General features: G+C 43.0%; 1 protein-coding gene across 1 annotated transcript; it reads right to left on the bottom strand.

Moving 5' to 3' along the window:
* Positions 1–621: 621 nt before the first annotated feature.
* Positions 622–31,696, bottom strand: LOC139378434 (decorin-like). The gene is made up of 8 exons (XM_071120606.1): positions 31,480–31,696; positions 19,222–19,460; positions 11,384–11,496; positions 8,172–8,385; positions 5,448–5,561; positions 4,444–4,537; positions 3,037–3,175; positions 622–2,750 (listed from the first exon to the last, which is right to left on the bottom strand). The coding sequence occupies exons 2-8, from the start codon at positions 19,439–19,441 to the stop codon at positions 2,550–2,552; spliced, it is 1,095 nt and encodes a 364-aa protein (XP_070976707.1). The 5' UTR covers positions 19,442–19,460; positions 31,480–31,696; the 3' UTR covers positions 622–2,549.
* Between the last annotated feature and the right edge of the window lie 24,388 nt (positions 31,697–56,084).

Here is a 56,084-nt window from a genome sequence, read left to right as displayed (position 1 = left end):
TTTTTCAGACGTCCAGTCCCCTCCCTGAACTTCTCAACAGAGAGCCAGCACAACAATAGTTCTGGCAACTACAGAAAACATTGTCCCTTATAAATACACCATTCAAGTCAGTCTTGATAGCCCATTAATCCCCTAAAGCCTTGATATTTCACCTTATGGATATAGTTGTTGTTTTGCACGAAATCACTTATGCTTGCTTGTTATGAGGGCCTTTCAACTTTTAAGAGAGTTCTAAGAGTCTCTCCAGAACTGTGTTTGGTGTGTGACTGTAGAATATTACAGTGTGAATATTTTCACACCTGCTTTCTCCAGTGTCACACCTGTTCCTCCTCACGATCTTGTTCACCTGGAAACTCTGTCCATCACTGTGAAGTCTACACTCGTTTGACTGTTCCATAGATATTACAGCTCCATCTAGTGACAGGGCAAGTAGCGCCCTCCACACACCGACCATAGAGTTGGTTAGAGGGCACACTTGCCACAAAACCTTTGCTGTCACAGAAGCAATAATGTCAAAGATAGGAGGTGGGCCCTCTTTCCAACTCTATGACAACGACACACACAACGTGGACATACCAAGGGTTATGACCTCTGATGGCGACACCCCCAGAAAAATGCTGCTTTTTAATTGGTATTTTTATTTGGTTCAGGAAGCCTTAGGCGGAGCCCCTGCTCAGAAAAAAAGAGAGGAACATCTTTATTGTTGATATATTAAGTCTGAACTACTGTAAGTGCTTGTGCTTTTAAGCAATGAGAGTTTTTTTTATACAGCATTTATATACAGCGTCTATACATACAAACATTCACACTAACATGGGCACTGAAGGCATGACAGTCCGCCTGCAAGCCTCCAATTCTCTTCAGACTTAAAAAAAAAACGAAAAAAAGAAAGGCAGAGAAAAAAAGAAGAGAAACAAAACAGGCATTAACATGGCATTCCAGAAGCCACAACCTTGCTTCAAGTCAAAAGAAGAAAAGCATGCGTATAGATCTTTGGGCATGGCTTCTGTTTCGGAACGTATATATTGTTTATTCTACATCTTTAAGAGCTATTTTCATCTTGGTTGTATGAGCTGATGTTACATGACAGATGGGGGAATGGGATGTGTAGAAGACGAAATAAATGCTTTACGGAAAATCTGAAATCTTTAAACTGTCGGAACATTTCGTAAGAACAACAAAAGTTCAACAGTGAAGCAAGCAGGAGACATGGCAATCGACTACAATGTGAAAGAAAGAAAATCGGGAATTCTTTCAAATAGTACGACATATTGTAAAGGTACACTTTGAACGCTAGCTACTACACAGGTAATATACTCTAGTACATTCTAGTCTCCTAGCTGGTGTTAATGATATTAAGACAGGAGTTAACCCTTGGCTGCCCGCTCTGCAGGTCAGCTTGCCTTCTGTAATTGTCACAGATTTATGCACGTAAAGGCTTGTTGCACACAACATGTCTACACCGGGCAAATTCAGATTTTTCGGCCAATCTCAACCAGTTGACATGTGTGAGGTATTAAAGGGTTAAACGTGTACATTTTTTCAAAGTGGTCATAGATATTTTTTGTTGTTGTTGTTGAAAATATTTTGTTGTCTTTCATAATGTTTCTTTCACACACAAAATAACATTTCAGTCATGCAATCTGAGGGCACACACTTCGAAACCATTGCACAGACTTCTGTTAAAGGGCAGTTCCGCCCCTTTTCAACCTCATATTCATTATCTCCAGCACCATATCAGTGTCTACATGTGTGAAAACGAAACGTTGTTTAGTCTATGATCTGTGGGTACAAAGATAAGAAGAAAGGTCCTTAAAAAATGCTTCTCTGTGACATCACAGGGTAGGCGTAAACGTTTTTTTTAAAACAGTGATTTTCAAAACCTGCAACGAGTTTCTAGCCAGAGGGATGGTATTTTCTTGATGATGTCATTTGGTATATCTTTTTAACTTCACATTTGTTTTCTACAAAACATAGAAATTGGACTTTTTCACATATGTAGACAATGGTATTGTAATGGAGATAATGAAAATGAGGTTGAAAAGTGGGTGACATCCCCTTTAAGTTGAGCTTTTTGACAGATAACTACCATGAGGTAGTGTTACAGTATTTCATGAGTTGACGGTTTATTGTGTATGGAAGACCTGTTACAGGAAAATGCCAGTGATTACTGTTGTAGAATATGAAGTGTACAAATGACACATGGACTATTATAAATGAACTGTTTGCATACAGAGCTGGTTTGACTTATTAATAAGCCATCTATGGAAGGTTTGGTACTGAGTTTTGTAACTGTTCTGTCTTTGCTCATGAAAACATTAAGTACTGTAACTGTTAAAACTGTATTGGATGTTCGTTATGGTTTTAAAATGGGGATAAAGTTGCCGATCAGTGTTGTGGGGTAGATGGGGGGCTGCGGTTCACACACACACACACACACACACACACACACACACACACACACACACACACACACACACACACACACACACACACACACACACACACACTCTCTCTCTCCCTCTCTCTGGGGGTGGTCTACTTTTTCTCTACTTCTTCCTGTAGTTGCCCAGCTGGATGGCAGAGCGGTCGAACACACAGCGGAAGGTGATGGGCTGCACCTCCCAGTAAGGGACGGGGTTGGAGAACAGGCTGATGCCAGAGTACATGGCCTTCTTGGTATTGTAGCCTGGTGGGCAGAAGTCCTGGGTTCCCACCACCCCTATCTTGTTGCTGTGGAGGTAGATCACCTGGGAACATATCAACCACAATGAGTGGTTAGAGGGAGGGATGTCTGGAAATGAACATTGCATATATAGAAAGGTCATGTATGAAGCTAACACAATTCCTTTTGTTGAATGGCAGAAAATCATTTCTGTGTTAATCAACTTATTAATATTTATTTATCATGAGATTGATCTGTAATTGTTACACCCTCCTGAGAAAACCCTGTGTGAGGTGGAACATTCATGGACATGAAACCTCTACCCATTCTCCCAGGTGTGGCGGGACACCCGTGTGTTCGGTGGAACCCACCTGGATGTACTTGTGGTCAGGCAGGCCTGCAGGCACGGTGGTCAGGGCATTGTTGTCCAGGTGAAGCTCTCTGAGGTGAGGAACCATGGCCAGAGAACCGTTCTCCACCTGGCTGATCTCATTGTAGCTTAGTCCCAGCCTAGGAGACAAACCAGCCAATGGGGAGAGACACAGAATGTGTCAGAGCCAATGGGAAAGAGACATGGTGTGTAAAAGAGCCAATGAGACAGAGGTACAGAAGAAGAGAGATAAAAGAGGGCATGAAGCCCTGAGCTGTCCCTACAAGTCCCAACGTACAGAATGTATAAAGACAAATGAGAGAAAGAAAACATCCAATGGGAAAGACACAAACTGGTTTTCTGCCAATGAAAACCATGGGCAGAATGTAGACTAGCAAATGAGAAAGAGGCTCTACTTTTGCCAAGGGACCAACTTCGTAGACAAAATGAAATACTTGCTCGCGAACGTGTTGCCAATCCAGGAAAATAAAAAATAATATTTTCAGTGAATCCTGTAGCTCTTCCAAAATAAACTGCCTTGTACTGCTTGAAAGTATATTTCTGTTGTTTAGTCTCCCTACTTTGGCATGAGTCTTTTCCTACCCTCGAAGCGGAGAGTGACAGAGTGAGAGAGCTCTGACAGGCACAGCCACAAGGAGTGAGAGAGAACCAAAGGTTGGGTTCTCTGAGTGAGTCTGTCTGGTTGGTTTAGATCTGGTAATGATGTATAGCTCTTTCTCAAGCCCTGGCTACTTACCACAAATACAGCAGTGGACTCTAATTGCAGAACTCACTCAGAGTTGAGCAGAGTGGACTACTGAGTGGTGACGAAGGCAGAGAGAGAGAGAGAGAGAGAGAGAGAGAGAGAGAGAGAGAGAGAGAGAGAGAGAGAGAGAGAGAGAGAGAGAGAGAGAGACACACAGGGAGTGACACAGAGAGAGACACAGAGAGAGACACAGAGAGATACACAGAGAGAGACAGTACTAGCAGCAGAGTACAGGGCAGACTGGGAGTTTTGGACATGCTGCTCCAGTGAATGAGACGATGTGGTACAAAAAACACTAGTGGCATTAATGCCAAGAAGCACCGCATCAATTCAAATACTCCTTATATAACTGAACTAACCCAGGATTGTTGCTGAGGTTTGAAATACATACGTGTGTGTGTGTGTGTGTGTGTGTGTGTGTGTGTGCGTGCGTGCGTGCGTGCGTGTGTGTGCGGGGCACTGTTGTCTAGAGATGACCCAATGTCCCACTACAGGACTACTTATGAGTGTTGACCCACTCATCAAATCCAGTGAAGAAGAATACTGTAAGCATGCTTTGTCCTCGTCAAGAGCATTTATCAACCGTTTAAAAAAAAGAAATTGTTTTTGAAACAGTGAGTAGAAGTGTTGAAACATCTTTACTTAGCCAGGTTCTTGAGGCCCTTCAGGTTGTCCGCCTGCACCTTGGTGATCTTGTTGCTGTCCAGGTGGAGCTCGGAGAGGGAGGAGGGCAGACCTGGCAACCCACAGGAGAGAGACAGTGACGAGAGGACAAACAACCGGGGAAACCACAGCAGTTATGGTGAGGGGAAGGTAAGTGGTTAATGTCTACATACAGTATGCCAGTAGGACTCTGAATCCATACGAAGTCTAATGCATCTGAAATGGCACCCTAATCCCTAGTGCACTACTTTTGACTAGGTAATAGTGCACTATAGTGAATAGGATGCAAACTCCCAGATTCCCACAATAGACCAGATAACATTCATATTACACGCCTTTGAATTAATATGCTGTTTTAGTTTTCCTGTCTTGGTTCCACACTGTAACCATTGTTCAGTGGAGCCTATGAATCCAAATGCGCATTCTTGCAGTGCTAGATGATTGATGATTTTGGCTGTGGTCGATTGAGTAAGAGATCCTCGCTGTTAACTTAAATTCCTTTGTTTTAGCTGGAGCTATTGAGCTGTGAAGTATTCAAACCAGTCCTGGTTGAAAATAGAGATTCAGGCCCAGCACTGTAAAAAATAATAATATGTTGATTCAACGTACAATTGAAAGGCATTAAGTTGCAATTGTGAGTATGCTCAACAAAATGTTCACACACCAACTATTGTTGTGAGTTTGCTCAACAAACATTTTCACAATCCCATTGCAGCTGGTTGCCTTAGAATTATACAGTATGTTGAATACATCTTTTGTTGTTGTAGTGTGGTCAAAATCCTTACAGCCATCCTTTATTGAAGTGACATGTTATTTTCCATATTCTTTAGTTGGATCCTCCCAGTGAAATGATCTGACATGGCTGGATAGGTGAAAGCTATGTAATGGATCTCATGCCTAGCCTTGTGTTAGATTTCCTATGATCCCTTCAAGGGACTGGAAGGAAGGATGATTTGTGATGGGGTGACCAGAGAGGGCAGTACCTTTGGGGATCTCTGTCAGGTTGGTGTCTGCAATGCGGATGTATGAGACCTTCTTCAGGGCCCCGAACGCCCCAGCCTCAACCCCTGCACTCTTCAGGGGGTTGGAGCCGAGCTCTGGAAAGACAAGGAGGGAGAGAGAGACAGACAGAGAGACAGAGAGAGAATTAAGGGAGATGGAGTATTAAGAGAAATAAAGAGAGAGATAGACAGAGAGGAAGATAAATAGAGAGATAGTCAGAGAGGAAGATAAATAGAGAGATAGACAGAGAGGAAGATAAATAGAGTGATAGACAGAGAGGAAGATGCATAGAGAGATATACAGAGAGGAAGATAAATAGAGAGATAGACAGAGAGGAAGATAAATAGAGAGATAGACAGAGAGGAAGATAAATAGAGAGATAGACAGAGAGGAAGATAAATAGAGAGATAGACAGAGAGGAAGATAGAGAGATAGAGAGGAAGATAAATAGAGAGGTAGACAGAGAGGAAGATAAATAGAGAGATAGACAGAGAGGAAGATAAATAGAGAGGTAGACAGAGAGGAAGATAAATAGAGAGGTAGACAGAGAGGAAGATAAATATAGAGATAGACAGAGAGGATGATAAATAGAGAGATAGACAGAGAGGATGATAAATAGAGAGATAGACAGAGAGGATGATAAATAGAGAGATAGACAGAGAGGAAGATAAATAGAGAGGTAGACAGAGAGGAAGATAAATAGAGAGATAGACAGAGAGGAAGATAAATAGAGAGATATACAGAGAGGAAGATAAGTAGAGATATACAGAGAGGAAGATCAATAGAGAGATAGACAGAGAGGAAGATAAATAGAGAGATAGTCAGAGAGGAAGATAAATAGAGAGATAGACAGAGAGGAAGATAAATAGAGTGATAGACAGAGAGGAAGATGCATAGAGAGATATACAGAGAGGAAGATAAATAGAGAGATAGACAGAGAGGAAGATAAATAGAGAGATAGACAGAGAGGAAGATAAATAGAGAGATAGACAGAGAGGAAGATAAATAGAGAGATAGACAGAGAGGAAGATAGAGAGATAGAGAGGAAGATAAATAGAGAGGTAGACAGAGAGGAAGATAAATAGAGAGATAGACAGAGAGGAAGATAAATAGAGAGGTAGACAGAGAGGAAGATAAATAGAGAGATAGACAGAGAGGAAGATAAATAGAGAGATAGACAGAGAGGAAGATAAATAGAGAGATAGACAGAGAGGAAGATAAATAGAGAGATAGACAGAGAGGAAGATAAATAGAGAGATATACAGATAGGAAGATAAATAGAGAGATAGACAGAGAGGAAGATAAATAGAGAGATAGACAGAGAGGATGATAAATAGAGAGATAGACAGAGAGGAAGATAAATAGAGAGATATACAGAGAGGAAGATAAGTAGAGATATACAGAGAGGAAGATAAATAGAGAGATAGACAGAGAGGAAGATAAATAGAGAGGTAGACAAAGAGGAAGATAAATAGAGAGATAGACAGAGAGGAAGATAAATAGAGAGGTAGACAGAGAGGAAGATAAATAGAGAGATAGACAGAGAGGAAGATAAATAGAGAGGTAGACAGAGAGGAAGATAAATAGAGAGATAGACAGAGAGGAAGATAAATAGAGAGATAGACAGAGAGGAAGATAAATAGAGAGATAGACAGAGAGGAAGATAAATAGAGAGTTAGACAGAGAGGAAGATAAATAGAGAGATAGACAGAGAGGAAGATAAATAGAGAGATAGACAGAGAGGAAGATAAATAGAGAGGTAGACAGAGAGGAAGATAAATAGAGAGGTAGACAGAGAGGAAGATAAATAGAGAGGTAGACAGAGAGGAAGATAAATATAGAGATAGACAGAGAGGATGATAAATAGAGAGATAGACAGAGAGGAAGATAAATAGAGAGATATACAGAGAGGAAGATAAATAGAGAGATATACAGAGAGGAAGATAAATAGAGAGATAGACAGAGAGGAAGATAAATAGAGAGGTAGACAAAGAGGAAGATAAATAGAGAGATAGACAGAGAGGAAGATAAATAGAGAGGTAGACAGAGAGGAAGATAAATAGAGAGATAGACAGAGAGGAAGATACATAGAGAGGTAGACAGAGAGGAAGATAAATAGAGAGATAGACAGAGAGGAAGATAAATAGAGAGGTAGACAGAGAGGAAGATAAATAGAGAGATAGACAGAGAGGAAGATAAATAGAGAGGTAGACAGAGAGGAAGATAAATAGAGAGATAGACAGAGAGGAAGATAAATAGAGAGGTAGACAGAGTGGAAGATAAATAGAGAGATAGACAGAGAGGAAGATAAATAGAGAGATTGACAGAGAGGAAGATAAATAGAGAGGTAGACAATCGGAGGAGGAGACAGAAAAGAAAACAGAGAAAACAGTCTCTGACTGTAATGTTTTACGTTTACGTTTTAGCTGAAAACCTGTTATCTTGCTCCTGTCCTATTGCTACTATGCAGTCAATTAAGAAAACATGTTCAAGTGACTGTGTGTACTGTATACAATATGTGTGTTAAGGATTAGACTAGTTCTATCGTATTGAATTTGAGTACAGAACAAGGGATGGGTTGAGCTCATTATGCACCCAACAGACGAAAACAGACTTGTCATTAAGGCAATACAGGCAGGCTAAAGCAAGGGCACAAAATATCTGAAAGATTTCTAATAGTATTTGAACCCAGGTCTGGTCAATACCCATGACGATGACCTGGGCCATGCCCTCGAAGGATGCCTTCTTGATCTTAGTGATCTTGTTCTCGTGGATGCGAAGCTCCTGCAGGCTCTTGGGCATGTTGGCGGGCATTTCCTTGAGGTGGTTCTTGGAGAGGTAGAGGCGCTGCAGCTTGCCCAGGGGAATGAAGGCCTTGGGGTGGATTGTGGTGATCTGGTTGTTCACCAGGATCAGGGTCTGGGGAGATTGTAGAGAGAACAATCCCTGTTATTTTTAAGCTAATGCTAATGTGTATGTTTTGCTAATTAGAATTGGTATGTTTATGCTAATTAGAATTTGTATGTTTGTGGCAATGCTAATTACTATGTAGATATCCATGCTAATGTACAAATGGGAAACTGCTTTTTCTATTTGAGATTGCTTTTGAGATAGCTTTTTCTATTTGAGATAGCTAGCTACATTATTGCAATAGGGTAGCCTAGTGGGGTAGCCTAGTGGTTAGAGCGTTGGACTAGTAACTGAAAGGTTGCAAGTTCAAATCCCCGAGCTGATGAAATACAAATCTGTCGTTCTGCCCCTGAAAACTGTTCTTAGGCCATCATTGAAGATAAGAATTTGTTCTTAACTGACTTGCCTAGTTAAATAAAGGTAAAACAAACATTATTATATATCATTAGCAATGACGTGTTACTCTGAAATGTGTTCTGTCACTGGCTACTTTAATGTGGCTACAACTTCCCGTGGGTGTATTTTATGTGTGTAATTGAAGGCAGACTTTTCATTATATCTTAAACGCTTGACATCAACAAAATACGATGTTTTCGACCTATTGCAGACTGTTTGATTACATTTCCCAAGTATGGACTGACTCAATTGAACGTATCCAAGGTAACTGAAATGTGAGATTGTTTTTTAACGTCTGTACAGTAATCCCAACACACCCTTGCACCTAGTCTTAAAGAGCACAGGCGCCAGGGTTGTTGTGATTGGAGGCAATTTCTGAGAAATTTCGCAAGAGAAATTGCTGTGTCTCTAGTGGACCGTTCCATACTCAAAGCTGCAGACGGGGGTGGAAGAATGGAGAATGCAGAGAATGCAGCAAATTCCCCCTGGAGAGAACAACTAATGTACGGGGGTGGAAACAGTGTGGGCCGTTTGACAGAGGTAGGCTATTTATTACAGGTCAGAAAGCTATACACGTGTAGAGAGAGGTCATGCGATGGCCCAGAGGAGAATCGTTTCCATGGCACCTGGGGAACATTGGTACCTGGATTCCTGTGGTTAAAACAAATGTTTACAGTGCTGTTTCCTTTGGTAGACTATTTTTAGGATCTTTGATTCGAGTTAAACATGTTAGTTAAACATGTTAGTGGTTTGGAATATGATCAGGAAATCAACTCTCCAAAAAAAAAGTATACACGTGGAACACACACACACACACACACACACACACACACACACACACTTAAGCTCCCTCTTGTCTCAAGAAAGTCCAGAGATAAATCAGATTTCCACTGCTTCGCTCCAGCCAATACTTTTGCATGTGTAACAAGCCCGTTAGGATGTCATCCAACAAAACCCGGCTTCAAGTTCAGCTTCAGTGTTTTCCCGTTAGCTCTCTCCTACCCAAGACATTCAGGTTTCTACACTCACTCTGGTGTATACTTTGAAGGGATGTCAACATTGCACTCCCTAGAAGAATTGATACAACATGGCGAATTGTGAATCAATGTTTTTTGGAAAATGCAAAAAGTAAGGGGCCAATCAGTATTTGGTGAAAAGCTGCAACAAAGTGGACAATTTGTATGTTTAGTGGACATATTGAGTGTTTAGTGGACAAATTGAGTGTTTAGTGGACATATTGAGTGTGTAATGGACATACTGTATTAAGTGTTTAGTGGACATATTGAGTGTGTAGTGGACATACAGTATTACGTGTTTAGTGGACATATTGAGTGTTTAGTGGACATACAGTTGCAAGTGTTTAGTGGACATATTGAGTGTTTAGTGGACATATTGAGTGTTTAGTGGACATATTGAGTGTTTAGTGGACATACGGTATTAAATGTTTAGTGGACATATTGAGTGTTTAGTGGACATACAGTATTAAGTGTTTAGTGGACATATTGAGTGTTTAGTGGACATATTGAGTGTTTAGTGGACATATTGAGTGTTTAGTGGACATATTGAGTGTGTAATGGACATACTGTATTAAGTGTTTAGTGGACATATTGAGTGTGTAGTGGACATACAGTATTACGTGTTTAGTGGACATATTGAGTGTTTAGTGGACATACAGTTGCAAGTGTTTAGTGGACATATTGAGTGTTTAGTGGACATATTGAGTGTTTAGTGGACATATTGAGTGTTTAGTGGACATACAGTATTAAATGTTTAGTGGACATATTGAGTGTTTAGTGGATATACAGTATTAAGTGTTTAGTGGACATATTGAGTGTTTAGTGGACATACAGTATTAAGTGTTTAGTGGACATATTGAGTGTTTAGTGGACATTTTGAGTGTTTAGTGGACATATTGAGTGTTTAGTGGACATATTGAGTGTTTAGTGGACATATTAAGTGTTTAGTGGACATACAGTATTAAGTGGACATATTGAGTGTTTAGTGGACATACAGTTTTAAGTGTTTAGTGGACATATTGAGTTTTTAGTGGACATATTGAGTGTTTAGTGGACATACAGTATTAAGTGTTTAGTGGACATATTGAGTGTTTAGTGGACGTATTGAGTGTTTATTGGATATATTGAGTGTCTAGTGGACATATTGAGTGTTTAGTGGACATACAGTATTAAGTGGACATATTGAGTGTTTAGTGGACATACAGTTTTAAGTGTTTAGTGGACATGTTAAGTGTTTAGTGGACATATTGAGTGCCTAGTGGACATATTGAGTGTTTAGTGGACAAATGGAGTGTTTAGTGGAGGGGACATATTGAGTGTTTAGTGGAGGGGACATGTTTAGTGGACACATTGGGTGTTTAGTGGACATATTGAGTGTTTATTGGAGGGGACATATTGAGTGTTTAGTGGAGGGGACATGTTTAGTGGACACATTGGGTGTTTAGTGGACATATTGAGTGTTTAGTGGACATATTGAGTGTTTAGTGGAGGGGACATGTTTAGTGGACACATTGGGTGTTTAGTGGACATATTGAGTGTTTAGTGGACATATTGAGTGTTTAGTGGAGGGGACATATTGAGTGGTAAACTCTTACTTGGAGTCCCTTCAGAGTCTTGAAGTCATTCTCCTTGATCTCAGTGATCTTGTTGTTCTGCAGGTCCAGCAGGGTGCTGTCTGCAGGGATCTCATCTGGAACACTCTTCAGCCCTGCAGAAGAAGAGGAAGGAGAGTAGAGATACTCACAGACCGAGACAAAACAGGAAGGAGAGGAGAGATACTTCTAGGCCAGTCCGTTGAAGCTAGTTTCATGTGATTTTAATTCATTCATTTACTCATTTTTTTTATTTCATTGTATTTTACATTCAATTTCAGAGTTAATGATGTTGAATGAAATTAGGTTTGGCCCAACCCTGCCATAAGCATTTGTGTGCATGATGAGGCATGACAAGGAGTGTGTGTGTGAACGCTTGGCCATGTCTATGGTATGTTTGTCCAGGTGACAGGAGACTTCTTGAGCTGTGCTGCAGCTGTGCCTGCTAGCTAATGGGAAATTAAGTTTGCAGTAGAGTGTGGTCGAGAGATTATGGCGCGTTCACGTGCTAGTCGGAACAAGGAAACTAGGACATTTCAGACTTGCTAACTGTGCCGAGTTCAACCAGTTAGCAAGTCGGAAATGTCCAAATGTTTAGCATGTCAACAGTGAATAACCCCAAAGAACCAACATATGATGTGTTTCATGGTAATAGTCCAGACATGAGTGATACCAGATACCCCATGAGTTAGCATTGAAACAATCTATGGCACACAGTGTGGACACTGACCTCATTGCATGCAGTTTGGGTTGGAGAGTACATTGCATTATTTGGCACTGAGACAGTAAATGTCACCTGTCTATATGACTGGTAAACCAGAACCATATGTTCTGAGGGAGAACACTGAGGGAAATATGAGCTGGGGTGATGTATACACTATGTAGATGTATTGGGTAAATTATGTATTTTTGTGTAATATGATTCTGTTCTATTCTGTTCTATTCTAACTTTTCTATTATATTCTGTTCTGTTATATTCTATTCCATCCTATTCTATTCAATTGTGTTCTATTCTATTCTATTATTTTCTATTCTATTGTCTTCTATTCTATTCAATTCCATTCCATTGTATTCTCTTGTGTTCTATTCCATTCCATTCTATTCTATTATTGCATATTCTACTCTATTCTATTCTGTTCTGTTCTGTTCTGTTCTGTTCTATTCCATGGGTATTGTTTTAAATAGAGGGCGAACACAGAGAGCTACCACAAGTCATCTAAACAACACAATGTCTAAGGGTCATGGTTCACATGGCTGGTTTCCATTCTAGAGGACGGCGGTTGTCTCTGGAATAAACTGTTTAGTTATTCAGGGCTTAAATGCTGTGTCTTTTAAACTCCACATATGCAGACACACTTTGGCTTAAAAGCTTTGAGCACGCCCCACTTACACAAACATTCTCTTCAGCTCAGATGGCTTTTCTATCAGTTTCTCCTACCCTGCCCAAGCCCCACAATCCTCCACACAGCTGTCTGTAGGCTCTCACTGTGCGGCATATCACCACTGTGCTCCCTCTCTCCATCTCCCACTTAATATCTTCTCTCACTCCTCATGTCCTTCTCTCATATCCCTTCACCCTTCCATCACGTCTCTTTCTCATCTACTCGCTCCCCTTTTCCATCCATCACCTTCTCTCTCTCTCCTCTCGTTACATTTCCAACTCCTCTCTCTACCTCAATCCATCTTTTGTTATTCTCTCTCTCTCTCTCTCTCTCTCTCTCTCTCTCTCTCTCTCTCTCTCTCTCTCTCTCTCTCTCTCTCTCTCTCTCTCTCTCTCTCTCTCTCTCTCTCTCTCTCATTCTGTCAGTCAGAGCTGAAGTGGTTGGTACGGTAAACAGTTTGGAGAGAGTGTGTCTACGTGTAGGAGAGGGGGACAGGGATGAGAGGTCAGTTACTGAGAGTCAGGTCGCAGGAAAGTCTGGTTGAGATGTTTAGTCTCAGGGTTTTTGTCCTCTGGAAGGATTTGAAAAGAAAGACCGAATAGCAGACAACAGACTTCTGCTATGAGCCAGCTATGTGTTATGGATGTATTTATAGTGCCTATGGTCACACTCACTGGTCCCAACCTTTAATAACAAAGGGCAAAACATTACAGACTACAAAGGGAAGCACAGCTTACCGGATGAGCTAAACTACTTCTATGCTAGTTTCGAGGCAAATAATACTGAAACATGCATGAGAGCACCAGCTGTACCGGAAGACTGTGTGATCATGCTCTCTGCAGCCGATGTGAGTAAGACCTTTAGACAGGTCAACATTCACAAGGCCGCAGGGCCAGACGGATTACCAGGACGTGTACTGCGAGCATGCACTGACCAACTGGCAAGTGTCTTCACTGACATTTTCAACCCATCCCTGTCCGAGTCTGTAACACCAACATGTTTTAAGCAGACCACCATAGTGCCTGTGCCCAAGAACACTAAGGTAACCTGCCTGGGTAAGTGCCTGGGTAAGTGCCTGGGTAAGTAAGGGTAAGTAACAACACATCCGCCACGCTGATCTTCAACACAAGTGCCCCTCAAGGGTGCATGCTCAGCCCCCTCCTATACTCCCTGTTCACTCATGACTGCACGGCCAGGCATGAATCAAACACCATCATTACATTTGCCAATGATACAACAGTGGTAGGCCTTAACACCGACAACAACGAGACATCCTATAGGGAGGAAGTCAGAGACCTGGTCGTGTGGTGCCAGGACAACAACCTCTCCCTCAACGTGATCAAGACAAAGGAGATGATTGTGGACTCCAGGTAAAAGAGGACTGAGCACACCCCCATTCTCATCGACGGGGCTGCAGTGGAGCAGGTTGAGAGGTTCCTTGGTGTCCACATCACCAACAAACTAACATGGTCCAAGCACACCATGACATTCGTGAAGAGGGCACGACAAAACCTATTCCCCTCAGGACACTGAAAAGATTTGGCATGGGTCCTCAGACCCTCAAAAGGTTCTACAGCTGCATCACTGCCTGGTATGGCAACTGCTTGGCCTCAGACCGCAAGGCACTACAGAGGGTAGTGCGAACGGCCCAGGACATCACTTGGGCCAAGCTTCCTGCCATCCAGGACCTCTATACCAGGCGGTGTCAGAGGAAGGCCCTAAAAATTGCCAAAGACCCCAGCCACCCCAGTCATAGACTGTTCGCTCTGCTACCACACGGCAAGCAGTACTGGAGTGCCAAGTCTAGGTCCAAGAGTCTTCTAAACAGCTTCTACCCCCAAGCCACAAGACTCCTGAACATCTAGTCAAATGGCTACCCAGACTATTCACATTGCCCCCCCACACTCCCTCCTGTCTCCACACCACTGGCACTCTCTGTTGTCATCTATGCATAGTCACTTTAATTAAATCTACCTACATGTACATACTACCTCAACTAACCATTGCCCCCGCACATTGACTCTGTACCGGCACCCCCCTGTATATATTGTTATTTTTTACTGCTCCTCTTTAATTGCCTGTTACTTTTATCTCTTATTCTTATCCTTATTTTTTGAAACTGTCAGTTAGGGGCTCGTAAGTAAGCATTTCACTGTAAGGTTGTATTCGGCACATGTGACTCATACAATTGGATTTGATTTGATTTGAATCTTCCATTAAAAGTAAGAACATCTATAAAAAAAACATGTTTTTGTTCAAACTTGGGAGCATTTCCATAGCAATGTCACGGATAAAATGGCTGGTCAGATCGTCTCAGTGCTCTGCAGATTATGTTTTCATTTAAGAAAGTCGGCTTGGCTGATACATAAGTAAGTGAGAGAAACCAGAGGTTGAGATAGTACGCTCTGTTCTTGTTGAGATACTGGCACGGTAACATGACCTCTTGACAAGTGGCAGACTAGAAAAATAGGAGCTGAATGCCAACATAGTCCCTTTATTGTAGCAATTTCAATATAAGCCAAATTAATGTGATATCAAGCATATGATTGACCTGGCCTCTCGCCCTCATGCTTTCAGCACATCCAAGAATTAATTGCAACGTTTAAAAATTTCCAGCCCTGCAATCTTTTCTCTCCTTGTGAGGGGAAGGTCTGTTCAGTCATTATGGGTCTGATTGTCCCTGAGTTGAGCGTGAGTTTTCCATTACATTGTCCATTCGCAGCAGCACAGTGTAGCTACGTCTGTCAGCAACACTAGTAATGACTCAGTTCAGTCAGGGCATTGGGAAAAAGAAGGGCTTCTGTCATCCACAGCACCTGTTGACACATAGGGACCCATTAAATCAAACTCTTCTAGATAGGACAGTTCAAGGCAACTGGGAACATTATATCCCATTGACGACTGTAACATCAGCCTGTTTTTAATCTAAACCTTAATGAAACCGAGCATTTTTTTATGAAGAGTCTTGTGTTCATTAAACCTAACTCAGAAATAAAGGAACCTGTTTTGATAGTACACCACCAGGGTTGGGGAGTAGCAGATTACATGTAATCTGTTACATGTAAGGGATTACAAAAAAACGTTAATCCTGTATGTAATCCGTTATGTTACCAGCAAAAATATAGTAATCAGATTACAGATACTTTTGAAAAAATAGATGATTACTTTGAGGATTACTTCTTAATTCAGAAAGAGTGTTTGAAAAAATAAACATTTGACACACCAAATGTGTTTGATGGATTGAGGGAAAAGAGCAGGAATAGGCTTTTGTAGGCTACAATCCAAGCTATGGCTTCCAATGGTGCGACTGCTGTCGGCATCCAAAGATTATCCAACTTGAATAAACACTTGGAGGTAAGGATGACAGCAGTGGTGTAGTCTACGGCGATTTGGATATCACTTATTATTGATATCTACACAGCGCATTAATGTAAATCACACTGCTGCTCTCTCATTTAGCTATTTGCACCTTACGGATTGTGGTTGTTGTGGATGGCTGTTCACAAATCTAAATGTGTATTTGAACCCAATAATGTTTGAATTCAAGAAGTTTAAGCTGGGCTGAAACCAGTGAAAAATGTGTTCTTGCAACAGCTGCATAGTGCAGATCCAAGCTTATGGAATACATTTTTTATTTTACCTTTATTTAACTAGGAAAGTCAGTTAAAAACTAATTCTTATTATCAATGACAGCCTAGGAACAGTGGGCAGGACAGCAGATTTGTACTTTGTCGGCTCAGGGACTTGAACTTGCAACCTTTCTGTTACTAGTCCAACGCTCTAACCACTAGGCTATGCTGCTGCCCCAATATAGGGCTTTTATTGCTCAATCTAATTCATGCTGGAAAAAATGTATAAATCCATAGGCCTAATTGACACATGCTCAAACTTGCACACTTTTGATATACTTAAAGGGGCAGTCTGCAGTTTCTACATCCATTTTTGGACTTATAAATTATATATACAGTATGTCCATTGATTCTTGAAGAATATAACTTATAAATGCCTCATGAGCTTAGTTCAACTGTCATACCCCCATCAGAACCCAGAATATAAGCTTGTTTTACTCCAATGTTTGTAAACATTATAAATGTAAACAAACACTGTATAGCCTCATAACATGGTTAAAACATTTGTTTTTGTATTAAAGAGTGGTTATATCACTCCAGGCTCATCCCTCAGCTGTGAACCAAAACAGAGGTGGGGCGACCGTTTTCCTATTGTTTCATCTGTGGATTTGCCCTTTAAACAGCTGCATATTATCAAGATATCAAAGTGTCATCAACAAAAAGGTCAACAATAGGCCTATAGCTAAAAATGCAGCATATGGCATTCATTTTTCACCCGTAAATAGCACTTTTCAGTAGTGCTCAAAGCATGCCATTCCATGAACGCAGCATTTATTTTTCAACTCGAATCAACGAGCCCAATTAGTCCTCAATGACAAATAAATCATAAACAACAGAGTAGGGCTCGCTAATAAGTCCTTAGTTTTAGGGTTATGCTCAGGTAAAACTATTTGGCTAATCTATACTTCCAAGTCCTATTCTTAACGATCAAGGGGTATAACATTTATTGGAATGACTGGAATTCTGATGGACTTTGGTTTTTAATGTAAAGATATAATTGAATCATATTATATGTGGCAGAAAGTGATGGGTTAGAAGATGTCAACATAACCAACCCATAAAATTAAATGTAATATCCATATATGGCCTGTTATGTAAACTTTAACACTGATTTATCCTGCAATAGATGTCGTTCAATTGGTAACATACATTGTTGTCTTCTTCTAATGCCTCTTAAGGGGAAAGTAGTCTAAAAGTAACAGAATGTAATCAGATTACGTTACTGAATTTGGGTAATTCAAAAGTTACGTTACTGATTACAATTTTGGAGAAGTAATTAGTAACTGTAATGGATTACATTTAGAAAGTAACCTGCCCAACCCTGTACACCACAATGCCTGTCGAGTAATTGCCAAAAGTATTTTTAAAATAAATGTACTGTAACTAAGTCTGGTGAATGTCTAGACTACTAGCCTCTGCACTACTTCCCGCTTCATCTCTGCACATACACATTTGGTAACTGTAGCACGCACCGCCAGCTGGACACCTGCAGAAAAAAGGCCTTATGCTAACTTTTCCTTTATCATCCAGTTTTCTAACTGTAAAAGGGGGTGACATTGGATGGAAAGCAAACCAATCCAATCCAGCCCCCTCCCCTCCCAGGCCTGTGTGTGTGCCAGCAGGTCTGGGGAACAGATGCAGTCTCCAGGCCAGAGGAGCCGGTGCCGGAGATGAGGATCCAACTCTGGGGCTCCTGGGAGACGTTCAGTGCTAACAGGACCCAGTGAGGTAATGGAACCAGCCCTTTCCTGATCATCAGTCTCTCCATCTGTCTGTCGGAGTTGTTCTGTCTGTCTGTCTGCCTGGCTGCGTGGGTCAGTCTGTGTCTTTCTCTTCCTCCACTGAAACTCACGGTTTCTTTGATTTCCCTCCTCTCTTTCTCTGTCCCTCTCCCTCCTTCTCTTTCACAGGTCTCTGTTTCTTTCTGTCTTTCTGTCTGTTTCTTTCTTTCTTCTCTCTCTCCTCTCTGTGTATACATCCCAGTCCATCTGTACCTCTCACTCTGTCTTTGTCTGTCTCCAGTATTCCTCCCCTGCTCCTCCCTTTTAAAACAAGAGTAAAGTCCCAAAACCAACCAAACTCATAGAGAAGAGAAGTTATACAAGCTACATAAGCTACAGCTACACAACTGGGTCAGTGACTTCCCTTGGCAGAGCAGTAGTCCTGGAGATGAGTCAGGCCAAAGCATAAGGGCGAATGAAGCAAATAAACAGGATAATCTAACAAACAATTAAGAGGATCAAGTAAATCATTTTAACTGTGTGGAAACAGAGCGCCAGGCTAATTCGTGGCAGAGTTCGTTTGCCTCCGGAGGGGATGGAGAAAGGAGCGATCTGACGGAGAAAAAAACATTGGGCTTGTTAAACCGGGGTGAGTTCGAGACTTTCCCAAGCCCCGCTAACCTTTTATATCCCTGCGTCTGCAAAAACAATTAGGAAAATTAGACAAAGGCCAAAGTCCCGGCAAAACTATGTCATCGTCGCGGAAGAGCGTGAAATTCGCTGCATCTGAGAATTTTTAAAGTGGTCAGGCTGGGGCGATATTCTTTTAGGCCAATTAACGAGCTGATGATGGGTAGATCAAACGCCAGACACTCTTTAAACATTTCTCTGAGGTCCCCAGATGGAGGGAACACCTCTTTGGGAACCAGGAAGATGTATCTTGTAAACTAAGGGACTGCCTCAGTTAGACGAGAGAGGGAGAGAAGAGCTGATGCAACAGGTTGTCTGTATTACACTGACAAATTGACCTCAGCTCATGAAAACACATTGAATCACAGAAGTACATACTGTTATGATATTAAATATAATTTATTGGGAGAGTGTCTCACCTAAGTCGGAGCACTGCACCACGCGCAGGTGGCACTGGCAGCGGAAGGGGCACTTGGGTCCTTCGGGCATGGTGGGGATGTCCACGCTGGGCTCGATGGGCACCTCTGGCAAGCCAGAGCCCGCCTCATCCTCCATCATGAAGTCCAAGAAGCCCGACTGGCGGAAGGGAAGTGACCAGCACGCTGTGACCAGGAGCAGGGAGAGACAGGCTGACCTCATGGTGCCTTTGTCCTGGAGCCTAGGGGGGAGGGAAAAGGTCATGGCTTAGAGGTTAGAACTACTGTAGAGGGGTGCATGGGTATTGGTGGGTGGTAAAGGATGGGGGCAGAGGTGAGAGGTTAAGGTGTTCTACTTTTAGCAATAAAGAAGCTTTTTTATTGTATTCCATTGTCCTCCAAGCGTTGCTGACTCTCCTCTCTCCTTCAGTTTGCTCATCAACTCAAACACCTGGGTTCCAAAGTGAGGTGGCGGCAGTGATCCCTTCCCTAAGAGGTCGAGGATAGAAAGAGGCCAACCTTTCGTTTCAAGTAAAGGGTTGTGAGGTGATGTGTGGGGGTGACAGGGTGAGAGGGCAAAGGAGAAAGGGTAAAGGTCAGAGGTAGGAGGCTATAGGCTAGAAGGCCAAGCACCTGGAGTTGTTTAGGTTTGTAACAGGTCAGCAGGGGGAGAATGGCCTATTTACCTAAGAAAGGTGAAAGAGGAGAGGTCAGGGCAAAGCCAAGAACATTGGGAAATGTATCAATCTGTAAAATGGAGGACCACCAAGGCTGTACCAAGTGTATGTGCACTTTCACAGGGCAGAAACAGTAAGTATGCATACATATTAACAATATATGGTAACGATTTGTGATTTGTCAAACCAATGACTGATTACTGTATAATTGTACAGGAAAGTCATTTGTACTTATACTGTTTTCCTTGTTTATCTCTCTCCTTTTCAAGGTCCTCTAAGACTACAGGAAACCAGCCATATGCTGTGAGAAGTCTTCCAGTCTTCTTCTCTGACCGACAAGTCATGACCGCAACGGTCATCCATTCCAGTTCATTTTTGACCCGCTCAAGCCTTCTGGCCAGTCCAGTTCCACAAAACACACTCTGTCCAGTCAAACTGACCCAGTACTCCAAGCCCAGACAAACACAGCCCGATTACTGTACTGTACTTTCAGTTCTCTCCAACTGATTCAGGGTCAGTGTTATTATTCAGCTCATGATGTTTGTGGTTACACACCGCCCCTTCAATTACTTTGGGACCAAAGAGAGAGGCGGGTCTGCTGGACCTTTGCATGACAGACAGATTGCTGGGTAGGTGACTGTGACTGTGTGCGTGTGCGTGTGTGTGTGTGTGCGCGTCCGGTTCTTAGGGTGGCGTCAGGTCAATGGGAACAGGATCAGGCCTTACGGCGGCTCTCTCTGAACATCCAGGGTAATTATAGGTCTAACCCACACTACAGCCATCACACAGACAGACAGAGCTACATTACAGCACTCAATGGGAACAGAGTTCTCCGAGCATACTGTATCACCGTTGGGATCAATCTCATGAAAAAAAAATGATGAAAAAATGGATGGGTTGATGGATTGAAAAGGAATGGATTCCAACTGTGTGGCATTTGCCTCTGCTCATCGTAATATGGGTGGACGAATAAAACAAGGATTCAATTGGATTTTATTGTAACTCTGTGACTTTGACTTTTATTTTCCATGGAGGACTGAGCCGTAACCTATGTTACATGTTATTAAGTAGCCTTGCACGAGCCTTGGCTTATTCGAGCTGGAACAACTCATAGGGCAGGAGCCATTCTCCTGTTTCTGTAACATGAGGCAGCTTGATGTACAAGTACACTCCCTGGACAGGATGCTAGTCTATCACAGGGCCTTACCTCCAATCTATCTCCTTAACGCTGAGTGTCAAGCAAGACAAATCAGGTCCTGTTTTTAGTCTTTGTTATGATTCAGCCAGGGATTGAACTCACAACCTTCCAATCTCAGGGTGGACTCTAACCACAATGACACTGAGTTGGAAACATGTGCCATGCGGAAATGTGTTGAAACTCTGAGATAAAACAGATCCAATCTTAGCTGAACAGTAGAGCACAAGAACATGTTGGTCCAATCTCTTTGAACAGGGCAAATCTAGGCTCTAGGTTTAACTTATCTATAAGTCATACTGACTAGGGGAATCCATAATGCCTGTTAGTTGTCTTGCCAAGATGGTTAGTCTTTTTAAACCTCCATTGGTCTGAGAGCAGGAAACCAAAGAGATAGCAGGAAGGAATGCTGTACTGATTTGCATAAGGGTCATTCCACGAAAATAGTGAATTTTAAAAGCCTGTTATATTAAATCAAAATTCAATAAATCCATTTTTTTATATGGATAAAGACTTGCTAAAGTGCAAAAATTCTGCATTTTGACATGTCGACCCTGTTACCCATAGATAGACAGGCTAGAAATGTTACAACAATTGATTTTGTTTTATGATTGCCACTCCCTGTTGCACACGACACACTTCCATTCCCCCTGTCACAAGGGGATTTATGGCTGATTTAAGATGAAATCACACGTTTAAAAAAAAAAAGTTACACTGAGAAGGCACTGAATTGGTGGAACGACCCGTATAGTCCTTGACCCCTAAGCATTGATCCTGATCTCCTCAGTGTTTGGACATGAGCCATTGCTGGAGGTACAGTGCCTTGCGAAAGTATTCGGCCCCCTTGAACTTTGCAACCTTTTGCCACATTTCAGGCTTCAAACATAAAGATATAAAACTGTATTTTTTTGTGAAGAATCAACAACAAGTGGGACACAACCATGAAGTGGAACGACATTTATTGGATATTTCAAACTTTTTTAACAAATCAAAAACTGAAAAATTGGGCGTGCAAAATTATTCAGCCCCCTTAAGTTAATACTTTGTAGCGCCACCTTTTGCTGCGATTACAGCTGTAAGTCGCTTGGGGTATGTCTCTATCAGTTTTGCACATAGAGAGACTGACATTTTTTCCCATTCCTCCTTGCAAAACAGCTCGAGCTCAGTGAGGTTGGATGGAGAGCATTTGTGAACAGCAGTTTTCAGTTCTTTCCACAGATTCTCAATTGGATTCAGGTCTGGACTTTGACTTGGCCATTCTAACACCTGGATATGTTTATTTTTGAACCATTCCATTGCAGATTTTGCTTTATGTTTTGGATCATTGTCTTGTTGGAAGACACATTTCCGTCCCAGTCTCAGGTCTTTTGCAGACTCCATCAGGTTTTCTTCCAGAATGGTCCTGTATTTGGCTCCATCCATCTTCCCATCAACTTTAACCATCTTCCCTGTCCCTGCTGAAGAAAAGCAGGCCCAAACCATAATGCTGCCACCACCATGTTTGACAGTGGGGATAGGGTGTTCAGCTGTGTTGCTTTTACGCCAAACATAACGTTTTGCATTGTTGCCAAAAAGTTCAATTTTGGTTTCATCTGACCAGAGCACCTTCTTCCACATGTTTGGTGTGTCTCCCAGGTGGCTTGTGGCAAACTTTAAACAACACTTTTTATGGATATCTTTAAGAAATGGCTTTCTTCTTGCCACTCTTCCATAAAGGCCAGATTTGTGCAATATACAACTGATTGTTGTCCTATGGACAGAGTCTCCCACCTCAGCTGTAGATCTCTGCAGTTCATCCAGAGTGATCATGGGCCTCTTGGCTGCATCTCTGATCAGTCTTCTCCTTGTATGAGCTGAAAGTTTAGAGGGACGGCCAGGTCTTGGTAGATTTGCAGTGGTCTGATACTCCTTCCATTTCAATATTATCGCTTGCACAGTGCTCCTTGGGATGTTTAAAGCTTGGGAAATCTTTTTGTATCCAAATCCGGCTATAAACTTCTTCACAACAGTATCTCGGACCTGCCTGGTGTGTTCCTTGTTCTTCATGATGCTCTCTGCGCTTTTAACGGACCTCTGAGACTATCACAGTGCAGGTGCATTTATACAGAGACTTGATTACACACAGGTGGATTGTATTTATCATCATTAGTCATTTAGGTCAACATTGGATCATTCAGAGATCCTCACTGAACTTCTGGAGAGAGTTTGCTGCACTGAAAGTAAAGGGGCTGAATAATTTTGCACGCCCAATTTTTCAGTTTTTGATTTGTTAAAAAAGTTTGAAATATCCAATAAATGTCGTTCCACTACATGATTGTGTCCCACTTGTTGTTGATTCTTCACAAAAAAATACAGTTTTATATCTTTATGTTTGAAGCCTGAAATATGGCAAAAGGTCGCAAAGTTCAAGGGGGCCGAATACTTTCGCAAGGCACTGTACATGCAGGCAGGCACACACACGTACACACGCACACACAGAGGAATTCATATTAAAAGCAGCCTCCTGTGTGTCCTCCCATTTCTAGGTGATAATAAACATTCCTGAGGCGTATTAAAACAAAGCAGAGCAGGAGGGAAGAGATACCAATCTCCTTGAAGAGGGAGATCTGTCAGTCATGTTTTTATTAAACACTATAAGACCGCTAATGAACTCCTATACTGGAACATCAGCAACAACTGTATAATACTACCTGCTGATTGGTTGGTAATATGCTAACCCAACAACGCCACATCCAATGTGGTGCTAGTAATGATCAAAACTGACATGCATGTCTAGGTTAGTTTATTTCATGTGTACAGGCATAGTACGATAAGGATTTGACACAATTGTGAGAAAAATGTGAATAAGGAAACGTTGGAAGCTTGCAAACCATGCAAACCATGCAAACCATGCCAATCAAGATCTTGATTCCGGTCCATTTAGTAGTAAGGTGCAGTAGCCTAACTGCAGTGAATGCATTTTCTTTCTCTAACTAATCTGTATTCTAGAGAGGCTGAGCGATGCCACGAGACCCAGCAATGCAATAGGCAGTTCGTCACAGTTTGGTTGAACCTGTGCAGGCAGACACATCCCATTAGACGTCCCACCGACCCCCAGGCATTGGCTCTTTCATCAGTAGTTTCCTGAAAGATATCCAGGAGAGAGGAGGGGAGAGGAGAGAGAGTGGAGGTACAGCTTCACAAGCATAAAGAACTGATCTGGCGAGGCCCCCATGGTGCATCTGGAGCATCCATTGGTTAGATCACAGACGGCCCTAAAAAAACATGCTTCGAAGTGCAAGTCTGTGTGTGAACCTAGAGGGCTTTGTCCACGGCACGCCACGACACGACTGACACAATCCTCTGCTAAACCACTTTAAAAAACCTGCCCCTATCAGCACTTTGACTGGTCCTCTATCCCATCAATCTCCCATCTTCAGACAACTGCTTGGCAATGCCTATTGGGCCACTCTCTCTCGCTCTCTCTCTAATTGATGTTTTGTTTAGGTGGATCTTTTGAACGAGTTCTCAGTGTACTTCTAACGACTAATTCCAAAGGGCTTTACACTGTTTGTTGACAGCTGTATATGAAAGGCTTTGAGAGGGCTGAGGTGCACAATGCAAAGTGTGAGTGAAGGCCTTACATGGGTTCAGTCTGTGTCTAGGTATCTAGACCACACAGCGTTGTAGTTGACCCTGCTGTAGGGTAACGTCTCCGGGAAGCAGTTGTCAGGGATCTAAGGACCATTGGATATAGTTGGTTAAATAGATAACAAAATAGCTACCCGAACTGTCTGCGTTGGCCCTTTTTGCAGTTACTTTTTTGCCTCTGCTACTGTTGATTATCTGTCACTTTATTCCTAGTTACATGTACATATCTACGTCAATGACCTCGTACCCCTGCACATCCACTTGGTAATGGTACCTCGTGTATGTAGCCAAGTTATCCTTACTCATTGTGTATTTATTATTACTTTTATCAATACATTTGATTACTTTTCTATAATTTCTCTATTTTCTTTCCCTCTGCAATGTTGGGAAGGGCCCACAAGTAAGCATTTCACTGTTAGTCTACACCTGTTGTTTACCAAGCATGTGATGAATAACATTTGATGTGATGTGATCGTGGTTATTTTACTAGTGTATGCTGCAGAGTAAAACATGTATTTGACATCGATATTGTTTGATGGCTTAGGGAACTTGAATGGGCGGTAGAGTGTCGTACATTACAGTGTGGTTTACCACTCATGTTGAGTTCGTCTCATTGATGTACCGGGCAATGCCCACCAAGATGCTTTTGCACATTGGCACGTTTGTTGAACTCTCTCACCATTCGTGCTGTTCCTCTGATGCCCCCCCCCCCAAATCACATCAGAGCCATCTTTTTTGTCTGCCTGTTACAGTAGCAAAGGCAACAGGGCCAGATACTGTTCATATGCACTCTAGTGGACCTAACCTATCAATTATTTGTCTTTTAATGAGGTGACAATTAGTGTACGTTAGTCAACATCACGTGATTACTAGAACCAGATTGATTAGCGATACCATTGACAACAAACACGTAAATAGCGACACAATGACGTCTATCCGGAGAAGATTTGATGGTCAACTATAAACTGGCACATATTACGGGGTCCAATTGAATGTACAGAGTTTTAGTGGTTATTTTCCAGCCTTCAAAGTTTGTGTCCTCGATAAAATGTGTAAAAGGAGGTGTGTCTTCATACTATGTGTGTGTGTGTATGTGTCTTCATACTATGTGTGTGTGTGTGTGTGTGTGTGTGTGTGTGTGTGTGTGTGTGTGTGTGTGTGTGTGTGTGTGTGTGTGTGTGTGTGTGTGTGTGTGTGTGTGTGTGTGTGTCTGACTGCCTGTGTTCAATAATCGAAAGGTGGAAAGGTAGGAGCAGTCAAAAGACACCCTTTCCCTTTCATTCCTCCTCCTCCTCCTCCTCCTCATCCTCCTCTCATTCTCTGTAAGGCCTGAGGGCTGTGTTTTGTCAGAGCAAGTCTGATCATTCTCTCTGAGCGGAGGGGTGGGGGTTGACACTTCCTTTCGTTGCAGCAGCCTTGTCAACCCCCCTCCCTCCCTCTCGCAGGAAGCAGATTACAGTAGAGACACCATGTAACATATCTGTCTCATTATTCCCTCCACACCTCTCTCTCTCTCTCAATTTCTTTCTGTCTCTCTCTCTGTCTCTCTCTCTCTCTCTCTCTCTCTCTCTCTCTCTCTCTCTCTCTCCATTTCTCTCTCTCTCTCTATCTCTCTCTCTGTCTCTCCATTTCTCTCTCCCTCTCTATTTCTCTCTCCATTTCTCTCTCCATTTTCTCTCCATCTCTCTCTCTCTCTCTCTGTCTCTCTCTCTCTCTCTCTCTCGCTCTCTCTCTCCATTTCTCTCTCTCTCTCTCTCTCTCTCTGTCTCTCCATTTCTCTCTCCCTCTCTATTTCTCTCTCCATTTCTCTCTCCATTTTCTCTCCATCTCTCTCTCTCTCTCCCTCTGTCTCTCTCTCTCTCTCTCCTCTGTCTCTCTCTCCCTCTGTCTCTCTCTCCCTCTGTCTCTCTCTCCCTCTGTCTCTCTCTCCCTCTGTCTCTCTCTCCCTCTGTCTCTCTCTCCCTCTGTCTCTGTCTCTCTCTCCCTCTCTCTCTGTCTCTCTCTCCCTCTGTCTCTGTCTCTCTCTCCCTCTCTCTCTCTCCCTCTGTCTCTCTCTCCCTCTGTCTCTCTCTCCCTCTGTCTCTCTCTCCCTCTGTCTCTCTCTCCCTCTGTCTCTCTCTCCCTCTGTCTCTCTCTCTCTCTCGCTCTCTCTGTCTCTCTCTCTCTGTCTCTCTCTCTGTCTCTCTCTCTCTTGGACACCATTCAGCTGTATTCCATCCATGCCACATGTACAGTATGTAGGTCATCAACCCATACTCATACCTTTCCAAATTTGTGCAGCATTTGCGAATCTGAGTGACTGACAGGAGACAGATCTCAAGACAACAATTCAAATCCTTCTACCCCCTACCACTACCTCAACCCTCCATGACTCCATTCTACTCCAACTCTCCTTGACCAGGTTCTCAGCCTTCTGCCTCCAGAGGGCCTGTCAGTAATGAATCCATGGGAGGTATTTACAAGGCTATGAGATGTCTGAAACATGTGTGCCCCCTTTAAACCCATCAACAACTCAACGTGTCAACCCCTCCCCAACCAGATGCAGATACCCAGACAGTTTTAACAATTTCCAGTCCTCAAGACCCAGTTTGTCTGTCTGCGTGATTCGTCTGCCTCCATATTGAAATCCTACTAACGGGTCTCCATTTGTCATTGTTTTTTCCCTAAAGACATTTCCAAAGGCATCTGAGTTCAAGAGAGTTTATCTATATGGGGAGAAAAACGGAGATCCATCCAAGAAATAACTTCTATGTCTAATGGTGGGCAGATTGGGCACACAGATATTATACCAGCGCTTTGTCAACAGGAAATGCCTGCACCACTAACCCCTTCAGTGGTCACAATAGTTCCCTAACAGAGTGACTTCCCCACGTCAAACCCAGAAACTCTCTCTGGATCCGTTGCAAGACCAACGACTGCGAGCATTGCATTTCTTTGGGATTTGGGAGAACTCCAAAGACATTCAGAATTTGGGTCATAAAAACACATATATCGTTGACAGACCGCAGAAAGCCCTGAAGCGTCTGTGCTGTTTTGGACCATTGTAGGAGAAAGCCATTGAATGGTTACACCGCGTTTGAACCTTTCATTGTGAAGTATTGTATGGCTGACATTTATATATCCATGCTTGTATTATCTACAGCCTGTATTATCTACAGCCTGTATTATCTACAGCCTGTATTATCTACAGCCTGTATTATCTACAGCCTGTATTATCTACAGCCTGTATTAACTACAGCTTGTATTATATACAGCCTGTATTATCTACAGCCTGTATTATCTAGAGCCTGTATTATCTACAGCCTGTATTATCTACAGCCTGTATTATCTACAGCGTGTATTATCTACAGCCTGTATTATCTACAGCCTGTATTATCTACAGCTTGTATTATCTACAGCCTGTATTATCTACAGCCTGTATTATCTACAGCCTGTATTATCTACAGCCTGTATTATCTACAGCCTGTATTATCTACAGCTTGTATTATCTACAGCCTGTATTATCTACAGCCTGTATTATCTACAGCCTGTATTATCTACAGCCTGTATTATCTACAGCCTGTATTATCTACAGCTTGTATTATCTGCAGCCTGTATTATCTACAGCCTGTATTATCTACAGCTTGTATTATCTACAGCCTGTATTATCTACAGCCTGTATTATCTACAGCCTGTATTATATACAGCTTGTATTATATACAGCCTGTATTATATACAGCCTGTATTATCTACAGCGTGTATTATCTACAGCCTGTGTTATGTATTATCTACAGCCTGTATTATCTACAGCCTGTATTATCTACAGCGTGTATTATCTACAGCCTGTTTTGAACAGATGTGAACATCTACTCCTTTTCTCTCTCTTTTCCCTCTCCCTTCATCTCCCATAGATTAAGACATTTCTTCTTTGACCCTTTGGCAGTACCATTTCCTTTTTGGAAAGAGCACTACTGGAGAATGGAACTTTATATTATTCCAATGAGGGAAAAAATCATTTGTGGCTAACGTCCATCTTTCAGTTTATTGTTCTCTCTCGACCTGGACAGACGGGAAAATGTGGCCCCTGGGCTCAACCCTGGGCCTCGCCTCTAAAGACCCATGTCTTACTTTTCTAATACAGAGCTACCCAAACTATACCGTACAAGTTAGTCCAAACAAACGAGACTTCAACATCAACGACTCCATCAACATGCCACAACATGTTTAGGTTGAGGTTGTGGAGAGCACTAGGGGTGGACTAGGAAAACAAGTCCTGTCCATCCTCCAACTCATAATCCCTTCCTCTCCACTCTGTTCTCCAACTCATAATCCCTTCCTCTCCACTCTGTTCTCCAACTCATAATCCCTTCCTCTCTACTCTGTTCTCCAACTCATAATCTCTTCCTCTCCACTCTGTTCTCCAACTCATAATCCCTTCCTCTCTACTCTGTTCTCCAACTCATAATCCCTTCCTCTCCACTCTGTTCTCCAACTCATAATCCCTTCCTCTCCACTCTGTTCTCCAACTCATAATCCCTTCCTCTCCACTCTGTTCTCCAACTCATAATCCCTTCCTCTCCACTCTGTTCTCCAACTCATAATCCCTTCCTCTCCACTCTGTTCTCCAACTCATAATCCCTTCCTCTCCACTCTGTTCTCCAACTCATAATCCCTTCCTCTCCACTCTGTTCTCCAACTCATAATCCCTTCCTCTCCACTCTGTTCTCCAACTCATAATCCCTTCCTCTCCACTCTGTTCTCCAACTCATAATCCCTTCCTCTCCACTCTGTTCTCCAACTCATAATCCCTTCCTCTCCACTCTGTTCTCCAACTCATAATCCCTTCCTCTCCACTCTGTTCTCCAACTCATAATCCCTTCCTCTCCACTCTGTTCTCCAACTCATAATCCCTTCCTCTCCACTCTGTTCTCCAACTCATAATCCCTTCCTCTCTACTCTGTTCTCCAACTCATAATCCCTTCCTCTCCACTCTGTTCTCCAACTCATAATCCCTTCCTCTCCACTCTGTTCTCCAACTCATAATCCCTTCCTCTCCACTCTGTTCTCCAACTCATAATCCCTTCCTCTCCACTCTGTTCTCCAACTCATAATCCCTTCCTCTCCACTCTGTTCTCCAACTCCAGTTCAGCCCCGTACAAAAAACATCCCTCTGTGTTGGAGGATGTTGGCTATTAGCTGGGAGTTTTGCGTTGTCTTGCAGGGAAGCCATCAGTCAGATCTCTCTGTGATAGAGGAAGCTGTACTGTTAGTAGATTAATAAGGCTTTGGGTTGCCAGGTACTGCTTTTTCTTTCCCCCTTTTTTCGACTTCAAAGCAGGTTCTCCCTTTAATTTTGGTTGCCCCGGGCGATTTGGGTCTGCAGCGCTTCCATCAAAGCAGAGTGGTCACGAGGTGGGCCGAAACGGTGCGTTAACGTTGATGTGAAACAGAACAGCAGTACAACAAGTTAAATAAACCATTTCAGATCGATTTGTTTCAATCTAAAATGCCCTGGATGGGTTCATTCTGGCTTGAACTGCTGCAAGTGAACTGTCATGGCTTGAGGCAATACAAAGAAATCCTTGTTGTTGTTGTTGTGTTTTTATTTCGCTTGTAGGATCTCCAAGTGCCAGAGGGAGAGTACAAACGAGAAAGCAATGCATTAAAGTGCTACAACAGAAGAAAAGGACACTGGTCAATTTAATGGGTTTTCCACCAGGGCCAGTTACTGACAAGAGAGGAGAGAAAACTCTCCAGGGACTTCATATCAAAGAAACCTCTTCTCTTTCGCTCTATTCCTCTGCCCACAACACCTCTGAATGCATGTAAAGCCATAAACAAACACACTGGACAGTTTGATGTAAGGGAAAACCACATGTACAACCACAAGCCAACTAACTGACAAAACAGCTCACTTGCTCAAGTGCCTTGAGGGGTAAAAAACTAAAATCCGCTAATCAAGGGATAAACCAATAAAGTCAAGGAAAGATAACATGGTATCCTCTTTTGGATAAATAGGATAGGGTTTTCTCCTACATTGGCATGGGAGTGAAGTGCTAGCATCAACAGTAGCACCACACCCCCTCCCTATAGCTGGTGCTGTCTTCATCATTCTGTAGGCTATCACATGGTCTGGTATGGGAATGATTAGCTATGGTCTCTCCCCCCTAAGCCAGTCCTGTTGTGAGACTAAGACCTGGCCACGCATCCAGTTTAGAGGGAGCGAGCACACACACACATGTACACACACACACACACACACACACACACACACACACACACACACACACACACACACACACACACACACACACACCACACACACTACCCCTACACCCACAGAAAACAAGTTTGCAATATCATGCACAAACGCATCACTTCCATGATATGCCTGGCATGACTCATGTCGTACATTCTAATTGAATGTATGTGCAAAAGCATTGAAATGAACAACCGTTCATGACCAGTTCAACCACCAAACCACTGCACACAGAGTCTGGCGACAGAGTTAAGGAATGAAGGAACATCAAAAGAGCATCCACATCACAGAACCTACCAAGCCATTAGAAAACCTCAAACCACAAGCACAGCATCACCATTTTACTAACCAAGTCTGCACGTTTGGGACCCCCGAAACACAATAGCCCCAATTCCAAATCCCTTTTAACAACTCCCCTCACAATCCCCCTCTCTTCCCACACTCCCCAGGCCTATAATCCAGTCTTTCCCAAGTTTCCCCCCCAAGATCCATCCCCTCTATCTATCAGTGTGTTATCCTACCTGTGCTCTTTAGAATCGTGGGAGAGAGAGCGAGAGAGTTAGAGTGCGCCGAGGTCAGATGGTCTTCCTTCCAAATATCCAGTTGGGGCTATAGGCTGAATCACTGTGAGCCTTCTGCACTGTGCTGCAAGGGGCCGAGCGATAATTGCACTGAGAGCGCGCGCAGCCAAGACCAAGCAGGTGTGCTCTGTCACGGCCGAAGGGGAGGAGGAAGGGGCTGAGAGAGGAAGAGAGAGAGGGAGGGAGCTCTGTTAAATTGAGACACTTGGTGGAGAGATCTTCCCCCAGCAAAAGAGAGAGAGAGAGAGAGAGAGAGAGAGAGAGAGAGAGCGATCCAAAAACAGCTGGAAATAGAGGGAGAGAAAAGAGAATTAAAAAATGAACAGTCACAGAGCGATGGAGACAAGAAGAGGAGAGTGGAGGGAAGAAAGGAGGGAGAGAGAGAAATGGAGGGCAGAGTTAAGGCAATAAGCAGTGACTAGGCTGGCAGGCTCCCATTCAGTACCATCTGGTAATGATAGGTCCTCCAGAGCTCAGTTCAAAAACGCCAGCTACTCTCTGCCTTTCTCTCACTAATGTTCTTTCTTCCATTTTTCTCCTTCTCCCTCTCTCTTTACTTTGGTGAAATTCAAACTCATTTAACACAGCCGACTATCCCTCTGCCTTTGTTAAATCCCGCACAAGCATTCAGTCCCCCCTCCGCCTTCACCCCCATCTCTTGATTGGGTCGGTTTACTAATTTACACTTAACCAAAAGGGACAAGGGGACCGTTCCAATTAGGAGGAAGAGGAGGGGGATCTTAGTTCTTAGTTCTCCCCATCCCCTGGTTTACCCTCCATGTGTCACATCTACTTTAGGTCTATAATTTCCCCCTCCGGCTGGGCTCAGGGTTGGTCTGTCTGACGAACATGTCACCCTAACCACCCTGGTGTGTGTGTTATTTTAGTCCAAAGGCTAATGTGAAGGATGTAATACTCTTTAAATAGTTCAGATTACTGCCCCAGACCTGTGAGGTGCAGTCAGAGCTGAGCACTTTAGAGCTCTGTGTCGCTTGAGCTTTCTCTGCATAGTTACACTTGGGTTTCACATACAACAAAGACTGCAAGACAGAGGGAGAGCTTTCAAGAATACTTTCTACAGTACAGAGATGAGTACACAGAGAAATATGACTAAGACATAATGAATGCATTTAAAGACATGCAGGTTGTTGTAAACAGCCTACAGCTGTTATGAATGCGTTATGGGTGTGATAGATATGGCACTGCAAATTCATAATGCTTTATACAGCTTTGGTTCATGAAACATTTTCACAAGCATCATTACAGATGATGCTGCCTGTTCGGGGCGGTGCTCGGCGGTCGTCGTCACCGGCCTACTAGTCGCCACCGATCCCTTTTTCCTTTTCTGTTAGTTTAGTCTTATCAGTTGCACGCGGGCGTCCAGAACGGGCCCTGTCGATTCCACCTCCAGGCCCTCCTGCTCCAATCCCATGGAGTTAGGTGGGGCTGCATCGAGGGGGACCGGAGGAGTAGTTTCCTCCTGCACCAGTTGTGGTCGGCGAGGACACACTGCCGATCGGGGCTGGAGGTGCTCGTCTGGGAGTCGGGAGGGCAGGCGGAGCCCTACTCGTTCATCCAGGTGAGTCAGCACCAGACTCACCCAGAGCTTCCTGTCGGTCATATATTTTTGCTAACTTCTTTTCCTGGGTTCTCTCCCTCTCTACAGCATAAGGCGCTAGTCGATTCAGGCGCAGCTGGGAACTTCATGGATCGCGCTAAGGCTAGGGATTCCCCTGGTGTTGTTAGACCAACCTTTCCCCGTGCACTCCTTAGATAGCCGACCATTAGGGTCAGGGCTGGTCAGGGAGGCCACGGTTCCACTGGACATGGTAACGCAGGGGGATCATAGGGAGCGGATTAGTCTCTTCCTTATCGAGTCACCTGCGTTTCCAGCGGCGCTGGGAATTCCCTGGCTAGCTCATCACAACCCGGTGATTTCACGGAGACAGGGGGCTCTTCGAGGATGGTCAGAGGAGTGTTCAGGCAGGTGTATAGGAATTTCCGTAGGTGCGACTACAGTGGAGAGTCCAGACCAGGTTTCCACTGTGCGCATTCCCTCTGAATATGCCAATTTGGCTATCGCCTTCTGTAAGAAGAAGGCGACCCAATTACCACCCCATCGACAAGGGGACTGCGCGATAAACCTCCTAGAGAACGCTGCACTTCCTAGGAGTCACGTGTACCCGTTGTCCCAGGAGGAGACAGTGGCTATGGAGACATACATCACTGAATCTCTGGGACAGGGGTACATTCAGCCCTCCACATCACCCGTCTCCTCAAGCTTCTTTTTTTGTGAAGAAGAAGGAGGGAGGTCTGCGTCTGTGCATTGATTATAGAGGTCTACATTAAATCACAGTGGGGTTTAGTCACCCACTACCTCTCATCGCCACGGCGGTGGAATCATTTCACTGGGCGTTTCTTCACTAAACTGGATCTTAGGAGTGCGTATAACCTGGTGCGTATCTGGAGGGGAGATGAGTGGAAGACCGCATTTAGTTCTACATCTGGCCATTACGTCAAGGCTGAGAAATGTGTGTTCTCCAAACAAGCCATTTCCTTCCTGGGTTATCGCATTTCCACCTCTGGGGTGGTGATGGAGTGTGACCGAGTTACAGCCGTGCGTAATTGGCCAACTCCGAACACGGTAAAAGAGGTGCAGCACTACCGGAGGTTTATCCAGGGTTTTGGTCAGGTGGCTGCTCCCATTACCTCACTGCTGAAGGGAGGACCGGCGCGCTGGCGCTGGTCAGCAGAGGCAGGCAGAGCTTTCAGTCGTCTGAAGGAGCTGTTCACCAAAGCGCCCGTGTTGGCGCATCCGGACCCCTCTTTAGCATTCATAGTGGAGATGGACGTGTCCGAGGCTGGGGTAGGAGCCATGCTGTCACAGCGCTCGGGCGCGCCACCAAAGCTCCACTGGTGTGCTTTTTTCCCGAAGAAGCTCGGTCCGGCGGAGAGTTACTATGACGCAGGCTCTGAAGGTGTGGAGACATTGGCTTGAGGGGGCTAAGCACCCTTTCCTCATCTGGACTGACGTAATCTCGAGTATATCCGGGCAGCGAGGAGACTGAATCCGCATCAGGCTAGATGGGCCATGTTCTTTACCCGGTTCCGTTTCACCATCTCATACCGGCCAGGCTCCCAAAACACGAAGGCCGACGCGCTGTCCCGCCTATATGATACCGAGGAGCGGTCCATCGAGCCGATCCCCTTCATGTCTCATGGCACCGGTGGTATGGGAGGTGGACGCGGAGAATGAGAGGGCATCACGGTTGGAGCCTGCACCCCCTCAGTGTCCAGCAGGGGCTCAGTTCGTGCCGCGGGGTGTCCGTGATAGGTTAATTCGTTGGGCCCATACTCTACCCTCCTCGGGTCATCCTGGCATCGAGAGGACAGTGCGGAGTCTTAGAGGGAGATACTGGTGGCCCACGTTGGCAAAGGATGTGAGGTTTTATGCCTCCTCCTGCTCGGTGTGTGCTCAGAGCAAGGCTCCCCGACACCTGCCTAGAGGGAAGTTACAGCCCCTCCCCGTTCCGCAACAGCCGTGGTCACACTTGTTGGTGGACTTCCTCACAGACCTTCACCCGTCCCAGGGAAGTACTATGATCCTGGTTGTTGTGGATCGGTTTTCTAAGTCCTGCCGTCTCATCCCGTTGCCCGGTCTTCCTACGGCCCTGCAGACTGCGGAGGCTCTGTTTACCCATGTCTTCCGGCACTACGGGGTGCCTGAGGACATCGTTTCTGATCGGGGTCCCCAGTTCACGTCCAGAGTTTGGAGGGCGTTTATGGAGAGGCTGGGGGTCTCGGTCAGCTTGACCTCAGGTTTACACCCTGAGAGTAATGGGCAGGTGGAGCGAGTAAACCAGGATGTGGGTAGGTTTCTGCGGTTGTATTGCCGGGAACGGCCTGGTGAGTGGGCGAGGTATGTTCCATGGGCAGAGCTCACTCAGAACTCCCTTCGCCACTCCTCGACTAACATGTCTCCCTTCCAGTGTGTGTTGGGCTACCAGCCGGTCCTGGCCCCATGGCATCAGAGCCAGACCGAAGCTCCTGCGGTGGAGCAATGGGTGCAGCGCTCAAGGAACACTTGGAGAGCCGTCCAGGAATCGTTGAGACTGGCTGGTGGACGACAGAAGAAGAGCGTTGACCAGCACCGCAGTGAGGCACCCGTGTTCGCACCGGGGGACCGGGTCTGGCTCTCGACCCAAAACCTGCCCCTCTGCCGGAAGCTGGGGCCGCAGTGTGTGGGGCCATTTAAAGTTGAGGTGTGTTATATGTTACAACTTCCTACTTATTATCGTATTAACCCCTCATTTCATGTGTCTCCCCTGCCTGTTCGGGGCGGTGCTCGGCGGTCGTCGTCACCGGCCTACTAGCCGCCACCGATCCCTTTTTTTTTTTCTGTTAGTTTAGTCTTATTAGTTGCACCTGTTCCTATTTGTGTTTTCTTTATTTTCTAGCCTATTTAAGCTTGTTAGGCCCGCTCTAGTTTGTGCGGGATTATTTTGTGTTCACGTTTAGTGTTGGCTGTGGTTTTGTGCTCCGGACCGGTTTACCCTGTGTTTTGGGTTGGTCAGTGTTTTCTGCCCTGTGTTTGGGCATGACCGTTTGTGCCGGAATAAATAGCTTATTTTTCTTGAACCCTCTGCTCTCTGCACCTGACTCCTACCTTCCACTCCTATTCACCCATGACAGAAATGATGGAACTGGATCAGTTAAAGCTAATTGGAGGAAACATTGCTTCCACCCGTCCAGTCATGGACGCTGTGTGGCGGGGAAAAGCTAGAAGGATGCATACTGTACATTTAACAAGGACTTATAAATGAATGATATGCACCTATTGATTCTTGAAGAACATAACTTAGAAACGCCTCATTGACCTTAGTTCAACTGTTGTACCTCATCAGAACCCAAAATATAAGCTTGTTTAACTCAAATGTTTGTAAACAAAGTAAATGTAAACAAAAACTATATAGCCTTATTGTTTCAACTGTGGATTGCCCCTTTAATGCCTGGGGACAGGCAAAGCATTGCAAAGTTCATGCTAGCTACTGATCTAAAGCCATAGTGTTCATGGTATATAGACCAACGATTACCAGAGTCAATGAATTCTACTAGCTCCATAAAGCATACATGAATGGTGACGTATCCAGACTCCCACTCTGAGAAGTACACTGTATCAACAGCCATGAATTATCTCAACAACGTTGAATTATTTCAACAACACATGCTGCAGAGATCTCAGAGTGTGGGCATATGGTCGTTGATGAATGATTGTGTAGAGGGTAGAAACAGAGAGCAGATCTGATGAATGATAGAACTAGGAACATCTACAAAGGACTGCTGTGCCCTTCCTGCATTCAGCCTCCACCCAATGTATGCTAGCATCAGATTCTCTCTCTCTCTCTCTCTCTCTCTCTCTCTCTCTCTCTCTCTCTCTCTCTCTCTCTCTCTCTCTCTCTCTCTCTCTCTCTCTCTCTCTCTCTCTCTCTCTCTCTCTCTCTCTCTCTCTCTCTCTCTCTCTCTCTCTCTCTCTCTCTCTCTCTCTCTCTCTCTCTCTCTCTCTCTCTCTCTCTCCCACTCCCACTCCCACTCCCACTCCCACTCCCACTCCCACTCAGCCTATCATGCACGGCTCAGATCAAAGGGATCTGGTAAAATGGCTGAACTTTAGCTAGTAAGACTTCATCTCTAATGGGAAGTACAGCATTCCAGCCGCATCCCATCTCAGTTATCCTTCTCCAAGCTAAGGAAAGAAGGACCACCCACACAGACATTGGTCATGACCAAGGTATCAGTACGACTGTCTTAAATCACTCAGAAACCAACCCAACAAACTGAACCCTAAAAACACCCATTCTCAAAGTACAAAAGCAGGTAACATTGAAAAGGTATTTATGCTTGTTGAGTTAAACGACTTGTTAAATGGTTGTCATTGTACAGTCTTTGATTCAGATTCTGGTCGAGTTTCTTACTTTTTTTGTAGGGTCAGGAAAGGTTCAACTGAAATACAGGGCCAGTTTTTCAAAAGTGATCTTTCTGGATTTCGCCTATTGGATAGGATTAAATGCATAGAAATAGAATGAATAGAACAGAGGAATCATTGACTTGAATGGGGACTCCAGTTCTATTAATTCTTTCTCTATGCATGTAATCATATCTAGGGGGAGGAGGGGACAAGGGAGTCAGACAGAGAAAAAGAAGGGTGGGTCTTTGGCACTGTGTGGAGGTCTTGGATGAAGCCTCGGGGTAGAGGGCCACGAATACAAACACTGAGATCATACCTTGTGTGAAAAGGGGTGTGGAGTGGAGAGGAATGGGGACGTTTGGTTGGACAGTAGAGATCCCTAATCCTCTCAGGTGTCAACTTCAATGTTCCATTATCTAATTTTTTCTGTGTGTGTGTGTGTGTGTGTGTGTGTGTGTGTGTGTGTGTGTGTGTGTGTGTGTGTGTGTGTGTGTGTGTGTGTGTGTGTGTGAGACCAGGCAGGTACGGTTTTGCCCGAGGTCGGCTTGTCCTCGCTCCACAGCACACAGATTGGCCTAAACATAGCTCTAAATGGTTTGGAAAAGCACTCAGGGCTAAATGAACACAGTCTCCACCTCTCTTTCCATTACTCAGCATTCTCCCTCCATCTCTCACATTTCTCCCTTCCCCTTCCTTTTATCTTTCTGTCTCTCAATCTCTCCCTCGTTACCCTTCCCCTTACTTGCTCATTCCCTCCCTCCCTCCCTCCCTCCCTCCCTCCCTCCCTCCCTCCCTCCCTCCCTCCCTCCCTCCCTCGTCTTTTCCCTGCTTCTTCCCTTCTTTGTCCCTGTCCCACCCTCTTCCCGTATAAAATAACACTGTTTCCACGCCAGCTTGCCATGACACTGCGAGGCTGTTGCCTTCCTCAAGCCCAGACTCCCTTCAGCCTCAATCCTCATCCCAGCCCTCTTGATTAGAACAAAGCAGGGCTGGAAACTGACTCACTGCAACATGGTTACCCTCTCTGGGTCAAAACATTTACCACAGAAGAAATATGACAAGATACTATTAAAATAATATCTATTAAAGATTATTGTGATGTCTCTTGAGAGGCTACTGTCTGATGGTGGGAAACAACCTTAGGCAAGAAGGAGGTGGAGTTCAAAATGGAGGCTGGATGGGGTATCAAAACAGGGTAGGAGGATTGACTTTGTGAAGACTACCTGTCGAAACAGGTTCATGTAACTTTTTCTCTGTAACAATTGTTTTAATTAATCGCTTTGATCTTTAAGTGAATCATTTAAATGAATACTTGTCAATGACACCCACCATCACTCCAAACCTGACAGTAGTCTGGATCTTTGTGAATACATCTACTTTAGCCCATCAGTAACAGTTCCAAGATTGGTGGTTGTGTACATTAGTCCTGGATGGCATGCTTCCTGAGTCTGGCGTGTCTTCAAATCAAGTTATGAATCATTCGTTATTAATTCAGGTATGTGAGGACATGTGTGAAGCATACCAACCCAGCCTCTTTTGGGCGTCAATTATGTTATTTAGACCCAGTTAGCTTGATATCCGGACACCTGCGTGCCCTGAAGGACCTGCTGTGAAACACAGACCCATATCACACCTCAAAAATCACTAAATGGGTGTGATATAACTGTGATAAGGGATAAATATCACACAGGAAGTAAGAGATGTCCTCTTTCAGCAGAACTTTATAGGGTGTTTGTGGTATGTTGAATGTGGATGCTGTGTTTCTCAGATGGTATGGTTACAGCACTGACAGCGCAACGATGATTAACTGACATTACGATAATCCGTTGCATGTCTTTACAGAACAAGGGCCCTTCCGGGGATTGGCTGAGGCTTAGTGACCTCTGACATTTCGTGGTCAACTACGTAGCAGGCTCTCAGTAGCTAACGGGAGTGACATGACGTTTCATTCAGAGTGAATAAAAGAAACGCCTGATGTGGCCAGTAAAGAGTGGTGGTCTTTGAATGACTGCATCTGGGTGACACATTTACATTTGACATTTTAATCATTCAGCAAAAGCTCTTATGCAGAGCGACTTACAATAGTGAGTGCATACATTTTCAGACTTTTTTTAAAAATACAAAGACTAATTATTTCTAATGGACTCCACAGAGCAAGGGCTTCAAACTGGTTTCCAGTTTCTCTACTGTTCTCATCCTTTCAAGGTGACTGGGAGCTTTTGGTTGAAAAACTCAACAGTGGATTGATTTAGGTCTTTATACATCCTTGTTCATGTGAATAATCGCTATAGATACCAACAATCATCCTGTCTTAGAATGGGGTGTTTGCAGTACACATGCTACAGTACTAATTGACTAACAATGGGACCCAAGCAGAGTTTTCAGAATTGCAACAGAAGCTTCTTTCAGAAATCCCATCTTGGACTTGTTAAGCATTATAACAGGAGTAGTGCAGAGGAGCTCTGTCAGACTCATCTCTAGACCCAGAGAAAGTCTACTGTGACGGGCTAAGCAGACTTCAGAAACTCACCGGGGAAGAGAGGGACAAAAGACGGACTCTGCAAGCCAATGGCAGGAGCTGTAACAGCAATGGCAGTCCATCGAAAAAAGAAAACAATCAAGTTCCGAGCCAAAAGTACTGTGGGAAGTGACCTTTTTGGGCCAATCGGAATGGCGCTGCGCGGCACAGCATTTGTATGCTAATCACCCCGGAGGAATCCCGTCCCATTGGGTTCGTAACTAGAGTAAACACCCTGAGTCGTGTACACACACAGACAAGCATAAGCACACACACACACACTGTCCCTGGCAGTGCACTAACTGCTGGCATCGATGGCTACTTTTCACGGACGAGGAGGCGAGAGTGCCGAATTCACAGTCTGATAAACCATTATGGTGAAATAAAACGCACCAGCTATGTCATTAGTGGCCTAGTGAAAGCTGTTCACTGGAATGTCTAGGTTTTGAAGGCCATGCCGTTCCCATTAAAACGCATTAATTGTCCTGGATGTTCATACACACATAACGACAGACCCGGGAACTTGACCCAGCGAAAGTTTAATCGATGAATATCCTTGTAAAATGGATGGTGTTGTTATCTTGGTGAGAGATGAATTGTATTGACAACTAAGTAACAATAGAGAATGGAAGACATGCTGACCTCGTCTACAGTACGTCTTGAATAAACATCATTTAAATATTCTTGTATGTTCACATACATGAATATAGAACGATGGACTTGACCACAAAAAAGTTTCAATAATAAATATCACTGTGAAATGGAGGCCACTGTTACCTTGACTTACTAGCCACTTAACTTCTCAAGTATAGATTCACAATCTGTATTCATACGCAAGGAAAGTGTTTGTCAGTTGTGCATTAGGTTTTTACACAAAGGGCCTTTCAGAAAGGCCAGCCTGGCATTCTGCCTCTCCTCTCTCAATCTCTGGCCCCACACAGCGTTGAAACACGCAGGCAACGGAAACACTCGCTTCGAGCGAGTGCTGTTGTGGTATTAACTTGCCCATTCAATGTACGACGGAACTTCTACTCGCCATGGCAACAGGCTTTCAAAGTGAACGAGGGGGGAACACTACTTCTCGATTGGCCAAGCTTACCCCACACCCTCTAATAACGAGGAGAAAAACGAGGAGGATAACACAGCTGCTTGGCTAGAGAGGTGCTAGCTGAGGCATTGTTTGTGAGGGAATGAATTTGGGGAAGTATTACTTTAAATGCACCTCTCCTTGAGCTAGCTTACAAATAGCTCATCATGCCTCAATTAAAGGTGTTACACAGGATGTATTTGGCGCTAGCAGTGCAATGATAGTGTTTCACAGTATTGCTTACCCACCAGTGTTGTGATTGGCTGTGATATTCGCCTGTTGATTTCTCCCGCGGAAGCAGCATCTGTTGTCAAACTGTGAAAGCCGTTCTGACTTTGTGACTGTGTTATCTAGTGAACTGTTCTGTCAATTTGAATAGTGTAGGGAATCTTTGTGACATCTAAATCACTGTGAAATATCTTTTCAATAACAAAAAATATTGTTTTTACAGCTGTTTGAAGCTGGTGCACCACCAACTTCAAACAGCAGTTTTGGTAGACCAGAGTGGGCAAAAATATATTTCACAGCAATTTAGATGGTACAATGATTCCCAACACAGCTCAGTGCTTCTTTTCTCACAAAAACTGAAATTGAGGGAATAATGTAGAATTTTAGCAACCAGGAAATTAATGATTTCCACGAAATAACACAACCACAAAGTCAGAAAAGCTTTCTCAGTTTGACAACGGATGCCGCTCAGGTGGAAGAAATCAGTAGGCGAATATCACAGCCAATCACAACACTGGCTGGTAAGTGATAATGTGAAACACTATCCTCCCACTATTAGCTCCAGATGTATTATGGACGTTTTCTGAAATTACAATGCTAAAATTCAACAACAAAATATCCTGTGAGTAGCACTTTAAAGTTGAAGGTTCTTAATTAACTTGACCATAAAGGTTTTCATTGCAAAATCCACAAAAGCTCCTCTCCTCGAGGTAGCTTATAATGCCTCATCATGACAGGGCTCCTGACTTCAACATGAACTGTCTTGACTTCTTGGCAAAATTTGTACACTTATTTTCATACATATATATGACATCTGCTGTGTTGCAATCGCAGGAGTTTATGATGTAAGGATAGAACACCCATTAAAACTCAAAATGGATCTGATTAAAGCACTCGCTCAAAGAAACATCTCAGAAGAAAGCAATCAATCAATTCCCGGATCTCTCAGCTTCCTACAAACCTCTTGGGACATACTACTGGCAACTTCCGACCACTATAAACAAGTTTGTTTTCTAATCAGCCTTTCTTTTACAGGCAATCTGTAAAAATAAATAATGGGCATTAATATGGAGTTGGTCCCCCTTTGCTGCTATAACAGCCTTCACTCCTCTGGGAATGCTTTCCACTAGATGTTGGAACATTGCTGTGGGGACTTGCTTCCATTCAGCCACAAGAGCATTAGTAAGGTCGCACACTGATGTTGGGTGATTAGGCCTGGCTCGCAGTCTGCGTTCCAATTCATTCCAAAGGTGTTTGATGGGGTTGACGTCAGGGCTTTGTGCAGGCCAGTCAAGTTCTTCCACACCGATCTTGTCAAACCATTTCTGGATGGACCTTGCTTTGTGTACAGGGGCATGGGCCTTCCCAAACTGTTGCCACAAAGTTGGAAGCACAGAATCATCTAGAATGTCATTGTATGCTGTAGCATTAAGATTACCCTTCACTGGAACTAAGAGCCTAGGCCAAACCATGAAAATTAGCCCCAGACCATTATTTCTCCTACACCAAACTTTCAAGTTGACACTACGCATTCGGGCAGGTAGCGTTATCCTGGCATCTGCCAAACCCAGATTTGTCTGTAGGACTGCCAGAGGGTGAAGCATGATTCATCACTCCAGAGAAGGTTTTTCCACTGCTTGGTAGTGAGTGTTGCAACTGAGGACAGACGATTTTTACGCGCTACACACTTCAGCACCCGGCGGCCCCGTTCTGTGAGCTTGTGACCTACCACTTTGCGGCTGAGCAGTTGTTGCTCCTGGACGTTTCCACTTCATAATAACAGCACTTACAGTTGACCGGGGCAGAAATTATGACGACTGACTTGTTGGCATCCTATGACGGTGCCACGTTGAAAGTCACTGAGCTCTTCAGTAAGGCCATTCCACTGCCAACATTTTGTCTCTGCGGCCAATAGGAAGGCCTCTAAAAGTGTTGATCGGATATGGCGCTGTTGGCCATTCCCTCTACCAATGACCCCCCCACGCTAACTTTCCATGGGAACCACTGCTAAACTCCCAGTCTTGCAGATATTACACAGGCTTTATACCTCTCTAACTGCAGTGGAATAACATATGTAATAACAGATTAATAAGCCAATAAGTACAGTAAGCTTTATTGGATATCTTGTTGCTAACGCTTGTTAGTACTGTAACTGTGTATATGTGTGACTGATACAATGTTGTTCCATAATTCTATGGACACTTCACTTGGTCTCGAAACACGCTAAACTATATGGCAAATAAAAATGTGCTTTCTCCTCATCTTAAGTAGTCATTACTCTGTAACACTCCTTTACTATAGTATGAGTACAAATGTGTTGGGTGCACAATCTGCTCTCAAGTCGAGTCTGTTTTTGATTTGCTGGGTCGAAACAGAGCCAGTAGCCAGACAGCAGTCTCTCTGCCAAAGAGGCAGACTCAACACTCCCAGAACCATTTGGAATTATAAAATGAGTTTATAGTATCGCCAGAGCTTCAGAGTGCCAAACTCTGTAACAAAAAGTGCTTTCAGACATATCGATATTTTCCCTGTGTCTCATAATGAGATGTCATGGTTACCAAAATGAAGTCTTAAGTTTACAAAAATAAACATGACCTGTATCAATGTTTGATCAACCTATAGCCTACAGCATGTGATCATGACCTTACACTATAGATCTACAGAAGAACACAGTTATGCCTGTTATACAGTTACAGTAGTCATTACTGGTCCTCATCACATTTCTCCAATAATAGGCCAAAACCAGATAGGAGACTGGAATGAATAGAAGACCTCGCCTCCCAGACCATGCTCGACAGTAACAAGCATCCCTGTGGTCGACGGTCCAACAACAAGACATTAATCAGTGGCCTATTTCATCTTCAGGAGGGACAGGAAGAGGAATGCGGGTTGTTTTGAGGGATTCACAACATCTGGGTTGGAGGTAGTAGGAGAGGTGTAACCATGGGAGGACGGATTCGGTGAACCAGAGAGACAAGAGAGTGCTTTGGCGCTGTACAGCGAAGCGTCCTGCGAGCTTTTGGGAACTCGGGCCACGTGTGATAAATATTAGTTTGTGCTCCTACTACAGAACATCGGTTGGCCATGTTTTATGCATTCCTCCTGTCTAGTCCTCCAGAGGCCATTGCTCTGCAAGAACCGCACACTGTTTGATTACATTGAATCACGTTCAAGGAATGCCTGCGTTTTTATTAACGCAACTTGTATTCTATCTAATCATGTATGCTGTTTGAAAGAGAATCCACATTTTAAGTCAATCATTTTGTTTTTGCACTTACTGCTTTTTGCATTTTACAATGATTGCTAACATACATTTTTGTTTTAAACCTCGCTAATACATTTTGTATCATGAAGACAACAGAGACATATTCCACAGTCTTCATTCATTCTGCCTATTGAACCAGTGATTTCTCCAATGTCAGCAGAAACCAGACTTGGAACAGACTCCAGTGCTAATGACGCTAGCTAAATCAACAGCATCATTCATATGTGAGTTGCATTAATCCCTTATGAAGCCGTACGTGCTGTGAGATGCTGTGACCCATAGTCAGCACTTTCTGGGGGGTGTGGAATCTGCCTGGGCTGCTCTAATCATGACCAGGCTTGAAGAGCTGGCAAGGAGGAAGGCTGTGAGCCGTGTCAGTCAAAATGTGCTTAAATGGAATGCAATGCACAAGCTAGCCCACAACCCCATGCACTGAGCTAAAGGAGCATCTGTTTCAAATCTGTTCATTGATGATATCAGGTACCAAGCCTATATCATCAATCTGATATCTGATATTTAATGCTCGTAGATAAGGGGTCCAATATGGTACAACACTGGCTTGGTGTCACAAGCATTTCGCTAAACCCACATTAACATCTGCTAAATATGTGAACGCGACCAACACATTTGATTTGATTTGAGATGTAGGCTTGGTTGGGGATTGGATGACCATTTCCAAAGGCTGCTAAATACAACATGCTACTTCAGACTGGGTTAGGGGGAAAGGGTTTGGCAAATGCATTCCCAGGTGTGTCTTCAGAACTAGTGTTCCTACCTTTAGCTACGAGAAAGAGGCATGAGGGGGTGGGGTGAAGTATCAGGGGTGTGGATAGAGAAGGGTTCTTTGGACCAGTCTTTAAACACCCAGCCATCAGAACACACTGGATGGGTAAATAAACACACAGGCTACATCTATGCAGTGGATTCAATAGTGGTAATTTAAGTCATGTAGTGGTAAATATAATGGACAAGGAGCTGAAACTACTGGAGTCACTGTTAATTCCATATCATGGCCATTGAGTTTATTCCCGTCAGAGGATTTCCAAGAGACCCTGTCTGTAATATTGTTTAGCAGTGCACTAAGTTAGCCTTCAACAAGTGGTAAGTCAGGTATTTCCTCAATGGTGGTCGGTCCTATGTAAGAAGCAAAGGGTCACTTGCCACATCATCATGAAGTGACACTTCGCTTCTTGAAAGCCCAATATCTTGAAAACTTGACTGCTGACATGCAAAACATTTTGGGATCATTTTGGGATTATATATTATAACAGTGGACAATATACACTGCTCAAAAAAAATAAAGGGAACACTAAAATAACACATCCTAGATCTGAATTAATGAAATATTCTTATTAAATACTTTTTTCTTTACATAGTTGAATGTGCTGAAAACAAAATGACACAAAAGGTCTGGATTTGGAGTCACACTCAAAATTAAAGTGGAAAACCACACTACAGGCTGATCCAACTTTGATGTAATGTCCTTAAAACAAGTCAAAATGAGGCTCAGTAGTGTGTGTGGCCTCCACGTGCCTGTATGACCTCCCAACAACGTCTGGGCATGCTCCTGATGAGGTGGCGGATGGTCTCCTGAGGGATCTCCTCCCAGACCTGGACTAAAGCATCCGCCAACTCCTGGACAGTCTGTGGTGCAACGTGACGTTGGTGGATGGAGTGAGACATGATGTCCCAGATGTGCTCAATTGGATTCAGGTCTGGGGAACGGCCGGTCCATAGCATCAATGCCTTCCTCTTGCAGGAACTGCTGACACACTCCAGCCCCATGAGGTCTTGCATTGTCTTGCATTAAGAGGAACCCAGGGCCAACCGCACCAGCATATGGTCTGTGGATCTCATCACGGTACCTAATGGCAGTCAGGCTACCTCTGGCGAGCACATGGAGGGCTGTGCGGCCCCCCAAAGAAATGCCACCTCACACCATGACTGACCCACCGCCAAACCGGTCATGCTGGAGGATGTTGCAGGCAGCAGAACGTTCTCCACGGCGTCTCCAGACTCTGTCACGTCTGTCACATGTGCTCAGTGTGAACCTGCTTTCATCTGTGAAGAGCACAGGGCAGTGCCAGTGGCGAATTTGCCAATCTTGGTGTTCTCTGGCAAATGCCAAACGTCCTGCACGGTGTTGGGCTGTAAGCACAACCCCCACCTGTGGACGTCGGGCCGTCATACCACCCTCATGGAGACTGTTTCTGACCGTTTGAGCAGACACATGCACATTTGTGGCCTGCTGGAGGTCATTTTGCAGGGCTCTGGCAGTGCTCCTCCTGCTCCTCCTTGCACAAAGGCGGAGGTAGCTGTCCTGCTGCTGGGTTGTTGCCCTCCTATGGCCTCCTCCACGTCTCCTGATGTACTGGCCTGTCTCCTGGTAGCGCCTCCATGCTCTGGACACTACGCTGACAGACACAGCAAACCTTCTTGCCACAGCTCGCATTGATGTGCCATCCTGGATGAGCTGCACTACCTGAGCCACTTGTGTGGGTTGTAGACTCCGTCTCATGCTACCACTAGAGTGAAGGCACCGCCAGCATTCAAAAGTGACCAAAACATCAGCCAGGAAGCATAGGAACTGAGAAGTGGTCTGTGGTCACCACCTGCAGAACCACTCCTTTATTGGGGGTGTCTTGCTAATTGCCTATAATTTCCCCCTGTTGTCTATTCCATTTGCACAACAGCATGTGAAATTTATTGTCAATCAGTGTTGCTTCCTAAATGGACAGTTTGATTTCACAGAAGTGTGATTGACTTGGAGTTACATTGTGTTGTTTAAGTGTTCCCTTTATTTTTTGGAGCAGTGTACATACTGTGTATATATACTACCATTCAAAAGTTTGGGGTCATGTCACGCCCTGACCATAGAGAGCTTTATATGTCTCTATTTTGGTTTGGTCAGGGTGTGATTTGGGTGGGCATTCTATGTCCCTTTTTCTATGATTCGTATTTCTGTGTGTTTGGCCTGGTGTGGTTCTCAATCAGAGGCAGCTGTCTATCATTGTCTCTGATTGACAACCATACTTAGATAGCCTTTTCCCCACCTGTATTTGTGTGTAGTTGTCCATGTATAGTTGCCTGTGAGCACTATGTTGACTGGATATTTTCGGTTTGATGTTTATTGTTTTGTTGGTGACATCTTATTATAAAGAAGTATGTACGCTCACAACGCTGCGTTTTGGTCCACTGTTTCCATCTTAGACGATCGTGACAGGTCACTTAGAAATGTCCTTGTTTTTGAAAGAAAAGCTATTTTTTTTGTCCATTAAAATAGCATCAAATTGATCAGAAATACAATATAGACATTGTTAATGTTGTAAATGACTATTGAAGCTGGAAACGGCAGATTTTTAATTAAATATCTACATAGGCGTACAGTGAACCAATATCAGCAACCATCACTCCTGTATTCCAATGGTATGTTGTGTTAGCTAATTCAAGTTTAACATAAAAGGCTAATTGATAATTAAAAACCCTTTTGCAATTATGTTAGCACAGCTGAAAACTGTTGTCCTGATTAAAAAAGCAATAAAACTGGCCTTCTTTAGACTAGTTGAGTATCTGGAGCATCAGCATTTGTGGGTTCGATTACAGGCTCAAAAATGGCCAGAAACAAACATGTATTCTGAAACTCATCAGTGTATTCTTGTTCTGAGAAATGACGGTTATCCATGCGAGAAATTGCCAAGAAACTGAAGATCTCGTACAACGCTGTGTACTACTCCCTTCACAGAACAGTGCAAACTGGCTCTAACCAGGATAATTAGGACAATTACATTAGAGTGTCTAGTTTGAGAAACAGATACCTCATAAGTCCTCAACTGGCAGCGTCATTAAATAGTACCCGCAAAACACCAGTCTCAACGTCAACAGTGAAAAGGCAGAGTTGCAAATAAACAGGCCATGTCTGAGACTGGCCAATAAAAATGAAATATTGAGATGGGCAAAAGAACACAGACGCTGGACAGAGGAAGATTGGAAAAAAGTGTTGCGGACAGACGAATCTAAGTTTGAGGTGTTCGGATCACAAAGAAGAATATTTGTGAGACTCAGAAAAACTGTAAAGATGCTGGAGGAGTGCTTGACGCCGTCTGTCATGCATGGTGGAGGGAATGTGATGGTCTGGGGATGCTTTGGTGGTGGTAAAGTGGGAGATTTGTACAGGGTAAAAGGGATCTTGAAGAAGGAAGGCTATCACTCCATTTTGAAAAGCCATGCCATACCCTGTGGACGGAGCGTAATTGGAGCCAATTTCATCCTACAACAGGACAATGACCCAAATCACAGCTCCAAACTATGCAAGAACTACTTTGGGAAGAAGCAGTCAGCTGGTATCCTGTCTATAATGTAGTGGCCAGCACAGTCACCGGATATCAACCCTATTGAGCTGTTGTGGGAGCAGTGTGACCGTATGGTATGTAAAAAGTGCTCATCAAGCCAATCCAACTTGTGGGAGGTGCTTCAGGGAGCATGGTTACCTCAACAAATTGACAACTAGAATGCCAGAGGTCTGAAAGGCTGTAATTGCGGCAAATGGAGGATTCTTTGACGAAAGTAAACACAATTATTATTTCAATGAAAAATCATTATTTATAACCTTGTCAATGTCTTGACTATATTTCCTATTAATTTTGCAACTCATTTCATGTATGTTTTCATGGAAAATAAGGACATTTCTAAGTGACCCCAAACTTTTGAATGGTAGTGATTATAATTTATATACACAGTACCAGTCAAAAGTTTGGGCACACCTACACATTCAAGGGTTTTTCTTTGTTTGTTACTATTTTCTACAATATTAAATAACATATGGAATCATGTAATAACCAAAAAAGTGTTAAACAAACTTCTTCAAAGTAGCCACCCTTTGCCTTGATGACAGCTTTGCAAAATCTTGACATTCTCTCAACCGGCTTCATGAGGAATGTTTTTCCAACAGACTTGAAGGAGTTCCCACATATGCTGAGCACTTGTTGGCTGCTTTTCCTTCACTCTGCGGTCCAACTCATCCCAAACCATCTCAATTAGGTTGAGGTGGGGTGACTCTGGAGGCCAGGTCATGAGCCTGTGTTGGGTCATTGTCCTGTTGAATAACAATTGATAGTCCCACTAAGCGCAAACCAGATGGGATGGTGTATCATTGCAGAATGCTTTGGTAGCCATGCTGATTAAGTGTGCCTTGAATTCTAAATAAATCACTGACAGTGTCACCAGCAAAGCACCCCACACCTCCTCATTCATTCTTCACTGTGGGAACCACACATGTGGAGATCATCCGTTCACCTACTCTGCGTCTCACAACGTCACAAATTTTGACTCATCAGACCAAAGGACAGATTTCCACTGGTCTAATGTCCATTGCTCGTGTTTCTTGGCCCAAGCAAGTCTATTTTTCTTATTGGTATCCTTTAGTTGTGGTTTCTTTGAAGCAATTCAACCATGAAGACCTGATTCACGCAGTCTCCTCTAAACAGTTGATGTTGAGATGTGTCTGTTACTTGAACTCCGTGAAGCCTTTATTTGGGATGCAAATCTGAGGTGCAGTTAACTCTAATGAACTTATCCTTTGCAGCAGAGGTAACTTTGGGTCTTACTTTCCTGTGGTCGGTTCATCATATCGCTTGATGGTTTTTGCGACTGCACTTGAAGAAACTTTCAAAGTTCTTGAAATGTTCATGTCTTAAAGTAATGATGGACTGTTGTTTCTCTTTGCTTATTTGAGCTGTTCTTGCCATAATATGGTATTTTACCAAATAGGGCTACATTCTGTATCCCCCCCCTTCCTTGTCACAACACAACTGTTTGGCTCAAATGCGTTAAGATGGAAAGAAATCCATAAATTAACTTTTAACAAGGCACACCTGTTAATTGAAATGCATTCCAGGTGACTACCTCATGAAGCTCGTTGAGAGAATGCAAAGAGTGTGCAAAGCTGTCATCAAGGAATAGGGTGGTTACAAATATGAAATAGATTTTTGATTGGTTTAACACTTTTTTGGTTACTACATGATTCCATGTGTGTTATTTCATAGTGTTGATGTCTTAACTATTATTCTACAATGTAGAAAATAGTAAAAAAATAAAGTGTCCAAACTTTTGGCTGGTACTGTATATAGTTTGAGTGGATTTTTCCTTTAAGTGTTAATTAAAACTCCCAGGTCTCTCCCAGGAGGGATGGGGTAACTACAAAATAACCCAGTCTCTACTCACCTTGGCTCCCTAATCAACCACAGCTGTGCTTTGTTAGTTTCACCAATAACACCAGGTGCTCTACTCCCAACACAACACAAAATGGCCGCCCACCATCCTCCATGGAAAATCCCTCACAGGAAGTGGGGGGAGCAGTCAGGGAGGGTGAAAATGGGACAATAACACAAGTGATTGATAGTGGTACTGTAGGCTTGAGGTCAGTTACCAAACTACGGTATTTGTTTCTCCCAGTCACAATATCTCCGCTTGAACTCATCAGAGTATCTTTGTCATTGTGCTTTTATGCAACTTCATGATATTCTCACCAAAGAGAGTTGATGAAGTATGGAAAGAAAAGGGATACAAAGACAAGCAACATATTCTGAGGATTTGGATTGTACTATCCTCCAAACTAAACAGCGGTGAAATGTATTTCAATATAATGATTCCACAAAAATGACAGAGAATAACATTACTTGGAGAGCACTACTAAATTCCTGACAGTGCCAGAAGAAGTCTTCAGGAAGAATATAAATTCTACAAATCACCACGGAAAGGCTCATGTTACAATTTCAGTCAACCGTGTTAAAAAAGCATACACATTTATTTAACCATTTAACAACAGTGAGTACAGATTTATATTAATGGAAATAAGAGGGAAAGAAAAGAGTTATTTGGTGAAAAAAACAGACAGACAGTTAAAGTGTGATGTCTTTAGCAGGCCATCCAGGCTCTCGGGTGGCTTTTGGTACGTCTGGGGCGGAATGTGTGTGAAAGACGTTAATGGTGGTGAGCCCCACCATGCCATCAGCTATAGTCCTGGAGAGGAGTTTGCCCATATTTGTGTTTACAATGTGTCTGAGTCAGTGTCAGTGTTTGGAGACATTGAGTGCTCCACATGGAATCGTTTGATATGTTTCTGAATGAGGTGAGAATAACAGAAGCATACTAGAGGAAGACCCCTTTGCCCCGTAATGGCAGTGAGTCATAGTGAGACAGCACTGTTTCTTTACAGGAAAGACTAACCTAAATAACAAGATAAACAGATGTCCCCCCTACACACACACATCCTATTACAGAACAGTTGAGTATTGTAAACTTATCCACACAAGCACATATCACACACACACATACACACACACATCCTATTACAGAACAGTTGGGTATTGTAAATGTATCCACACAAGGACAAATCACACACACACACACACACACACACACACACACACACACACACACACACACACACGTCTCATGCCCACCCCCACCACCACACACATACACATGCCAAAAATCCCAATCTCACTTCCGCAAGACACACAACCCAGATGAGGAGATGTATTAGGCAACGTCTGAGGAATGCACCAATCCAGAGGAGAGATAAACTCTGGCTGGTCATTTGCGGGACAGAGAGGGGGAGACAACAGCAGTAAGAAACGCTATGGGACTTTGGTCTTAGTTCTACCTTGTAATTTATCATAGCGCAGAGATGTCACATAAATAATCCTAGCTTGTTAGAGAGACGAGGACAATGTGTGCACAGGAAGAAACGAGTGCCAGAGCAACTGTTGTTAATACAACAGCACATCCTCTCCATTCACAACGTTTTCTAATTGTTTGGAGAAGGATCTCTGTGTAATGAAGCCTAATATGACAGGGATCAGACTGGAGTTGAGTCTAAAACCTTTATTCTACATGTTTGACATTCAAAGTAATCCATTTTTGTAGTAAATATCCCTAGTCCTATATACATTTTTGTAGTAAATATCCCCAGTCCTATATACATTTTTGTAGTAAATATCCCCAGTCCTATATACATTTTTGTAGTAAATATCCCTAGTCCTATATACATTTTTGTAGTAAATATCCCCAGTCCTATATACATTTTTGTAGTAAATATCCCCAGTCCTATATACATTTTTGTAGTAAATATCCCTAGTCCTATATACATTTTTGTAGTAAATATCCCTAGTCCTATATACATTTTTGTAGTAAATATCCCTAGTCCTATATACATGTTTGTAGTAAATATCCCTAGTCCTATATACATTTTTGTAGTAAATATCCCTAGTCCTATATACATTTTTGTAGTAAATATCCCCAGTCCTATATACATTTTTGTAGTAAATATCCCCAGTCCTATATACATTTTTGTAGTAAATATCCCTAGTCCTATATACATTTTTGTAGTAAATATCCCTAGTCCTATATACATTTTTGTAGTAAATATCCCTAGTCCTATATACATTTTTGTAGTAAATATCCCCAGGCCTATATACATTTTTGTAGTAAATATCCCTAGTCCTATATACATTTTTGTAGTAAATATCCCTAGTCCTATATACATTTTTGTAGTAAATATCCCTAGTCCTAATATACATTTTTGTAGTAAATATCCCTAGTCCTATATACATTTTTGTAGTAAATATCCCTAGTCTTATATACATTTTTGTAGTAAATATCCCTAGTCCTATATACATTTTTGTAGTAAATATCCCTAGTCCTATATACATTTTTGTAGTAAATATCCCCAGTCCTATATAAATTTTTGTAGTAAATATCCCCAGTCCTATATACATTTTTGTAGTAAATATCCCTAGTCCTATATACATTTTTGTAGTAAATATCCCCAGTCCTATATACATTTTTGTAGTAAATATCCCTAGTCCTATATACATTTTTGTAGTAAATATCCCCAGTCCTATATACATTTTTGCAGTAAATATCCCCAGTCCTATATACATTTTTGTAGTAAATATCCCTAGTCCTATATACATTTTTGTAGTAAATATCCCCAGTCCTATATACATTTTTGTAGTAAATATCCCTAGTCCTATATACATTTTTGTAGTAAATATCCCTAGTCCTATAAACATTTTTGTAGTAAATATCCCTAGTCCTATATACATTTTTGTAGTAAATATCCCTAGTCCTATATACATTTTTGTAGTAAATATCCCTAGTCCTATATACATTTTTGTAGTAAATATCCCCAGTCCTATATACATTTTTGTAGTAAATATCCCCAGTCCTATATACATTTTTGTAGTAAATATCCCTAGTCCTATATACATTTTTGTAGTAAATATCCCTAGTCTTATATACATTTTTGTAGTAAATATCCCTAGTCCTATATACATTTTTGTAGTAAATATCCCTAGTCCTATATACATTTTTGTAGTAAATATCCCCAGTCCTATATACATTTTTGTAGTAAATATCCCCAGTCCTATATACATTTTTGTAGTAAATATCCCTAGTCCTATATACATTTTTGTAGTAAATATCCCTAGTCCTATATACATTTTTGTAGTAAATATCCCTAGTCCTAATATACATTTTTGTAGTAAATATCCCTAGTCCTATATACATTTTTGTAGTAAATATCCCTAGTCCTATATACATTTTTGTAGTAAATATCCCCAGTCCTATATACATTTTTGTAGTAAATATCCCCAGTCCTATATACATTTTTGTAGTAAATATCCCTAGTCCTATATACATTTTTGTAGTAAATATCCCTAGTCCTAATATACATTTTTGTAGTAAATGTCCCTAGTCCTATATACATTTTTGTTCAGGCTCCATCGCAGACGATCTCTGTCTCCGTGGCGATAATGTTTCCTGTTCACTGAGGTCCTTGGCCTCAGCTGTCTTCCGTTTGTGCCACGTATCTGCATTCCGGTCTGCTTATTGCTACCAGAACACTGTGGTGCTATCGATATTATCACTGACTTGGCTGGATTCTTGCCTCTTAGGTCTGAAATCCCAGCAATCCCTGGAAAAAAAATTACGCACTTCAGCAAACATCTTGCACCATTAGGCTATGATGCGCAAACCCAACCTGATTGTGCTTTTTTCAAAGATATGTCTTTTCGTTCAGTTGGAGTTCAAGTTACCTTTATTGTCCCAATTGTGAAATGTGTTGTGCAGTCAGGGTTCATCAAAAAAATCAACATTAAAAACTTTGGCAACCATACAACAGATATACACATAAGATAAATAATAACAAATGAGATCGGTTTACATGACAACCATGTGGCTTTGCTACAATTCTCTACGAAACTGTACTACTCAGCTGTTGCAATGATATCCATCTATGCTATTGTAAGTAGCTTTCATGTATAATTTTTTTGATTGTTTAGGGAGAATCATTTGTTGCTTGTTTAGGGAGAACCATTTTTGGGTTGTTTAGGGAGAACCATTTTTGGGTTGTTTAGGGAGAACCATATTTGGGTTGTTTAGGGAGAACCATTTTTGGGTTGTTTAGGGATAACCATTTTAAGGTTGTTTAGGGAGAACCATTTTAAGGTTGTTTAGGGAGAACCATTTTTGGGTTGTTTAGGGAGAACCATTTTTGGGTTGTTTAGGGAGAACCATATTTGGGTTGTTTAGGGAGAACCATTTTTGGGTTGTTTAGGGAGAACCATTTTAAGGTTGTTTAGGGAGAACCATTTTAAGGTTGTTTAGGGAGAACCATTTTAAGGTTGTTTAGGGAGAACCATTTTAAGGTTGTTTAGGGAGAACCATTTTTGGGTTGTTTAGGGAGAACCATTTTAAGGTTGTTTAGGGAGAACCATTTTTGGGTTGTTTAGGGATAACCATTTTTGGGTTGTTTAGGGAGAACCATTTTAAGGTTGTTTAGGGAGAACCATTTTAAGGTTGTTTAGGGAGAACCATTTTTGGGTTGTTTAGGGAGAACCATTTTTGGGTTGTTTAGGGAGAACCATTTTTGGGTTGTTTAGGAAGAACCATTTTTGGGTTGTTTAGGGAGAACCATATTTGGGTTGTTTAGGGAGAACCATTTTTGGGTTGTTTAGGAAGAACCATTTTTGGGTTGTTTAGGAAGAACCATTTTTGGGTTGTTTAGGGAGAACCATTTTTGGGTTGTTTAGGGAGAACCATTTTTGGGTTGTTTAGGGAGAACCATTTTTGGGTTGTTTAGGGAGAACCATTTTTGGGTTGTTTAGGGAGAACCATATTTGGGTTGTTTAGGGAGAACCATTTTTGGGTTGTTTAGGGAGAATCACTGGTCTATCTCTTTCCTCTGTACTCTCTGGCTGGATCCCATTGTCTCTTCAACAGACTGTTTTACTTAACACTTCTCCTTGATGACTAGTGATCTGCAATTGCATGTGGGAGAAAAACAACCCTTTCAGATTGAAGGGCATTGAGTGAAGGAGTCAAGTAAATCATGTAGGATCATTATTACATATCCTCTGTCTCTTGTTGAGGCATGTCAATTTGGTGAGTTGAAGGGACGAGGGGAAGCTGCTGATCATTC

The sequence above is a fragment of the Oncorhynchus clarkii genome, chromosome 21 (genome assembly GCF_045791955.1).
Source record: "Oncorhynchus clarkii lewisi isolate Uvic-CL-2024 chromosome 21, UVic_Ocla_1.0, whole genome shotgun sequence".
In the NCBI taxonomy this organism is placed as follows: domain Eukaryota; kingdom Metazoa; phylum Chordata; class Actinopteri; order Salmoniformes; family Salmonidae; genus Oncorhynchus; species Oncorhynchus clarkii.
Note: the sequence above shows the minus strand (reverse complement) of the source record. Positions and strands in the feature narration are given on the sequence as shown.

Bases quoted from the DNA above. Each gene is read 5' to 3' on its own strand.
- LOC139378434 (XM_071120606.1), bottom strand. From the start codon at position 19,441: ATGAGGTCAGCCTGTCTCTCCCTGCTCCTGGTCACAGCGTGCTGGTCA. The intron at 3,176-4,443 runs GTAAAGATGTTT...TTTGTCTCCTAG, and splicing joins GGCCTCAAGAACCTGGCTAA to GCTGGGACTAAGCTACAATG. The intron at 2,751-3,036 runs GTGGGTTCCACC...ATATGTTCCCAG, and splicing joins CTGACCACAAGTACATCCAG to GTGATCTACCTCCACAGCAA.